This window comes from Hypanus sabinus, unplaced genomic scaffold (genome assembly GCF_030144855.1).
Source record: "Hypanus sabinus isolate sHypSab1 unplaced genomic scaffold, sHypSab1.hap1 scaffold_621, whole genome shotgun sequence".
NCBI classification, from domain to species: Eukaryota; Metazoa; Chordata; class Chondrichthyes; order Myliobatiformes; family Dasyatidae; genus Hypanus; species Hypanus sabinus.
Window position 1 is genome coordinate 200,372 of NW_026781478.1, and position 70,415 is coordinate 270,786.

General features: G+C 55.2%; 2 protein-coding genes across 4 annotated transcripts; one reads left to right on the forward strand and one right to left on the reverse strand.

The window, feature by feature from the left end:
- Window positions 1–1,987: 1,987 nt before the first annotated feature.
- On the forward strand, window positions 1,988–48,884 carry LOC132389675 (WD repeat-containing protein 26-like). 2 transcript variants are annotated; one of them, XM_059962220.1, is made up of 2 exons: window positions 1,988–2,455; window positions 47,387–48,884. In XM_059962220.1, the coding sequence occupies exons 1-2, from the start codon at window positions 1,998–2,000 to the stop codon at window positions 47,457–47,459; spliced, it is 531 nt and encodes a 176-aa protein (XP_059818203.1). In that variant the 5' UTR covers window positions 1,988–1,997; the 3' UTR covers window positions 47,460–48,884. The 2 variants fall into 2 exon arrangements, with proteins under 2 accessions (XP_059818203.1, XP_059818204.1); XM_059962221.1 differs by having other exon boundaries at window positions 47,414–48,883.
- LOC132389674 (uncharacterized) lies at window positions 35,433–42,413 on the reverse strand. 2 transcript variants are annotated; one of them, XM_059962218.1, is made up of 3 exons: window positions 41,516–42,413; window positions 40,628–40,791; window positions 35,433–36,021 (listed from the first exon to the last, which is right to left on the reverse strand). In XM_059962218.1, the coding sequence occupies exons 1-3, from the start codon at window positions 41,591–41,593 to the stop codon at window positions 35,604–35,606; spliced, it is 660 nt and encodes a 219-aa protein (XP_059818201.1). In that variant the 5' UTR covers window positions 41,594–42,413; the 3' UTR covers window positions 35,433–35,603. The 2 variants fall into 2 exon arrangements, with proteins under 2 accessions (XP_059818201.1, XP_059818202.1); XM_059962219.1 differs by lacking the exon at window positions 35,433–36,021 and adding an exon at window positions 39,173–39,459.
- Window positions 48,885–70,415: the final 21,531 nt, after the last annotated feature.

Consider the following 70,415-nt stretch of genomic DNA (forward strand, 5'->3'; position numbering starts at 1 on the left):
TGTCAGGACATAGTTAATGGGTGTCCGCATGCCCAGGACATTCGTCCCCCGGTGTCAGGACATAGTTAATGGGTGTCCGCATGCCCAGGACATTCGTCCCCCGGTGTCAGGACATAGTTAATGGGTGTCCGCATGCCCAGGACATTCGTCCCCCGGTGTCAGGACATAGTTAATGGGTGTGTCCGCATGCCCAGGACATTCGTCCCCCGGTGTCAGGACATTGTTAATGGGTGTCCGCATGCCCAGGACATTCGTCCCCCGGTGTCAGGACATTGTTAATGGGTGTCCGCATGCCCAGGACATTCGTCCCCCGGTGTCAGGACATAGTTAATGGGTGTCCGCATGCCCAGGACATTCGTCCCCCGGTGTCAGGACATAGTTAATGGGTGTCCGCATGCCCAGGACATTCGTCCCCCGGTGTCAGGACATAGTTAATGGGTGTCCGCATGCCCAGGACATTCGTCCCCCGGTGTCAGGACATCGTTAATGGGTGTCCGCATGCCCAGGACATTCGTCCCCCGGTGTCAGGACATTGTTAATGTGTGTCCACATGCCCAGGACATTCATTCCCCAGTGTCAGGACATAGTTAATGGGTGTCCGCATGCCCAGGACATTCGTCCCCCGGTGTCAGGACATTGTTAATGGGTGTCCGCATGCCCAGGACATTCGTTCCCCGGTGTCAGGACATCGTTAATGGGTGTCCGCATGCCCAGGACATTCGTTTCCCGGTGTCAGGACATAGTTAATGGGTGTCCGCATGCCCAGGACATTCGTCCCCCGGTGTCAGGACATAGTTAATGGGTGTCCGCATGCCCAGGACATTCGTCCCCCGGTGTCAGGACATCGTTAATGGGTGTCCACATGCCCAGGACATTCATTCCCCAGTGTCAGCACATAGTTAATGGGTGTCCGCATGCCCAGGACATTCGTCCCCCGGTGTCAGGACATAGTTAATGGGTGTCCGCATGCCCAGGACATTCGTTCCCCGGTGTCAGGACATAGTTAACGGGTGTCCGCATGCCCAGGACATTCGTCCCCCGGTGTCAGGACATCGTTAATGTGTGTCCGCATGCCCAGGACATTCGTCCCCCGGTGTCAGGACATCGTTAATGTGTGTCCACATGCCCAGGACATTCGTCCCCCGGTGTCAGGACATAGTTAATGGGTGTCCGCATGCCCAGGACATTCGTTCCCCAGTTTCAGGACATAGTTAATGGGTGTCCACATGCCCAGGACATTCGTTCCCCGGTGTCAGGACATAGTTAATGGGTGTCCACATGCCCAGGACATTCGTTCCCCGGTGTCAGGACATAGTTAATGGGTGTCCACATGCCCAGGACATTCGTCCCCCGGTGTCAGGACATCGTTAATGGGTGTCCGCATGCCCAGGACATTCATTCCCCAGTGTCAGGACATTGTTAATGGGTGTCCACATGCCCAGGTTTGACGGGTAGTGATTGGTCACCTGGAGACAGATTGCCGGGTAGTGATTGGTCACCTGGAGACAGATTGACGGGTAGTGATTGGTCACCTGGAGACAGATTGACGGGTAGTGATTGGTCGCCTGGAGACAGATTGCCGGGTAGTGATTGGTCACCTGGAGACAGATTGACGGGTAGTGATTGGTCACCTGGAGACAGATTGCCAGGTAGTGATTGGTCGCCTGGAGACAGATTGCCGGGTAGTGATTGGTCACCTGGAGACAGATTGACAGATAGTGATTGGTCGCCTGGAGACACATTGAGGGTAGTGATTGGTCGCCTGGAGACAGATTGACGGGTAGTGATTGGTCGCCTGGAGACAGATTGACGGGTAGTGATTGGTCACCTGGAGACACATTGAGGGTAGTGATTGGTCGCCTGGAGACAGATTGACGGGTAGTGATTGGTCGCCTGGAGACATTCTGTCTTTGGATGACGCTGTAGCCGGGTCTGTGGCGTCACGGGCTCCGGGAGCTGGGTGACGTCACGTCGCGGTGACGCGTCGCGTTGTTTTGATGACGCGCCGCGCCGCGCCGAGCCGAGTCGGGGCCCAGTCCGGGAGCTGCGGACCGCGGCCTTTCCTCAGCGCCGCCCCACGCAGCACTCTGGCCTCTTCGTCGGACTCGGAGCCCGGTGGAGCGTCTCCGCCGCCGCCCAGGAAGAAGCAGCGAGTGTCCGCCAGCGGGCCCGGGCCCCGCCGCCGCCGCACCGTCATCGCCATGCAGCAGGCGGCCTCCGGCTCGGCCTCGGCCCCGGCCCCGGCCCCGGCCCCGAGCACCAACGGGGCGCAGCCCGGCTCCCCGCCCGCTGCCAACGGCCTGGGCCTCGGCCTCGGCCTGGGCCTGCCGCCCGACTCGCACGCCGCCGCCGCCGCCACCGCCGCCGCCGCCGGCCGCAAGAAGAAGCGGCTGTCCCGGGCCGACGAGGACGTGATCCGGCTGATCGGGCAGCACCTGCGGGGCCTGGGATTCAAGTAGGTACCGGGGCAGCCGCAGGTCCAGGGGCCTGAGGGGCGGGCGAGCCTGGGAGGGCAGTTCGTGTCTGTCTGAGGGGTGACCCCCCTCCCCAGTGTCTGTCTGTCTGAGGGGTGACCCCCCTCCCCAGTGTCTGTCTGAGGGGTGACCCCCCTCCCCAGTGTCTGTCTGTCTGTCTGTCTGAGGGGTGACCCCCCTCCCCAGTGTCTGTCTGTCTGTCTGAGGGGTGACCCCCCTCCCCAGTGTCTGTCTGAGGGGTGACCCCCCTCCCCAGTGTCTGTCTGAGGGGTGACCCCCCTCCCCAGTGTCTGTCTGTCTGTCTGAGGGGTGACCCCCCTCCCCAGTGTCTGTCTGAGGGGTGACCCCCCTCCCCAGTGTCTATCTGTCTGAGGGGTGACCCCCCTCCCCAGTGTCTATCTGTCTGAGGGGTGACCCCCCTCCCCAGTGTCTGTCTGAGGGGTGACCCCCCTCCCCAGTGTCTGTCTGTCTGTGGGGTGACCCCCCTCCCCAGTGTCTGTCTGTCTGAGGGGTGACCCCCCTCCCCAGTGTCTGTCTGAGGGGTGACCCCCCTCCCCAGTGTCTGTCTGTCTGAGGGGTGACCCCCCTCCCCAGTGTCTGTCTGTCTGAGGGGTGACCCCCCTCCCCAGTGTCTGTCTGAGGGGTGACCCCCCTCCCCAGTGTCTGTCTGTCTGTCTGAGGGGTGACCCCCCTCCCCAGTGTCTGTCTGTCTGTCTGAGGGGTGACCCCCCTCCCCAGTGTCTGTCTGAGGGGTGACCCCCCTCCCCAGTGTCTGTCTGTCTGTCTGAGGGGTGACCCCCCTCCCCAGTGTCTGTCTGAGGGGTGACCCCCCTCCCCAGTGTCTGTCTGTCTGTCTGAGGGGTGAACCCCCTCCCCAGTGTCTGTCTGTCTGAGGGGTGAACCCCCTCCCCAGTGTCTGTCTGTCTGAGGGGTGAACCCCCTCCCCAGTGTCTGTCTGTCTGTCTGAGGGGTGAACCCCCCCTCCCCAGTGTCTGTCTGTCTGTCTGAGGGGTGAACCCCCCCTCCCCAGTGTCTGTCTATCTGTCTGAGGGGTGACCCCCCTCCCTCCCCAGTGTCTGTCTGAGGGGTGACCCCCCTCCCCAGTGTCTGTCTGTCTGAGGGGTGACCCCCCTCCCCAGTGTCTGTCAGTCTGTCTGAGGGGTGACCACCCACCCCAGTGTCTGTCTGAGGGGTGACCCCCCCTCCCCAGTGTCTGTCTGAGGGGTGACACCCCCTCCCCAGTGTCTGTCTGAGGGGTGACCCCCCCTCCCCAGTGTCTGTCTGTCTGTCTGAGGGGTGAACACCCCTCCCCAGTGTCTGTCTGTCTGTCTGAGGGGTGACCCTCTCCCCAGTGTCTATCTGAGGGGTGACCCCCCCTCCCCAGTGTCTATCTGAGGGGTGACCCCCCCTCCCCAGTGTCTGTCTGAGGGGTGACCCCCCCTCCCCAGTGTCTGTCTGAGGGGTGACCCCCCTCCCCAGTGTCTGTCGGTCTGTCTGAGGGGTGACCCCCTCCCCAGTGTCTGTCTGAGGGGTGACCCCCCCCCCCCCAGTGTCTGTCTGAGGGGTGACCCCCCCCTCCCCAGTGTCTGTCTGAGGGGTGACCCCCCCTCCCCAGTGTCTGTCTGAGGGGTGACCCCCCTCCCCAGTGTCTGTCTGTCTGTCTGAGGGGTGACCCCCCTCCCCAGTGTCTGTCTGAGGGGTGACCCCCCTCCCCAGTGTCTGAGGGGTGACCCCCCTCCCCAGTGTCTGTCTGAAGGGTGACCCCCTCCCTCCCCAGTGTCTGTCTGAGGGGTGACCCCCCTCCCCAGTGTCTGTCTGTCTGTCTGAGGGGTGACCCCCCTCCCCAGTGTCTGAGGGGTGACCCCCCTCCCCAGTGTCTGTCTGAGGGGTGACCCCCCTCCCCAGTGTCTGTCTGTCTGTCTGAGGGGTGACCCCCCTCCCCAGTGTCTGTCTGTCTGCCTGAGGGGTGACCCCCCCCTCCCCAGTGTCTGTCTGTCTGTCTGAGGGGTGACCCCCTCCCTCCCCAGTGTCTGTCTGTCTGTCTGAGGGGTGACCCCCTCCCTCCCCAGTGTCTGTCTGTCTGAGGGGTGACCCCCCCCTCCCCAGTGTCTGTCTGAGGGGTGACCCCCCTCCCCAGTGTCTGTCTGTCTGTCTGTCTGAGGGGTGACCCCCCTCCCCAGTGTCTGTCTGTCTGAGGGGTGACCCCCCCTCCCCAGTGTCTGTCTGTCTGTCTGAGGGGTGACCCGCCACCTCCCCAGTGTCTGTCTGTCTGTCTGAGGGGTGACCCCCCCTCCCCAGTGTCTGTCTGTCTGTCTGAGGGGTGACCCCCCCCAGTGTCTGTCTGAGGGGTGACCCCCCCTCCCCAGTGTCTGTCGGTCTGTCTGAGGGGTGACCCCCCTTCCCCAGTGTCTGTCTGAGGGGTGACACCCCCCTCCCCAGTGTCTGTCTGAGGGGTGACCCCCCTCCCTCCCCAGTGTCTGTCTGTCTGTCTGAGGGGTGACCCCCCCCTCCCCAGTGTCTGTCTGTCTGAGGGGTGACCCCCCCTCCCCAGTGTCTGTCTGAGGGGTGACACCCCCCTCCCCAGTGTCTGTCTGAGGGGTGACCACCCACCCCAGTGTCTGTCTGAGGGGTGACCCCCCCCCTCCCCAGTGTCTGTCTGAGGGGTGACACCCCCCTCCCCAGTGTCTGTCTGAGGGGTGACCCCCCTCCCCAGTGTCTGTCTGAGGGGTGACCCCCCCCTCCCCAGTGTCTGTCTGTCTGAGGGGTGACCCCCCCCTCCCCAGTGTCTGTCTGTCTGTCTGAGGGGTGACCCCCCTCCCTCCCCAGTGTCTGTCTGAGGGGTGACCCCCCTCCCTCCCCAGTGTCTGTCTGAGGGGTGACCCCCCTCCCTCCCCAGTGTCTGTCTGTCTGAGGGGTGACCCCCCTCCCTCCCCAGTGTCTGTCTGTCTGTCTGAGGGGTGACCCCCCTCCCCAGTGTCTGTCTGTCTGAGGGGTGACCCCCCCTCCCCAGTGTCTGTCTGTCTGAGGGGTGACCCCTTCCCTCCCCAGTGTCTCTGTCTGAGGGGTGACCCCCCTCCCCAGTGTCTGTCTGAGGGGTGACCCCCCCTCCCCAGTGTCTGTCTGTCTGAGGGGTGACCCCCCCCCAGTGTCTGTCTGTCTGAGGGGTGACCCCCTCCCTCCCCAGTGTCTGTCTGTCTGAGGGGTGACCCCCCTCCCCAATGTCTGTCTGTCTGTCTGGGTGACCCCCCTCCCTCCAGTGTCTGTCTGTCTCTCTGGGTGACCCCCCTCCCTCCAGTGTCTGTCTGTCTGAGGGGTGACCCCCCCCTCCCTCCCCAGTCTGTCTGTCTGAGGGGTGACCCCCCTCCCCAGTGTCTGCCTGTCTGTCTGAGGGGTGACCCCCCCCTCCCTCCCCAGTGTCTGTCTGTCTGAGGGGTGACACCCCTCCCCAGTCTGTATGTCTGTCTGAGGGGTGACCCCCCTCCCCACTGTCTGTCTGTCTGAGGGGTGACCCCCCTCCCCAGTGTCTGTCTGTCTGAGGGGTGACCCCCCCCCCTCCCCAGTGTCTGTCTGAGGGGTGATCCCCCTCCCCAGTGTCTGTCTGTCTGAGGGGTGACCCCCCTCCCCAGTGTCTGTCTGTCTGAGGGGTGACCCCCCCCCTCCCCAGTGTCTGTCTGAGGGGTGATCCCCCTCCCCAGTGTCTGTCTGAGGGGTGACCCCCCCCCAGTGTCTGTCTGTCTGAGGGGTGATCCCCTCCTCCCCAGTGTCTGTCTGTCTGAGGGGTGACACCCCCTCCCCAGTGTCTGTCTGTCTGAGGGGTGATCCCCTCCTCCCCAGTGTCTGTCTGTCTGAGGGGTGTCCTCCCTCCCCAGTGTTTCTCTGAGGGGTGTCCTCCCTCCCCAGTGTCTGTCTGTCTGTCTGAGGGGTGACCCCCCCAGTGTCAGTCTGTCTGAGATGTGTCCCCCTCCCTCCCCAGTGTCTGTCTGTGTGTTGGAGGGATGTCCCCCCCTCCCCAGTGTCTGTGTGTTGGAGAGGTGTCCCCCCTGTGTCTGTCTGTGTGTTGTAGAGGTGTCCCCCCTCCCCTGTGTCTGGGAGGGGTGTCCCCCCTGTGTCTGTCTGTGTGTTGGAGAGGTGTCCCCCCTCCCCAGTGTCTGTGTGTTGGAGAGGTGTCCCCCCTCCCCTGTGTCTGTGTGTTGGAGAGGTGTCCCCCCTCCCCTGTGTCTGTGTGTTGGAGAGGTGTCCCCCCTCCCCTGTGTCTGGGAGGGGTGTCCCCCCTGTGTCTGTCTGTGTGTTGGAGAGGTGTCCCCCCTCCCCAGTGTCTGTGTGTTGGAGAGGTGTCCCCCCTCCCCTGTGTCTGTGTGTTGGAGAGGTGTCCCCCCTCCCCAGTGTCTGTGTGTTGGAGAGGTGTCCCCCCTCCCCAGTGTCTGTGTGTTGGAGAGGTGTCCCCCCTCCCCTGTGTCTGTGTGTTGGAGAGGTGTCCCCCCTCCCCTGTGTCTGTGTGTTGGAGAGGTGTCCCCCCTCCCCTGTGTCTGTCTGTGTGTTGGAGAGGTGTCCCCCCTCCCCAGTGTCTGTGTGTTGGAGAGGTGTCCCCCCTCCCCTGTGTCTGTGTGTTGGAGAGGTGTCCCCCCTCCCCTGTGTCTGGGAGGGGTGTCCCCCCTGTGTCTGTCTGTGTGTTGGAGAGGTGTCCCCCCCTCCCCTGTGTCTGTGTGTTGGAGAGGTGTCCCCCCTCCCCTGTGTCTGGGAGGGGTGTCCCCCCTGTGTCTGTCTGTGTGTTGGAGAGGTGTCCCCCCTCCCCAGTGTCTGTGTGTTGGAGAGGTGTCCCCCCTCCCCTGTGTCTGTGTGTTGGAGAGGTGTCCCCCCTCCCCAGTGTCTGGGAGGGGTGTCCCCCCTGTGTCTGTCTGTGTGTTGGAGAGGTGTCCCCCCTCCCCAGTGTCTGTGTGTTGGAGAGGTGTCCCCCCTCCCCAGTGTCTGTGTGTTGGAGAGGTGTCCCCCCTCCCCTGTGTCTGTGTGTTGGAGAGGTGTCCCCCCTCCCCTGTGTCTGTGTGTTGGAGAGGTGTCCCCCCCTCCACAGTGTCTGTGTGTTGGAGAGGTGTCCCCCCTCCCCTGTGTCTGTGTGTTGGAGAGGTGTCCCCCCCTCCACAGTGTCTGTGTGTTGGAGAGGTGTCCCCCCTCCCCTGTGTCTGTGTGTTGGAGAGGTGTCCCCCCTCCCCTGTGTCTGGGAGAGGTATCCCCCCTGTGTCTGTCTGTGTGTTGGAGAGGTGTCCCCCCTCCCCTGTGTCTGTGTGTTGGAGAGGTGTCCCCCCTCCCCTGTGTCTGGGAGAGGTGTCCCCCCTGTGTCTGTCTGTGTGTTGGAGAGGTGTCCCCCCTCCCCTGTGTCTGTGTGTTGGAGAGGTGTCCCCCCTGTGTCTGTCTGTGTGTTGGAGAGGTGTCCCCCCTGTGTCTGTCTGTGTGTTGGAGAGATGTCCCCCCCTCCCCTGTGTCTGTGTGTTGGAGAGGTGTCCCCCCTGTGTCTGTGTGTTGGAGAGGTGTCCCCCCTGTGTCTGTGTGTTGGAGAGGTGTCCCCCCTCCCCTGTGTCTGTGAGTTGGAGAGGTGTCCCCCCTCCCCTGTGTCTGTGTGTTGGAGAGGTGTCCCCCCTCCCCTGTGTCTGTCTGTGTGTTGGAGAGGTGTCCCCCCTCCCCTGTGTCTGTGTGTTGGAGAGGTGTCCCCCCTCCTCTGTGTCTGGGAGGGGTGTCTCCCCTGTGTCTGTCTGTGTGTGTGTCTCTCTGTTGGAGGAGAGGAGGGGTTGATGTGAATCTCTCCCCCCCCCCCCCATGTCTGTCTCGGAGGGTGGGGGATGGTGTGTGTGTGGGGGGGCAGTGGGGTAGTGAGCAACACTCAGTGAGGATTGGGCCCTCGATCTCCTTTTCTTAAGGGGTCTGTAAGTAGGTCACCCCAAGTCTCAGTGTCTGACTCTGATCCCCAGTGCGGGGGAATGGTACTCTGTCACCCCTGCCTTTGTGGGTGAGGTGAGGGTCTCGGTGTCAGCGACAGGGGAATGGTACTCTGTCACCCCTGCCTTTGTGGGTGAGGCGAGGGTCTCGGTGTCTGTGAGGGGGGAATGGTACTCTGTCACCCCTGCCTTTGTGGGTGAGGCGAGGGTCTCGGTGTCTGTGAGGGGGGAATGGTACTCTGTCACCCCTGCCTTTGTGGGTGAGGCGAGGGTCTCGGTGTCTGTGACAGGGGAATGGTACTCTGTCACCCCCTGCCTTTGTGGGTGAAGGGAGGGTCTCGGTGTCTGTGAGGGGGGAATGGTACTCTGTCACCCCCTGCCTTTGTGGGTGAAGGGAGGGTCTCGGTGTCTGTGACAGGGGAATGGTACTCTGTCACCCCTGCCTTTGTGGGTGAAGGGAGGGTCTCGGTGTCTGTGAGGGGGGAATGGTACTCTGTCACCCCCTGCCTTTGTGGGTGAAGGGAGGGTCTCGGTGTCTGTGAGGGGGGAATGGTACTCTGTCACCTCTGCCTATCGTATCCGTAGCATTCCACTTTCCCTGCATTGAATCACTCTGTTAGTGTGACTGTACAGTAACTTGTAATGTGATTGTTCTCATATTGTGTGTGTTCTTGAGCTGTTTAGGATCCAGAGTAAGAATTATTTCATTCCCCTTTGCACTGAAGAATGCCAATAGCAATCTTGAATTCTGCAGAGGAGTAACAGCCTGGTTAATGCCCATCTTGAGGGCAGCTCAGCACTTTGACTGGGGCCACCAGTGCTGTACAGTCCGTCCTCCTCATCCGCATGCACGGATTCAACCAACCGCGGATTGGGAAAACCCAGAAGCTGAGCATTGTTCGCCTCGCGTCTCGTTCGTTCGCTACTTGTGTTGTGAGTGAGAGGAAGGAGTTTAATGCTAGTAAGGGATGGCTGGCTAGCTATTTAAAGCGCTACAGCCTCAAGATCACGGGAAAATCGGGATCAGCTGATGCCGAAGCGTTCCCAGAAGAGCTACGATGGTTGCGTCTGTACTGAACATGTACAGTCGGCCCTTCTTATCCGCAAGGGATTGGTTCCGGGACCCCTCGCGGATACCAAAATTCGCAGATGCTCAAGTCCTTTATTCAACCTGTCACAATGAGGTGGACCTTGGGACCCAGCGGAACCCCAGACCTTATTTAACCTGTCGCAGTGCGGTGGACATTAGCACCCTGCGGTAGAACTCTGAATCTGCTATGTTTCTGTTCAGGAAAATAATCACAATCACGAATGATAATAAAGCGATCGGAAAGAGATGAAACGCCATCGGTCATTGGAAAAGCGTTAGGCTACGTCGGTCAACGATCGGAACAATTTTAAAGGATGAAGTGAGAAAGGTTCTGCCCCGATGAAAGCTACAATTATTACTAAGCAACGCAGTGGTTTAATCATTGGGTTTTGGGTTTTTGATCCTCCACATCAACCCAGCACGGTGGAGAGCGCGCTCGGAAGTGGTCTGTCACTTGATCGAACTTGGGAACTTCTCGAGCCAGGCGCTTAAGTGTTTTATATGCATAGAAAGGTAAAATTATACTGTACACCAAGACAAACGTTTGACTAACTGATGCTAAATAATACCAGATGTACCTTTTCCGACTTAGTTAGTGAGAGAATTTCCAATCCCGATCCGCGATAACCCACGCACATCCTCCCGTATACTTTAAATCAACTCTAGGTTATTTATAATGCCTTATACAATGTAAATGCTATGTAAATAGTTGTTATACTGCATTGTTTAAGGAATAATGACAAGAAAAAGAAAGTCTGTACATGCTCGAACAGCAAGTGCTGGGAGAGCACTTCCAGGTTTTCGCGATTGGTTGAATTCGACTATAAGGAGGACCGACTGTACAGATTTCTTTTCTTGTTGTTATTCCCTAAACAATTCAGTATAACTACTATTTACGTAGCATTTACATTGTATTAGCTATTATAAGTAATCGAGAGATGATTTAAAGTATACAGGAGGATGTGCATAGGTTATATGCAAATACTACGCCATTTTATATAAAGGGATTGAGCATCCGCAGGGGGTCCCAGAACCAACTCCCCGCGGATAGGGAGGGCTGACTGTAATAACCTGTGGACTGTTAATTCCTCACTGCAGCGAGAAATCAGAGCTGTGGCCCCACTTTCTTGGGGGCATAGAAGTTGAAATAACAGAGTGGGGCAGTTGGTGTAATCATAAATGTCTGACAATATCAGGGGGGTGAGCCCTTTGCACGGGGCTGATCAGGGGTATTGTCTGTGTAAATTTTCCAGTCGTCGCCCTGTACGTGTGGGGGCCATGGGAGCTGTGTTTGGAAAGGTCCCTTGGTTGGGTGTTGGAGCCCTTTTGAGATCAGTTTGGGGTGTGTGCTCTCGGGTGCTTCGAAGAGGGTTCTCTCTGTACGAATGCCATTGGGACTGTAATCCTCTTTGTGAATCTCCTTTGTGTGCGAGTTTGACACTGCGAAAGGCTTTGTGCATGGGGAAAATTGGCACCTTTATCACCGTTGTGTAGAGGCGGATGCAATTTTGATCCCCTCTGATGGGGGGGTTTGGGGCATGAACCTGGGGTGTGGGATTGGGCTCTGTGAAAACTATTATTCCTTAATTTATTTTTGCATGGAGGGGCAATTAGAGTTGTAAACCTTAAAGGGGTATTTATGTATAATTGCAAAAACATTGAAGTGGATCTAAAGAAGATATTGGCTCTGGAATGCCCTCTTTTCGTGTGGGGATCAGTGCTGTGAGAGTGGAGAATGGAGGGTCCCAAACAAGGGTGGGAGCCAGCACTTTGTCTGGGCTCTGCTCTGTATGTGAGGCATTGGGCCTGTGAATCATCTTCAGAGTGGAGCTTGTATGAGATTTTGTCCCCTGCGTAATGGAGGGGGAGACGGACTGCTGTTTGGGATGGAGGTTCAGGGCTATGATCCTCCCTTCAGAACAGAGATGAGGAATTTCTTTAGAGGGTGGAGAATTCAGCTGTGGTGGCCAAGTCATTGGGTATATTTAAAGTGGAGGTTAATAGGTTTTTGATTGGGAAGGGACTTTCATGGAGAAGACAGGTGCAGTAAGTCACCATGATGGAATGGTGGAGCAGACTCAATGGGCTGAATGGCTCCTGTGTCTTACGGTTCTTTCTGTGTGGGCAATGCGCCTGGGGTAGCCATTTGTGTGGAGGGTGCAGTCAGCCCAATCAGGATGTGTTGGGGCCATTGTATCAGAGCTGCAGGGATGGTTCACAGAGAGCACCCTCACTCTACAGTGACCCGCTCTGTGGTAGGGAAGACATTACGACTGTCAGGCCCTGAGGATTGTGGCTACAATCGCCTTTTCTCAGTGAGGCTCGGCTGTGAGCAGTCAGGCTTTCTACCCGGTTCTCGTCAGCGTTGGTGGCGCCTCTGAGCTGTGTGGTAACTGACATACGCCTATGCGCGTGGCTTCTGTTGCCACGCGGCTGACAATTTCTTTTATATAATATAGTTTTGAAATAATGTTGGTATAATTTTAAAATACCCTGTAATTAGTTGTGTTAGTGGATATGATGCATATATTTTCTAAATAATAAATGTACTACAGCCTTTACTTCGAAACATTTTGAAGTTTCAGCATATTTACATTGTTGGTGTTTCAAGTTATAACGCTGTTACAAATTGTGACAATAAACACAGAATGGGACTCATTGGAAATGAACTGCTGAGCGCTGACGCCATCGAGTCAAAACATTTTACTTTCACTATTGTGCTTGTCAGTTGTTTTGACTGCCTGACATTTGATTGTTTGATGTGCATAATACATGAATGCATTTGAATTGCTCAGAGAAATGGTTGGTCTGAGCAGCTATAGAAAACAAATTAGACGGAACATTGTCTATGGGTCTTGTCCTCAATTTTTGCATTGAGGACAGTGGACCTGCACTGTGGTTTGAGGGAATCTCCCTCGTGGATGGAGTGTGATTTCATTTTCGGGCTCAATGGGGCCGTGATTCACCTTTGGAAAATGGGAGCTGAGAACCGCTCTATGTGCAAGGTGTGAATCTCCATTGGGACCCTGATTTCCTTCGGTATGTGGCATGTCACTGTGACACCTGTATGTGGGGGTGTGTTTGGGTGTGTGCTCTCATTGGTTCATAAGGCTTGGCGTTATGAACTCATTGCTGCCATCGGGGGGGAGGTACAGGAGGGAGCCTTGGGTTCAGGAACAGTTATTACCCCTCAACCAACAAAGACTCTAAACTGTCTTTAGCACATTGGTTGTTTGGTAGTATTTGTAGTTTTTCTCTCATTCCCTTGTATTTCTTTGTATTGGAATCTCAGGGTGGTATGGGGGAGATATGAACTGTGAAGTGAGCTGTGATTGTGTTTGTGTGACCTTATCACTTTTCTCAAAGGAAGAAGAGCTGTCATCTCTCACGTTTAACTCAGTTCATAATCCTCTTCAGACTACAGTACATTGTTTGGATTCAAGTTACCTGTCCGGGTGTCTCAGGGCTGGGTGTGTCTGCATATTCCATCCCTGACACTCCTCCTCTGCTCCCTGTCCCACGGCGTTCCCGCCAGATTTACAAGCTTGCTCTCTGCTCCACGCTGACAAATACGGTGTGTACTGTGCAAAAGTCTCGGGCCCCCCAATGTGGCCCAGCCTCTTGCACAGGACTGTAGATGTCACCACATACTTTCAGATTCATTTTCTTCAGGGCATTCGCAGCCATGTGAAAAACCATCATGGTAATAAAAAATAATGCTGAAATGTGAACTCAGACTGTGCGGGTGCTGGAGGGGCTCAGCGTGGGTGGAAACGAGCGAACCCTTCGTCAGGACTGGAACATGAATTGTCGAATCATTGAAAGTGTACGTCACACAATCAGTTCAGAGTTGAGGTGATCTGACGTTATCCGGCTTGCCGGTTTGGATAAAGTTCTCCCTTTTTTGGTAGCTGCGTTGAGGCTTTGATCGTACTTCCACATGTGATCTCCTTTCTGTGGGAGCACGAGGGGTTCGAGCAGTGATCCCCTTTGGCCTCAGCGTGCAGGAATTTCCCTTCGTTAGAGAAGTACCAGTGACATTGTTGCTATTGATTTAGTCATGACTCTATAGAGGGCATGATGGCAGAATCAAGCTTTTTAATTTTGTGGCGGTTGAGCCCTTCATGTCTGTGTCTCCGAAAGTTTGAGACAACACTCAAACTTCAGGGGAAATTTATTATCAGAGTATGTGTACATCACCACCGACAATCCTGTTTTCTTGTGGGATTCCGTTGTAGAGCAGATAAATTCAATGGAATCGATGACAAACAACCGATGTGCGAAAGAATACAGTCCGTGCACACTCAAAATAATGAATTACAACGATTGGAAAGTTATTGGCAGGTTTTCGAAGCGACTACATAGACGAGTATTTGGGCTAACAGGGACTGATCAGGGATAGTCAGCTTAGCTTGGTGTGTGGTGGGTCACATCTACCCAATCTTGTAGAGCTTTTAGAAGAAGTTACCAGGAGCTGAGGCAGTGGATGCTGTCTTCAGCTGCTTTGTGGCGACCCACTTTCTGCGCAGGCGAACCGGCTCACAAACAGCCAGCGCGCGGGGGGAGACTTTGGTAATGCACCTCTGACGTCATTTCTACCCGGAGAGGGCGGGCGCTAGGGATTAAATGCCAGCGCCGCGAAGTTTGAATAAACTAGTCTCGAAATGACTTACCGACTGCGTGGCGTTATTTCAGCGCTGTGTGTAGCACATCGCTACATTGGTGACCCCGACGATCCAAATGAGATTTGGACCAAAGATGACCGACTCTTCGTCTGTTCATGCAGTTTCGCTAAAACTGCCGACTTTCTGGATGCTGCGACCCCACGTGTGGTTTAGCCAAGCAGAAGCCCAGTTCCAGATTCGGCAGATATCCTCTGATTCCACACGTTACTACCACGTGGTGAGCGCCCTTGACCAGGAGACGGCCGCCCAGGTTGCGGATTTCATACAGTCGGCCCCAGAAGAAGGCAAATATGAAGCATTCAAAGCTCTGCTCATTGGGACCTTTGGCCTCTCACGGCGTGAGCGAAGTGCCCGCCTGCTTCACCTGGACCGTTTGGGAGACAGACTGCCGTCAGCATTGATGAACGAGATGCTGGCCCTGGCTGACGGACACACACCCTGCCTCATGTTCGAGCAAGCGTTCCCAGAGCAGCTGCCCGAGGACATACATCTGCTGCTGGCCGACACAGATTTCAGCGACCCCCGGAAGGTGGCGACCCGGGCAGATGTGCTGTGGAAAGCCAAGAGGGAGAGCATGGCATCCTTCGGTCAAATTACCAGGCCACGCGCCCAACAGTGGACCAGACCAGGCCCGGCAGGGGGGCGCACACAACACAGAGGCAGGAGTGAGGAGGCCAGTGAACAGTGGTGTTTCTACCACCCGCGGTGGGGCACAGAAGCCCGTCATTGTCACCCGCCCTGCAGGGGCCAGGGCCAGGGCCAGGGCCAGCTGCTGCTACTGATTATGGGGGCTGGCCACCAGGACAGCCTCTTGTACGTCTGGGACAAACAGTCAGGATGCCGCTTCTTGGTCGACACCGGAGTGAAAATAAGTGTCTTGCCCCCGACAGGGTACGACACCCGCAACAGGAAGCCAGGACCCACCCTGAGGGCTGCAAATGGCAGCACGATACGGACCTATGACACCCGCACAGTGCAGCTGCAGTTCAGCGCCAGCCGGTTCACGTGGGACTTCACACTGGCCGCGGTGGCCCAACCACTCCTGGGAGCGGACTTCTTGCGAGCTCACAGCCTGATGGTCGACTTGCAAGGGAAAAGACTGGTACATGCCGAGACTTTCCAGACGTTCTCCCTGGGTGAAGCCAAGTTGCCGGCCCCATACCTCGACTCCATCGCGCTGTCGGACAACAAATTCACCAGAATCCTGGTGGACTTTCCATCGATTCTGGCACCGCAGTTCATGGCAGCCATGCCCAGACACGGGGTACAGCACCACATCCCGGCCCAGGGACCACCCCTCCACGCCGGCGCACGAAGGCTCCCCCTGGAAAAGCTCCGCCTGGCGAAGGAGGAGTTCAACAGGATGGAGGAATTGGGGATCGTACGAATGTCCGACAGCCCATGGGCCTCCCCCTGCATATGGTGCCCAAAGCAGCCGGGGGTTGGAGACCATGCGGCGACTACCGCAGACTGAACGAGGCTACAACACCGGACCGCTACCCCATGCCGCACATACAGGACTTTGCAGCAAACCTGCACGGGGCAAGGATCTTTTCCAAAGTAGACCTCGTCCGGGGATACCATCAAATCCCGGTGCACCCTGAAGACATCCCCAAAACAGCACTCATCACCCCGTTTGGCCTGTTCGAGTTCCTCCGAATGCCGTTCGGCCTGAAGAATGCCGCACAGATGTTCCAGCGGTTAATGGATGCGGTGGGATGCGACCTGGACTTTGCATTCATCTATTTGGATGACATCCTTATAGCCAGCAGTAGTTGCCAGGAACATCTGTCCCACCTCCACCAGCTCTACTCCCGCCTGAGTGATTTCGGCCTCACAATCAACCCGGCCAAATGCCAGTTCGGTCTCGATACCATTGACTTCCTGGGCCACAGGATTACCAAAGACGGGGCAACACCTCTGCCCGCCAAGGTAGACGCGATCCGCCACTTTGCCCAGCCCAACACGGTCAAAGGCCTGCAGGAGTTCATTGGTATGGTGAACTTCTACCACCGTTTCCTCCCCTCAGTAGCCCATATCATACGCCCTTTGTACACCCTGATTTCGGGTAAAGGCAAGGACGTTACTTGGGATGAGGAGGACGCGGCCGCTTTCATTAAAGCCAAGGAAGCCTCGGCAGATGCCGTGATGCTGGTGCACCCCAGAACGGACGTTCTGACCGCACTCACGGTGGACGCATCCGACACAGCAGTCGGTGGGGTGCTGGAGCAGCTCATCAAGGGGCGCTGGCAACCCCTGGCGTTCTTCAGCAAGCACCTACAGCCACCCGAACTCAAGTACAGTGCTTTGGACCGGGAGCTGTTGGCACTGTATCTGGCAATCCGGCATTTCAGGTACTTCTTAGAAGGCAGGCCATTCACCGTGTTCACGGACCACAAACTGTTGACCTTCGCGTTCACGAAGGTGTCCGATCCCTGGTCGTCTCACCAGCAGCAACATCTGTCCTACATCTCTGAGTACACGACGGACATCCAGCATGTCTCGGGAAAGGACAACGTCATGGCGGACGCACTGTCCAGACCAGCTGTCCAGGCCCTGTCCCTGGGGGTGGACTATGCAGCACTGGCGGAGGCGCAGCAGGCAGACGACAAGATGCCCAGCTACAAGACCGCAGTCTCGGGTTTGCAGCTGCAAGACTTCCTCGTAGGCCCAGGTGAGAGGACCCTCCTGTGTGACGTGGTTACCGGCCAACCTCGCCCCATCGTCCCGGCAGCCTGGAGACGGTGAGTTTTCGACTCCATACACGGTTTGGTGCACCCATCTATCAGGACAACCGTCCAGCTGGTCTCCAGCAAGTTCGCGTGGCACAGACTTCGCAAGCAGGTCAGTGAATGGGCCAGAACGTGCACACAGTGCCAAACAGCCAAGGTGCAGCGGCACACTAAAGCCCCACCGCAGCAGTTTGAACCCACCCACCGGAGGTTCGACCACATTCACGTGGATATCGTGGGCCCCCTACCAGTGTCCCGAGGAGCGCGGTACCTCCTAACTATGGTAGACCGGTTCACGAGGTGGCCAGAGGCGGTCCCGCTCACCAACACATCTGCTGATTCCTGCGCCCGAGCACTGATTGCAACCTAGGTAGCACGCTTCGGGGTACTGGCCCACATTACCTCTGACAGAGGCGCCCAGTTCACCTCCAGCCTGTGGTCGGCTGTGGCCAGCCTGTTGGGAACGCAGCTACACCACACAACTGCCTACCACCCACAGTCGAACGGACTAGTGGAAAGCTTCCACCGTCACTTGAAGTCGGCTCCCATGTCCCGCCTGAGAGGACCTAACTGGGTGGACGCGCTTCCCTGGGTCCTGCTTGGACTTCGCACAGCGCCCAAAGAGGACCTGCACGCCACGTCGGCCGAGTTGGTGTACGGCGCACCCCTGGCCGTCCCAGGAGAGTTCATACCAGCCCCAAGGGGGCAAGAGGAAGAACCTGCAGCAGTCCTGGACAGACTACGCGAGAAGCTCGGTAACCTGGCCCCCGTATCGACTTCACAGCACGGACGGACCCCGACCCACGTACCCAAAGACCTGCAGAACTGTAAGTGTGTTTGTACGAAGGGGCGGACACTGGGCACCGCTACAGCGGTTGTACGAGGGGCCGTTCAAGGTGATCAACAACAACTGGTCCACGTACTTTCTGGACATTGGGGGGAAAGAGGAGGTTATCACGGTGGACCAACTCAAACCGGCCCATGTGGACTTGGCGCAGCCGGTCGAGGTTCAGGCACCGCGGCGCAGAGGCAGACCTCCCAAACAGAGGCTGATCCAGACTGTGGACACTCGGGGGTGTATCGCCGGTTCTGGGGGGGTGGGGGGGGTTATGTGGTGACCCACTTTCTGTGCAGGCGAACCGGCTCACAAATAGCCAGCGCACCGTGGGAGACTTTGGTAATGCACCTCTGACGTCATTTCCACCCGGAGAGGGCGACTGCGTGTCGTTATTTCAGCGCTGTGTGTAGCACATCGCTACAGCTTGGCATTAAATTGGAGGAAGTTAAATTTGGCTTTGCAAGAGAGTGGTGGTCGATAGTTGTCTCTCTGACTGGAGGTCTGTGACAAGTGGAGTGCCACAGGGATCAGTGCCAATGTGAATAACTGGATCAGCAATTTTGCAGGAGACATCAAGATGACAGTGTAGGGGTCTAACAGAACTTGCGGGGACTGGGTTCAATGGCAGCCGGAGTTCAATGCAGTCAACTTCAGGTGTCGCACTTCAGCTTGACCAAGCAGAGCAGGTCTTGCACAGTGAACGGTCGGGCACTGAGGAGTGTGGTAGAAAAAAGGGATCTGGAAATATAGATCAATAGTTCATTGACACTGCAGGCAGGAGTTCAGTGTACAGAGGATTGACACTGCAGACGTGATCGGGACTGCATACGGGGAATCGGTGTACAGGGAGGATGGGGACTGCAGACGGGGGATCGGTGTACAGGGAGGATGGGGACTGCAGACGGGGGATCGGTGTACAGGGAGGGTGGGGACTGCAGACGGGGGATCGGTGTACAGGGAGGATGGGGACTGCAGACGGGGGATCGGTGTGTAGGGAGGATGGGGACTGCAGACGGGGGATCGGTGTACAGGGAGGATGGGGACTGCAGACGGGGGATCGGTGTACAGGGAGGATGGGGACTGCAGACGGGGGATCGGTGTACAGGGAGGGTGGGGACTGCAGACGGGGGATCGGTGTGTAGGGAGGGTTGTCCCTGCAGGCCCCTCTCCTGAATGAGGAATATGAGATGTCTGTCAGAAGAGTCAACTGGTTCGTTCTCTGCATAAATGCTGCATGATCTGCTCGGTTCCCCTGGTATTCTGTCCGTGGTGCTCTGGGCTTCCAATTCCTGCAGAATCTGTTCTCTTCAGATGTTTTTGTGGCAGAGATGTTTGTTGTGATTTACTTTGATCTGGGCCCTGATCGGCGTTGTTTGAAAAGCAGAATGGGCTATTGTCTTTTTTGTAAATCAGATTACTGTTGAACAATGATGGAATGGGCCACAATCTCTCTGAACAAACCTCAGTGGACTGTGATCCCATTTAGAATTTTATTTTCTTATATTCAACCTCTTTTTGTGATGTTGGCATCGTTATCGAGGCCCGCGATAATTGCCCAAGAGAGCATTGTTGAAGGTACCCTAACTGTTGGTCCGGGTTTGTATACCTTCTGCATGATGGGATGCCAGTCATTTTCCTGCGTGGTTTCGAGCATTTGAGTGCTGGTTTTGTACACCTTTACCCTATCGGGTGCATCCTACTCGGTGATTACACTGTTGTCTTGTAAATTGTATTGTCTGTTCCGGTCATGTCCTCCGCTCGTCACCGATCCAGTCAATTCTGGGGAGTTTCACATACTGGTAATAACGTGATTCTGAAGGTCACCCTCCTGATGAATCTCAGACCCACCATGTAGCTTTTGGTGAACGTCGTGCTGATAAGATGTTTAAGAGTTAGCTGGATATTTTCAAAGCAACTCGCACAAAATGCTGGAGGAACCAGCATTGTGAGGGGGGGAGGAGGTGGGTGAGGGGGAAGGAAGGGGTGGTGGTGCTGCAGGGTAAGGGGTGGGAAATGAAAAGGGGTGAAGAAGGGGGAATATGATAGGAGAGGGGTGTGGACCATGCAGAAGGGGGAGGAGAAGATGAGAGTGAGCTGGAAGGGCAGTGCTGGAGGAGAGAAATTCCCAGACGTTGGAGAAATCGAGGTTTATGGAGGCTGCTCTGGTGGAATACGAGTTTCGGCTGAGCGGCTTCCTTGTGGCCGTGGACTAACGTCTGGGCTTGGGGATTGAAATGGTCAGGGTAATCTTGCCTGGTGCAGAGGGTGTGAAGGTGCCTGAACCAGCTGGTACAAGAGGGTGTGGAACGGGGTTCGCCCCCTCTACAACCCTAGTCTTTGGTGTTGAGATGCGCTGATGCAGTAACTGCAATACAGTTAGTGACTGAGCTCCAGGGTGTGCGGGGGCAGCTGAATGGGTTAGGACACCCCTCAAATGTCCTGCCACGTCCTAGATGGTTCAAGTATCACATGCCAGGGGATAACTTCACTTGGCCCATCATCAAAATGTTCCTACAACCTATGGACTCACTTTCAACGACCCTTCAGCTCACGTTCTCGGTGTTTATTAATTTCTATTATTTCTTGCATATGTACAGTTTGTCTTTTGAGCACCCGTGTTGCCATTGGTTCTTTTTTGGCTATTATGGTCTTATTGAGTCTGCCTGGAAGAAAATGAACCTCAGGATTGTATGTACTTTGATAATCAATTCACTTTGGACAAATGGATGGGTTGGGCTGATAGACAATGATTTGGGTCACGTATACCTTCCCAAGGAAGGGGTTCCCATCCAGGGGGCCACAGACCCCCTCAGGTAATGGACATTAAAAAGTTTGGGAGCCCCTGTCCCAGGGCGCTATTCCCTTCACGGAGAACGCCAGGGCGTGACTTTGTTTAATGGCGGAGGCTGATGCACGGGTAGCCATCACACCGTCCTTGGCCGATCAGGGTCGGGGTCCAGTGGCGTGGAACACAAGACGACTGGGGACCCTTCCCTGCTCCAGACTTCCTCCATCTTCACTGTCATCGTGATGGGTCATCTCCTTCCGCCAGCTCCAGGGCTCGGTTGGAGCCTCCCCCTCGACCCTACCGGGAGCTACGCTCCCGACAGCATCCCTCACACGATCTCAGGAACCCACAAGTTGACGATCCTCGGAGAAAGATTTTATAATAATGTTGGGAAGGCCTTAGCAGTTTGGCGATGAGAAACACAGGGCAGCCTCTGACCAGTTCTTGCAGCGTTTATGCAGTTGCTTCAGCTAAGTAGAGTTCTGAATATTGGTCAAACCATTGAATGTGGGTGATGGATGGTGAGATTGCTGCTGGCGGGACTATCCTGTAGTGGAGCCTGGTTTATGGTTCTCTCGGAAGGCAGATTGGACAGGCTGCGTTTCTATCTGAGAGGAGGTACTGAGGGTGCAGAGATTGAGGGGTGAGGGTCAGAATCACTGGCAAATGTGGCAAGATTGACTGTTTATAGGCAGCAGCACAGTGCGATGTAGAATCAAAACCGTAATTCATAAAAAGTACATACTGTGCTGTACAAAAGTCTTAGGCACATGATGATGCACAGTACTGTAGTAATTTTGTAGCGGTGTGCTACACGCAGCGCTGAAATAATGACACGTAGTCGGTGAGCTGCAGTTGCAAAAGAGGTTTATTCAAACTTTGCAGCTTCGCTTTAAAGCCTTCCTGATCCCGCCCTCCCCGGGCGGGAATGCTATGCGTATTCACAGTCCCATCCTGCGCGCGGGCTTTTCCCCTTGCTGGTGAAGCAGACTTGGCGCCCTCTTTGGGACCGGCCTCAGTGCCAGCGCGCGCCGCTTTGTGAACCGGTTTGAGTGCGTGGGAAGCGGGTCGCCACACTTTTATGTATTTCACTGGGGGGGGGGGCCTGTAAAAACAAGACACAGAATCAGGCTACTGACAGTTGAGAATGTAGCATAAAAGTTATTGCTAGTCATTTCACTAAGAGTTGCGAAGACAAAGGGAAAAGCAAGTCGTCGACAGCTCACAGTCGGACTACAGGTAACATCACTCAGGTGGTGATGAGGAGGCATACAGGAGCACGGCAGACCCCCTGGTCCAGTGGTGTTGCAACAACCTTGCACTCAGCGTCAGTAAGACCAAATAATCGATTGTGGACTTCAGAAAGGGTAAGACGAGGGAAAATACACCATTGAGGGATCAAAAGTGGAAAGGGTGAGCAGTTTCAAGGTCCTGAGTATCAGCATCTCTGGGGATCTATCCTGGTCCCAACAGGTCAATGCAGTTACAGATAAGGCACAACAACGACTATGTTTCATTCGGAGTTTGGGGAGATCTGGTTTGTCACCAAAGACACTCGCAAATTTCTACAGATGTACGGTGGAGAGCATTCTAACTGGCTGCATCACCCGTCAGGCATGGGTGGGGGAGCAGGGTGGCCACTGCACAGGATCGAAATGAGCTGCAGAAGCTTGTAAACTCAGTCAGCTCCATCATGGGCACCAGGCACCCCAGCATCCAGGACATCTTCAAGGAGCGATGCCTCAAAAAGGCAGCATCCATCATTAAGGACCCCCATCACCCTCTTCTCATTGCTGCCATCAGGGAGGAGGTACAGGAGCCTGAAGATACACTCAACGATTCAGGAACAGCTTCTCCCCCTCTGCCATCAGGGAGGAGGTACAGGAGCCTGAAGACACACACTCAACGATTCAGGAACAGCTTCTCCCCCTCTGCCATCAGGGAGGAGGTACAGGAGCCTGAAGACACACACTCAGCGATTCAGGAACAGCTTCTTCCCCTCTGCCATCAGGGAGGAGGTACAGGAGCCTGAAGACACACACTCAGTGATTCAGGAACAGCTTCTTCCCCTCTGCCATCAGGGAGGAAGTACAGGAGCCTGAAGACACACACTCAACGATTCAGGAACAGCTTCTTCCCCTCTGCCATCAGGGAGGGGGTACAGGAGCCTGAAGACACACACTCAGTGATTCAGGAACAGCTTCTCCCCCTCTGCCATCAGGGAGGAGGTACAAGAGCCTGAAGACACACACTCAACGATTCAGGAACAGCTTCTCCCCCTCTGCCATCAGATTTCTGAATGAACATTGAACCCACGAACACCACCTCACTACTTTCTTTGCACTACTTATTTACCTTAACTGTTTTAATACATGTAATTTACAGCTTTTGTTATGGTGTATTGTTAGGTATTGCTGCCAGGTAACGGCAGATTTTGTGGCATATGCCAGTGGCATTAAGCCTGATCCTGATTCTGAATGAGGCTGGGGTTAATAGGCGGCTTACGAGCCTGTTCCGAGCTGAATCTTTTATTTAGCGATAGTGTGGAATTGGCCCCTCCAGCCCTTCGAGCGGTGCTGTCCCCCATCCCCAATTTAACCCTGACCTAATCGAGGGACAGTTTACAGTGACCCAGTTAACCTGTTGAGCGGAATGTCTTTGTACTGTGGGAGGAAATGCGGAGACACCTTACTGAGAGCACCCCAAGCTGTAATAGTGGCACATAATACATAAATAAATTCCAGTCTGACTCTTGTTACTGCAGACCATGAAGCTGCTAGAAAATACAGAACCCAGTCTTCTGTAATAGCTGGAAAATTCACTGAACAATTACAAGTGCAGGTGAAAGAGCACAGGAAAGTTAACTGAGAAGAAAAATGATGATTCTGCACCCTAATGTAATGTCTGTGGACAGTGCAATGAAACCGGAGCAGCAGGAGGACACCCACACAAACTCCTTACAGACAGCGACAGCAATCGAACCTGGACTGGTCATCGCTGGAATGCGACTGTGCTAACTGCCATACTGGCAGAAGGGATTCGGTGTTGTTTGCTTAATAGGTTTGGCCCAACCTTGTGAGTTGTAGGTCTTGCTCCATCGTAATCCCCTTTCAGTGAAGGCCGTGTGGTCTGTGATTCCCCTATGTAGTTACATCGTGGGGTGCCTCACTTTCTAATTCATGTGTCGTCTTAAGTTAACTTTACGAGTAATTAAAGATGGTGTGTCCTAGTTACGAGTGGTGGGGTGGAGGTATGTCTTACCAAGGGAGGTGTAAGGTGCTCTTTCCCTCCGCTAGCCTGTAGGTCGTCGGGCAAGGTGTAGATTCTGTTGAGCCTCCCGCCCCCCCCCCCCCCCCAAAACCCCATTCAGGGTGGGGTGAACCCGTGGGAGCAGGTGGTGGACGGTCGTACGAGCAGCCGGTGCAGATCACAAGTCCTGGTTACGTGACCACTGACGCCAGGCAGACAATCTCTGAAGAGTGCTGGTAATGGCTGGGGTCACCCGTCTTGTAAAGACTCTGCCCAGAAGAAGGCAATGGTAAACCACTTCTGTGGAAAAATCTGAGGGTACCCTAGTACCTATAAAATGAGCTCTTCACCCTCAGTACGAGAGTGAGAGAGATCGAGGCTGCCAGGAGCTCATCACCCTTACTTCTGTTCGGGGAGTGAGTTTGTCAATCTGCCAGGAGCAAATGTTGTTGGGAATGGCGAGGGAGGGGTGTGGGACAGGGGGCAGAGAAGGAGTGTCAGGGGCGGGTACAGACACACCCAGCCCTGAGACACCAGGCAAGGTCATTTGATTCCAAACAGTTGGTTTATTGATCATTACAGAATGTCTCTCTGGTGCTTCCCGCTCCCTTCCCCTTTTCCCAACCATGATGCCCCTCTCCCAGCCCCCTTCCCACTCTCTTGAACACCCTAAGACTTTTGCATGCTGCTGTACGTATTGATGAGTTGGAAACGTGGAAAACTTGCAGCACAATACAGACCCTTTGGCCCATAATGCTGTGCCAAACATGTACTTTAGAAATTACCTAGGGTTACCCATAGTCCTCTGTTTTTCTAAGCTCCATGTACCTATCCAAAAGTCTCTTAAAAGACCCTATTGTATCCGCCTCCACCACCGTCGCTGGCAGCCCATTCCACTCACTCACCACTCTCTGAGTAAAAAACCTACCCTTGACATCTCCTCTGTACCTACTCCCCAGCACCTTAAACCTGTGGCAACCATTTCAGCCCTGGGGAAAAGCCTCTGATTACCCACACGATCAATGCCTCTTATCATCTTATCCACTTCTGTCAGGTCACCTCTCATCCTCCGTCACTCCGAGGAGAAAAGGCCGAGTTCACTCAACCTATTCTCATAAGGCATGCTCCCCAATCCAGGCAACATCCTTGTAAATCTCCTCTGCACCCTTTCTATGGCTTCCACATCCTTCCTGTAGTGAGGCGACCAGAACTGAGCACAGTACTCCAAGTGGGGTCTGACCAGGGTCCTATATAGTCGTAACATTACCTCTCGGCTCCTAAACTCAATCCCACAGTTGATGAAGGCCAATACACCGTACACCGCCTTAACCACAGAGTCAACCTGCGTAGCTGCTTTGAGTGTCCTATGGACTTGGACCTCAAGATCTCTCTGATCCTCCACACTGCCAAGAGTCTTGCCATTAATACTATATTCTGCCATCATATTTGACCTGCCAAAATGAACCACCTCACACTTGTCTGGGTTGAACTCCATCTGCCATTTCTCAGCCGTGTTTTGCATCCTATCAGTGTCCCGCTGTAACCTCTGACAGCCCTCCACACTATCCACAACACCTCCAACCTTTGTGTCATCAGCAAACTTACTAACCCATCCCTCCACTTCCTTATCCAGGTCATTTATAAAAATCACGGAGAGAAGGGGTCCCAGAACAGATCCCTGAGGCACACCACTGGTCACCGACCTCCATGCAGAATATGACCCGTCTACAACCACTCTTTGCCCTCTGTGGGCAAGCCAGTTCTGGATCCACAAAACAATGTCCCCTTGGATCCCATGCCTCCTTACTTTCTCAATAAGCCTTGCATGGGGTACTTTATCAAATGCCTTGCTGAAATCCATATACACTACATCTACTGCTCTTCCTTCATCAATGTGTTTAGTCACATCCTCAAAAAATTCAATCAGGCTCATAAGGCACGACCTGCCTTTGGCAAAGCCATGCTGACTGTTCCTAATCATATTATACCTCTCCGAATGTTCATAAATCCTGCCTCTCAGGATCTTCTCCATCAACTTCTGAACCACTGAGGTAAGACTCACTGGTCTATAATTTCCTGGGATATCTCTACTCCCTTTCTTGAATAAAGGAACAACATCTGCAACCCTCCAATCCTCCGGAACCTCTCCCATCCCCGTTGATGATACAAAGATCACCGCCAGAGGCTCAGCAATCTCCTCACTCGCCTCCCACAGTGGCCTGGGGTACATCTCGTCTGGGCCCGGTGACTTATCCGACTTGACGCTTTCCAAAAGCTCCAGCACATCCTCTTTCGATATTAGTTGTGACTATATTGCCTGTGGGATATTGGGTGGGTTGGGCAATGGAGCTGCTTTGTATGACGAGGGACGGGTTGGCGCAGTGGTCTCTGAAGTAGAGTAGTAGTCGTTGGATTTCACTCTGCACATATCGGGCAGTAAGTGGATTGAGATTTGTCTGTACCAGGTTTGGGTTTGGTGCTACTCCTATTACGCAACGTGAGGGGGTGGTCTGTGATTCCATTTATACAGCATCAGCCGTGAATGAGCCAGACTGTTCAGTCTCACATCTCAGATCCAAATATAAATTCCAGTGCTCAGTTTGACTGCCTTGCTCCTCTTTTTTGAACGCGTTAATGGTACTTCCTGCAAAGAATTGAAAAGCTCCAAATAAAAGCCGGTTCTCTCTGTCAGAGCTGAGTGAGTTTTGGAATGTGGCTGAGAAGAGTTGTACAAAACCGAGAGGAGAAGGTTGAACAGGAATAACCTGATTCTCTTCACTGGTATGGAGGGTAGGGGCATTAAAAGAGGGTTAATGAAAAGAGGTTTTTAATGCCAGAGCAGTTGCTTTGTAGGTGTTCTTAGTTGTGGACCTGGGAAATGAAATTAATATAAACCTATATATGCCCTGAACGGACAGAGATACAGGGCCTTCATTACTGGCAGCCTAACCGGCAATAAGTGGCATTGTAGGTGGGTGGTACAGTTACTGATTGGGCTTTGATTGCCACTGCTGTCTGTAAGGAGTTTGTACGTTCTCCCTGTGACTCTGTGAATTTCCTCCCATGTTCCAAGGACATACGGTTAGGGGTTAGTAACGTGTGGGCGTGCTCCACTGGTGTCGGAAACCTAGTGACACCTGTGGGCAGTCCAACATAATCCTCGTTAGTTTGATTTGACAAAACAATGCCTTTCGCTGTATGTTTCAATGTCCCTTTAAAAACTTTGATTTCTGTGGGGCGTATTATGAATGAGACGCCATGAACTCCTGTCTGTAGTTGTACAGTGCCTTGTCCTAAAAGTGTAAAACCTGTTTACTCTTGCTACATGTCCCGAGGTATGGTGAAAGATTTGGGAGGGTTTGAATGCCTCCTGTGCGGATCACTTCACCCTCCACCATCAGGCTCCTGAACCAGAGTGGATCACGTCACTCATCTCCACACCGAACAGATCGCACAACCTGTGGGCTGACTTTCAAAGACTGCACCTCCTCCTCCTCCTCAGTATTTGCTTGCCTTTTGTATTCGTACGGATCCTTCCTTTGCACCCTAACGTACCTCAGACTTTTGCCCACTACCGTGTGTGGGATGGAAGGGTTGAACTGATGGGAGAAGATAGTGGAACATGGAGGATTGGAGGATAGGGAAAGAGGTGCGGGTTGGAGACTGGTGGGAGGTGTGTGGGTGATGGGTTCCAGATAGGTACGTGATAGTCAAGACAGACACGATGACCTAAAAGACCTGTTCTTGTGCTCTATGGCTTTGTGACTCTGAGCATCTTGCATTTGCAGCCCAGGTGAAGACCATTCACCCTATTGGCTTCATGCTTCAGCTCATAACTTCCATTTCCCTTCCCTCTCCCCAGTTGGGTCCACACCGAGGGGCGATTTCCACCAGTTAACCTACCAACAGATTTTTGGGTTGTAAAGGGAAATGAGGAGTATCCCTTTTGCCAATCAACTTCCCAGCTCTTAGCTTCATCCCTCCCCCTCCCACTTTCAAATCTCTTACTATCCCTTCTTTCAGTTAGTCCTGATGAAGAGACTCTTCTCGAAACGTCGACAGCGCTTCTTCCCATAGATGTTGCCTGGCCTGCTGTGTTGCTTGAATTTCCAGCATCTGCAGATCTCCTCGTGTTTGCCCCAAGGAGATACCAGCTTGTTTTTGGGATCTGAGGGGAAATGGCAGATTCACACAGAACGTTTTGGATTCCCCTCAGGCGTTGATCCTGGATTGCTGTGGTTAGGGTTGGCTCTTGAAATCTGAAACCCCAGAGCGGAAACAGGCCGTTCGGCCCGCCACCTCCATCCACTCATACTAGTCCCATGACCCTGCTTTCGGCCCATAGCCTACTAACGGGAATGATTCAAGTGCTCTGCCCTCAGTGACTGTGTCTTCACTGCTCTCTCACGTCCCCCTCTTAGCCCCCACTCCGGGGAGAACAGAGCCAGCCTCTCCCGATGACTGAAATGCTCCATGCTGGTGACTCTCCCCCGCGCTCTTGCACCCTGTAGGACCATGAGATACAGGAACAGAATCAGGCCATTGGGCCCATCGAGTTTGCCCCACCATTTGATCAAGGCTGATTTATTATTCCCCTGCCTTCTCCCCATAGCCCTGGAGAGCCTGGCTGATCAAGTACCTGACCGAAGAGCTCTCTTGGTCCTCGATGTACCGAGTAGGGAAGGCACAACAGCAACTTGGCTACCTGTGGTACTTAAGGAGAGCTAATCTGCCTCAGAGTGCAGGCTAACTTTTATCGAAGAGCGATAGAGAGTACACTGACATACGGAATGACAGTGTGGAGCTCGATCTGAAGCAGAACAGATCACAAAACACTCCAGTAGGTGATTAGGGTGGCTGGGCACATCATTGGACCTGGAGACAGGCTACATCTCTCGATGCCTATGGTGCGGTCATAACATCATTAAAGACCCACCCCATCCCAGACAATCTGTCTGTTCAATCTCCTGCCATCCGGTAGGAGATGCAGAAATGAAGACTGACAACAGATCCTTCTCGAGGTCTGCTCTGCAGCTGAATAATGCTACACCCCGGATTGCCAATGGCCTTTGAGTGTCAAAGACACTTGTTGAGTGTAACTAAGCTGGGGCTGCACGGTAGTATAGTGGTTAGCTCAGAAGTTTGCGGTAAGGGCAACCTGGGTTCAATTCCCGCCTCTGCCTGTAAGGAGTTTGTGCGATCTTCCCGTGACCGTGTGGGTTTCCTCTGGGTGCTCCGGTTTCCTCCCACAGTGCAGACATTTCCAGTTCGTCAGTCAATTGTCCTGTGTTAAATCAGGGGTCGCTGATCAGTGTGGCTCACAGGGCTGGGTGGGCCAATTCAGACACCGTGCATTGTAAAAACGTGTTGCACGGGCTTGAGCAGAGATAATAAAGTTCTAATCTACTTGTCAGCTGGGCCTTTCAGTACACCCAGTAATGGGTCTCTGTGGTGTAGTTGGAACTGCTCACCAATCCATATTGCTGGGTGCTGCGTTTCTTCATGTACCGCGGAGGCAGATCGACTGTGCTTCACTGGCTCTCAACGGAGACCACACGTGTTCTGCCAGCTGCTTATTACAGTAGATGCCAAGCTGGTACAGGGGGTCTGAGGAAATGCAAACCTGTAGCAGACTGCCACCTGCCTTGGCCAAGAGGCAGCGACTGCCCCATCGCAGTGAGAGCGTTTTACCAGTTCAACAGACTGAGTGTGTGTGTGTGTGTGAGATCCCATTATAGCCCAGGACTGTGTAGCAGCTTAGTACCAAGTTCATGAACAGCTACTTTCCCTTTGCAAAACTCCGAAGGAATAGAAACTGGGGGTCCATGTGCCAGTCCTTGTCAGAGGTGGAGAGGGTCAGCATCTTTAAATTGCTGGCTGTTGCCATTTTGGAGGGGCTGTCCTGGACCCACCACGTAAGTGCAGTTACAAAGGAAGCACCTGTATTTCCTTTGCAAAGATTCGGCATGGCATTTAAAACTCTGACAAACTTCTGTAGACGTGTAGTGGAGAGAATATTGACTGGTTGCATCACAGTCTGGTATGGAAACACCAATGCCCTTGAATGGAAAATCCTACAAATAGTAGCGGATACGACCCAGTCCATCATGGGTAAAGCCCTCCCCACCATTGGTCACGTCTGCGTGAAATGCTGTCGCAGGAAAGCAGCATCAACCCAGGTCATGCCATCGGGAAGGAGGTACAGGAGCCTCAGGTCCCACACCACCAGGTTCAGGAACAGTTATAACCCCTCAACCATCAGGCTCCTGAACCAGTGAGAATAACCTCAACTCTGAACTGATTACATCGGGAAGGAGGTACAGGAGCCTCAGGTCCCACACCACCAGGTTCAGGAACAGTTATAACCCCTCAACCATCAGGCTCCTGAACCACTGAGGATAACCTCAACTCTGAACTGATTCCATCGGGAAGGAGGTACAGGAGCCTCAGGTCCCACACCACCAGGTTCAGGAACAGTTATTACCCCTCAACCATCAGGCTCCTGAACCAGTGAGGATAACCTCAACTCTGAACTGATTCCATCGGGAAGGAGGTACAGGAGCCTCAGGTCCCACAACACCAGATTCAGTAACAGTTATTACCCCTCAACCACCAGGCTCCTGAACCAGTGAGGATAACCTCAACTCTGAACTGATTCCATCGGGAAGGAGGTACAGGAGCCTCAGGTCCCACACCACCAGGTTCAGGAACAGTTATTACCCCTCAACCGTCAGGCTCCTGATCCAGAGGGGGTAACCTCAACTCTGAACTGATTCCATCGGGAAGGAGGTACAGGAGCCTCAGGTCCCACACCACCAGATTCAGTAACAGTTATTACCCCTCAACCATCAGGCTCCTGAACCAGTGAGGATAACTTCACTCAACCTCTCTTGCCCCATCACTGAAATGTTCCCACAACCAATGGACTCACTCTCAAGGATTTTTCATCTCCTGTTCTTGATATTTATTGTTTACCTATTTACTATTATTTCTTTCTGTTTGTATTTGCAGTTGCTGTTTTCTGCACTCTGGTTGAACGTCCGAGTTAGTGCAGTCTTTCATTGATTCTGTTATGGTTATAGACTTACTGTGTGTGCCCACAAGAAAATAAATCTCAGGGTTGTATCTGATGACAAAGAAATCAGGTCATCTTTTACTCGCTTAGCTATTCACAGTAACAGAAATTTTGGCCAGGGGTGCCCAAACTTTTGCATGTCACTGTACGTACATAGAGCTAGGGTACCCAAGACCTTTCAACTGTCCTGTAGTAATTTTATGTATCGCACTGTACTGCTGCCGCAAAAACAACAGATTTCCTGACATGTGTGAGTGATGATAAAACTGATTCTGATCCAGGTCTCTATTGGGGACTGAGAGTGGGAAGGGGGCAGGGAGAGGGGAATCATGGTTGGGAAAAGGGGAAGGGAGAGGGGAGGGAGCGGGAAGCACCAGAGAGACATTCTGTAATGATCAATAAACCAACTGTTTGGAATCAAATGACCTTGCCTGGTGTCTCAGGGCTGGGTGTGTCTGTACCCGCCCCTGACACTCCTTCTCTGCCCCCTGTCCCACACCCCTCCAGCAGCGCTCCACCCTCACCATTCCCAACATCCTCTGCTCCCACCAGATTTACAAACTCGCTCTCCGCTCCATGGTGACTAATACAGTACTGTGCAAAAGTCTTGGGCACCCTCACTATGTATACATGTGCCCATCTACAGGACTGTAGATGGCCTGTATGCTTGCCTCCATGCGTGGCCCTCCTGGGGTCGAGCCGTATCTGAATCAGCTCAGGCTCTGGTTTCTGCAGTAAGAATGGGACTGCTGTTAGTTGAAGAATTTCACAATCAAGTCTGTCATCATCTGACTGTACATGGATACAAGCAAATGAAACAGTAGTCCTGTGGACCCACACACAGCCCATAAAACCAAATATTACCTTAAATAAGTTAATAAACTATAGTCCAGACTGTATACAGTTCACACCACAGGTAGACAGTGAACAGCCCACTGGCCTAGTGACAGGAACTTGGTGGTGGCAGGGGTATTTGTTAGCCTCACAGCTTGTTGCCCAGTCTGGCTGTCCTAGTCCTGATGCTCCTGTACCTCCTTCCTGACGGTACTGGGTCAGAGAGACTGTGGGATGGACAGTACCGATCCTCAGCAATGCCTCAGGCCCTTCGTCTACACTGACCACAGTAATCCTGCCCTGCAGTCTGATCCCTGTGGCTTCCATGCCACACGATGATGCACGTCAGGACACTCACAAAGGTGCTCCTGCAGGAAGTTGTTAGAATGGGGGTGTGGAGCCTTGCACGCCTCAATCTCCTCGTGGTCTGGACTCAGTGAGAGAGGAGGTGTGTGTATACTGAGCAACTCTGTGCTCCACTGCAGACCCACTGATGAGAGTGACTGACCTGAGCTTTCCTGAAGTCTACAATCATCTCCTTTATTTTGGCCACGTTGAGACTTGAGCAGTTGTTCTGACACCATTTAATAATTCTCTGTGTATGCCGGCTCATTGTTGTTGCCAATGGCGCCAGTAACTGTAGCATTATCAGCAAACTGGCTGATGTAGTTGGGCTGGATCTGGGATGATGTTGACACCCCCAGGATTTGGGGATCTGCTCTGGGCAGTTTTTACTGTCCTCCGTAGGTCTGATGTCTTACAATTTCAGACACGGTATGGCGTTTCAACAGAGAACTGATGTTCATATATTCACAGGTTCTAGTTTGATCCAAAGAATGAAGGCAAAATCATTTTCTTTGGGGATGAGTTAAACTTCAATCCCCTCTGGGTACATGAACTGAGAGACGATCTTGCTTACATCCTTGTTAGCCACCTTCATGCTCCAGGTGGATCACTGACTCAGTTTTTGTTTGAGTGGAGGCTGGGAGCCATTTATGCACGCGAGCCCTTTGGTTGGGACGCAGCAGATTTTTAATATCCGGTAATCCTCAGAACTCCTCCAAGTCCCACCCCTCCATGCACCGAGTCAAATGCCTCTTAAATGAAATTATTGTAGGTGCCCCTGGCATCTCGCTCTGTGTACTCGCCGCTCTGCGTGGAAACATTTGCCATTCAAGTTGACCTTTTAATCCTGGTGTCTGTAAGACCGTAAGACTGAGGAGCAGAATTAGGCCATTCAGCCCATTGTGTGTTTTCAGCTGATTTACTATCCCTCTCAACCCCATTCTCCACAAAACCTGTGACACACTTTCAAATCAAAAACCAATCAACCTTGCTTTAAATACCCCACAACTATCTTTGCAATGAATTCCACAGATACACCACCTCTACTAAAGAAATTCTTCCTGATTTCTGTCCCATAAGGACATCCTTGCAGTCTGAGGGCGTGTCCTCTGGTCCCAGACTCCCCCGCTAAAGGAAACATCCTCTCCGCATCCACTCTATCTGTGTCCTCTGGTCTCAGACTCCCCCACTATAGGAAACATCCTCTCCACATCCTCTCGATGTGTCCTCTGGTCCTAGACTCCCCCACTATAGGAAACATCCTCTCCACATCCACTCTATCTGTGTCCTCTGGTCTTAGACTCCCCCATTATAGGAAACATCCTCTCCACATCCACTCTATCTGTGTCCTCTGGTCTTAGACTCCCCCACTATGGGAAACATCCTCTCCACATCCACTCTGTCTGTGTCGTCTGGTCCCAGACTCTCCCACTGTAGGAAACATCCTCTCCACATCCACTCTATCTGTGTCCTCTGGTCCTAGACTCCCCCACTATAGGAAACACCCTCTCCACATCCACTCTATCAGTGTCCTCTGGTCCTGGACTCCCCCACTGTAGGAAACATCCTCTCCACATCCACTCTACCTGTGTCCTCTGGTCCCAGACTCCCCCACTATAGGAAACACCCTCTCCACATCCACTCTATCAGTGTCCTCTGGTCCTGGACTCCCCCACTATAGGAAACATCCTCTCCACATCCACTCTACCTGTGTCCTCTGGTCCTAGACTCCCCCACTATAGGAAACACCCTCTCCACATCCACTCTATCAGTGTCCTCTGGTCCTGGACTCCCCCACTGTAGGAAACATCCTCTCCACATCCACTCTATCAGTGTCCTCTGGTCCTGGACTCCCCCACTATAGGAAACATCCTCTCCACATCCACTCTACCTGTGTCCTCTGGTCCCAGACTCCCCCACTATAGGAAACATCCTCTCCACATCCACTCTATCTGTGTCCTCTGGTCCTAGACTCCCCCACTATAGGAAACATCCTCTCCACATCCACTCTATCTGTGTCCTCTGGTCCTAGACTCCCCCACTATAGGAAACATCCTCTCCACATCCACTCTATCTGTGTCCTCTGGTCCTAGACTCCCCCACTATAGGAAACATCCTCTCCACATCCACTCTATCTGTGTCCTCTGGTCCTGGACTCCCCCACTATAGGAAACATCCTCTCCACATCCACTCTATCTGTGTCCTCTGGTCCTAGACTCCCCCACAATAGGAAACATCCTCTCCACATCCACTCTATCTGTGTCCTCTGGTCCTAGACTCCCCCACTATAGGAAACATCCTCTCCAAATCCACTCTACCTCGGCCTTTCAATATTCAATAGGTTTCAGTGACCTCCACCTGAACTCCAGCGAGTACTCGCCCATTATGTTAACCCCTTCATCCCTGGGATCATTCTTGTAAACCTCCTGTCCGTTCCGTGAATCCATGCTGAACAATCAGAGTCTTACTGCCACAGCCAGCTGGTTCTGTTTGCCTGTGACCCAGGCAGAAGCCATTTTGCATATCGAGTGGAAGCCTGCTCTCGGAGCTCTGCTGCTCTATCCCGCTGCCCGCCTTGCAGCTGAGCTCGGACATTCTTGCCAACTCCACCGGAGAAAGCCACGGTGCACAGGGAGCGGGTCGCCTTCACGCAGACAGCATTCGAGGTCATGCTCCCTCTTGCAACGTTTAACAGTTGGAGAGCTGAATTAGTCAGACAAGGATGTTGAGGTCACAAGTTGTCCCGAACAGGTGAATCTCAGTTCTGTGGCTTCCCATACTTGTTCATTTTCAAGGATGGGTTCAGTGTCAGTCACCATTTCAGGGTCTCCTGGTTTCTGGTTTCTGTGACAGAACTTGAGATCCCGATGTCCTGACTTGTCTCTTCCTGGGTGTCAACGTCTCAGGATCCATCCTGGGCCCAGCCTATCGATGCAGCAGCAGCTGTATTTCATTAGGAGTTTGAGGAGATTCCGTGTGTCAGCAGAGACCCTCGAAAGCTGTTCTAACTGGCTGAAACCCTGTCTAGTATGGGGGGGAGTGGGGTCACTGCACAGAAGCTACAGAAACCTATGAACTCAGTCAGTTCCATCGTGGGCTGGTACCAGCTCATTCTCACACACACACAGTACTCAGACACGTATATATAGCTCAGGCGTCTAACACTTCTGCACAGTACTGTATTAATTTCATGTATTGCATTGTACTGCCACGAAGAAAATCAAATTTCACAGCATATGTGAGTGAAGATAAACCTGATTCTGATCTGGGTCTCTATTGTGGACTGAGAGTGGGAAGGAGGCAGGGAGAGGGGAATCATGTTTGGGAAAAGGGGAAGGGAGAGGGGAGGGAGTGGGAAGCACCAGAGAGACATTCTGTAATGATCAATAAACCAACTGTTTGCAATTAAATGTCCTTGCCCGGTGTCTCCGGGCTGGGTGTGTCTGTACCTGCTCCACCCCCTACCTCTGGCACTCCTCCTCTGCCACCTGTCCCACACCCCTCCACGGTGGCACACTATATATAGTGCATGTCTACTTTTTTTTTCTTGTAGTAATAGTTTTTTATTATGTATTGCACTGTATGCGACCACATAACAACAAATGCCAGGAATACCATCTGTTACAGAGACACCTCAGAATGCTGCTGTGGCTGTGTGCAAATGCACCTTCTACAGCACTTGTTACAACCGGATTATTTGTGATCAGCAGCGTTGACCAGGCCCTTGGGGAAAGACGATGTGCTGGTTCCTTGGTGGTAGTCTGTAAAAGATGGTCTGGATCATGGTTCAAGTCCGGAGTGATTCCCGAGCGAGAACTAACTTGACTCATGGTTAATGTGGCGGCCTGTGCTGGAGCTCCAAACCAAAAACGAGCTGCTGGGCGGACTCGGCAGGCTCCTGTGCCGCCACAGACGCCGAGTTCTTCCGGCCGATTGTGAGTTGCTTCATGTTCCAGCGGCGGTGTGTCCTGAGTTGCTTTCAAACTGAGGAGGCAGAGGGGAAATTTAAGTGAGTCGTCTGCCAGAGATGTTTGTGAGGTGAACAAGTGATGAATTGGTGGAGGGGCTTGGGGGCGGAGTGGGAGATGAGATGAAGTTACTTCACTAAGTTACGCCATAGCTCTCTGCTGGCGTTTTAATTTCCCTCCCTATTCCCAAACTGTTACGTCTGTCCTCTGCCTCCTACCCTGCCAGGCTGTCATAGTGTCATGGAACAGGCCTTCTGGCCCACCTGGTCCGTGTTGACCCATCATTCTGCCTGATCTTCTCAACCTAGCCACGCAGGCTACCTATCCAAATTTCCGTTACATGTTGAAGTCAACTCCATGTGCAGCTCGTTCCACACTCTCACCACCCTCTGAGCAAAGAAGTTTCCCCTCAAGTTCCCCTTCAACATTTCACCTTTCACCCTTAACCCATGACCTCTGGTTGTAGTCCCACCCAACCTCAGTGGAAAAAGCCTGCTTGCATTTACCCTATCTATACCCCTCATAATGCTGTACACCTCTATCAAATCTCCTCTCAATCTTCCACATTCCAAGTTATAAGGCCCTAACCTATTCAATCAACCCTGATAATTCAGGTCCTCCAAACGCGGCAGCATCCTTGTAAATGTCCTCTCTACTCTTTCGACCTTGTTTACATCTTTCCTGTGGATAGGTGACCAAAACTGAGCACAACGCACCAAACCTTTCCCCACAACTCAAGATCCTCCAGTCCCGACAGCATCCTTGTAAATGTCCTCTGTCGTTTCTCAATCTAATTGGCATCTGTCCTGCAGTTCAGACGAGCAGAGAGCAGGGTTCTGGGCGTGAACGGCAGAGCAGACTCAATGAGCTGATTGGCCCGTGGTCTTAGTACACCAAATTAGGCCTCACCAATTTCAACACAAGATCCTGTCTCCTGTACCAGAAGCTCTCTCTCTACCTGTGACACCACTTACAGCGAATTATGGACCTGTATTCCCAGATCCCTTTGTTTTACTGCACTGCTCAGGGCCCATCCATTCGCTGTGTGTGTCCTACCCCGGTTGGCTCACGCTTGTCATCTTTAAGCTCCATCTGCTATTTTTCAGCCCATTTTTCCAGCCCTCACACGGGACAAAGCATCACCTCCCACCATATCATGTGATAGGGGGGGTACAATATTCCCTCTAGGATCTTGCTTTCTCTCATCTAAACTCCAGCAAACAAGAACCTAGTTGTTTTGCCCCAGCCTTTCCTCCTAAGGCAACCGGGTCCCTTTCCAAGGGTTGCTCTCTCATAAACCCACACTGTTGTTTTTTCACGTAAGGAGATTGTAGTTCTAAGTATTACTCTGACGTAATCACACCAATTTCCTCTTCAGTTGAAGCACTGCGTTTATTCAACCTAGCATTAAACAGTGATATTCTGTAAGCTTTATTAATTACTTACTGTATCTGCGTGTTAGCCTGCTGTGAATTATGCCCCAAAATAACAGATCCAAGCTGTGCAATCTCGAAGCGTTTGGATAACATACTCTTTCACACCATTGCCACTGCTGTCCAATCTCCTCGTGATGTTCCGGTTTGCTCCCACATTCCAAGGCCATACGTTTTGGGGTGACTGAGCTGTGGACTTGGGCTGCCCAGCAAAATTGTCACTGATTTAATTTCTCACGTCACTCTCCGTGTTACAAAGCTGATGACCAGCCCATCCCACTCTCCCCGTGGCCCAGCGGTGCTAGCATCCCTGTGGTTATCACCGCAGTGCCTTCACCACTACCCTGGCAATGCGTTTCAGGCCCGGACACAGAAAACAAAACCTTTCCCTCGAATCAATTTGACTTTGTTTTGCCGATTCCTGCTTTGCTTGATCTTCATGCCGGCGTCAGTATTGACTTTAAACACTGCTACCACATCCCATTGCACCCTCCTCTGCTCCAGAGAGAACTTCTCCAAAGTCTTTGTCTAGACAAAGCTGCCCAATGCCTCTCTGGCACCAGCCAACAAGCAATCAGGAACATGCAGTACAGTGCAAAAGCCTGAGGTACGTGCATATAGCTCAGGTAATTTTACGTATCGCACTGTACTGCTGCGAGAAAAACCAAATTTCCTGGCATGTGTGAGTGATGATAAACCTGATTCTGATCTGGGTCTCTATTGTGGACTGAGAGTGGGAAGGGGGCAGGGAGAGGGGAATCATGGTTGGGAAAAGGGGAAGGGAGAGGGGAGGGAGCGGGAAGCACCAGAGAGACATTCTGTAATGATCAATAAACCAATTGTTTGGAATCAAATGATCTTGCCTGGTGTCTCAGGGCTGGGTGTGTCTGTACCCGCCCCTGACACTCCTTCTCTGCCCCCTGTCCCACACCCCTCCCGCAGCACCCCACCCTCACCATTCCCAACATCCTTTGCAAGCTCACTCTCCGCTCCACATTGACAAAAGCAGTACTCTGTAAAAGTCTTAGGCACTCTATCTATCTATCTATCGTGCCCAAAACCTTTGCACAGTATTGTGTACATAAAAAAGGGCCAGTAACACCTCCACACCCCCCCAGCCACCACTACTTTATCATTTCATGTCAGAATCGGCCTGTGTACAGACATTCCTGTGCCTAGTGTCACTCAGTCTATGTATATAAGCAATCTTATGTATTTATATTTTTCCTGCTGGAGGGTCTCGGCCCGAAACATCAGCCGACTTCTTTCTGTAGACGCTGCCTGGCCTGCTGAGTTCCTCCAGCATTTTGTGTGTGTTATTTATATTTGTGTTCGTTATAATTATGTGTTGTCATCTTTGTGCTATATCCGTTCCAGAGTAACAATTATTTCATTCTGCTTTGCACTGGTGCACTAGAAATGACATTAAACAATCTTGAATCTGTCCTGTTAAAGCTCCTCATCCCTGCAGTCATACTGGTAACAGATTTGGAGTATTCTGTGCAATTCTGGCTGTCCCATTACAGTTGAAGTCAGAAGTTTACATACAGCTTAGCCAAATACATTTAAACTTGGTTTTTCACTATTCCTGACATTTAATCCGAGAAAACATTCCATCTTACGTCAGTTAGGATCACTACTTTATTTTAAGAATGTGAAATGTCAGAATAATAGTAGAGAGAATGATTTATTTCAGCTTTTATTTCTTTAATCACTTTCCCAGTGGGTTAGAAATTTACATACACTTTGTTAGTATTTGGTAGTATTGCCTTTAAATTGTTTAACTTGGGTCAAACGTTTTGGGTTGCCTTCCACAAGCTTCTCACAGTAGGTTGCTGTAATTTTATTTCATTTCTCCAGACAGAACTGGTGTAACTGAGTCAGGTTTGTAGGCCTCCTTGCTCGCACACGCTTTTTCAGTTCTGCCCACAAATTTTCCATCGGACTGAGGTCAGGAAGTGATGTCAGGTCTGGTTCATCCTTGGGAGCAATTTCCAAACGCCTGAAGGTACCACGTTCATCTGTACAAACAATAGCACGCAAGTATAAGCACTGTGGGACCACACAGCCGTCGTACCGCTCAGAAAGGAGACGCATTCTGTCTCCTACGGTTGAACGTACTTTGGCACAAAAAGTGCAAATCAATCCCAGAACAACAGCAAAGGACCTTGTGAAGATGCTGGAGGAAACAGGTAGACAAGTATCTATATCCACAGTAAAACGAGTCCTATATCGACATAACCCGAAAGGCTGCTCAGCAAGGAAGAAGCCACTGCTCCAAAACCGCCATAAAAAGCCCAGACTACAGTTTGCAAGTGCACATGGGGACGAAGATCTTACCTTTTGGAGAAATGTCCTCTGGTCTGATGAAACAAAAATTGAACTGTTTGGCCATAATGACCATCGTTATGTTTGGAGGAAAAAGGGTGAGGCCACTGTGAAGCATGGGGGTGGCAGCATCATGTTGTGGGGGTGCTTTGCTGCACGAGGGACTGGTGCACTTCACAAAATAGATGGCATCACGAGGAAGGAAAATTATGTGGATATATTGAAGCAGCATCTCAAGACATCAGCCAGGAAGTTAAAGCTCAGTCGCAGATGGGTGTTCCAAATGGACAATGACCCCAGGCATACCTCCAAAGTTGTGGCAAAATTGCTTAAGGACAACAAAGTCAAAGTATTGGAGTGGCCATCACGAAGCCCTGACCTCAGTCCAATGGAAAATTTGTGGGCAGAACTGAAAAAGTGTGTGCGAGCAAGGAGGCCTACACACCTGACTCAGTTACACCGGTTCTGTCTGGAGGAATGGAACGAAATTCCAGCAACTCACTGTGAGAAGCTTGTGGAAGGCTATCCAAAATGTTTGGCCCAAGTTAAACAATTTAAAGGCAATGCTACCAAAGTGTACGTAAACTGGGAATGTGATTAAAGAAATAAAAGCTGAAATAAATCATTCTCTCTGCTATTGTTCTGACATTTCAAATTCTTAAAGTAGTGATCCTAACTGACCTAAGACAGGGAACGTTTTCTAGGATTAAATGTCAGGAATTGTGAAAAACTGAGTTTAAATGTATTTGGCTAAGGTATATGTAAACTTCTGACTTCAACTGTATGTGGAGGCTTTAGAGAGGGTGCAGAAGACGTTCAGCAGGGCTCGAGAGTACCAGCTGTGAGAGTTTCCTTACTTACTGTGGGAGGAAACCAGAGCTCTTGGGGAAACCCACGCATTGCACAGGGTGGATGTGCAGAGACTCCTGGCACACTCGGACGCCACGAGCCACAGTGGCCTCTACGCTGCTGTGGCACCCCACACCCGGATTAGTTTTTCTGGAGCGCCGGAGGCTGAGGGACACCTGAGAGAAATTTACAGAATGATGAGAGGGACAGATTGAGCAGTGACGGTCAGCCTTTCTCCTTGGGCAGAAATGTCACGTACCAGAGGGAACATATTAAGCTGAGTGGGTGAAAGGAAATGCGTGAGGTTATTTTTTATTATTAAACGTGCCAGGTAGAAGGGGCTTTTGAAGTGACAATTCTTCAAAGTTCGTACATTTATTGTTAAAGTTTGTATACAGTATACAACCTTGAGGTTGGTCTTCTTGCAGACAGCCCCAAAATAAAGAGCCTGTTTAAAGAAAAAGCGTGGAGAGCAAGCACAACTCGAGCACAATAAATAACTGCTGAGTCCGCAGCCACAGAACTGCTGAGGAGAGGCAGTGGCAGTTCAGCTCCGAAGCAACTTGATCGAATCATGCAGTTAGTCACAAGCGCGTGCGTGAGAAAGCTGCAGAGTGCTCGAAAGTGAGTCCGCAGCTGCAGAGCGCTGAGGCGGCTGAAGCCTGCCTGCTGGCAGCCGCACCAAGAGACCGGTCAAAAGCAGGCGGCACTCAGCACCTGCTCTCGGCCTGGGCCGTTTCAATCTTGCTCGACACGGAGCAATACAGCAGACCATGGGTTCACTGGCCACAGCCCTCCTCCACGCAGGATCCCCCGGGAGATCACAAACGAATCATTAAGGAGGGGATTATTTAGAAGAAGAGTGTTCAATAGCTTTGTGAACTGTCTGCAGCATTTTACCATTGGTCCCTGGCACCATCTTGCTGGAAGATCAGTGAATTCTTGTCCAAGTGATTGACTGTTAATTATATCCTTCATTATTATTTCTGAAAACTTTCCATGCCGTGTGGTTAAACTGTCTGAACTTTGCACTCTTTGTTGAACAAATGTTTACAATTTCTCAACTTTACTCAACTCAGCAGAGCCCAATTGGTAAAGAGAGGCAGGAGTGTCTTTGCCACGACTGTGCCAAATGCTGGTGCATTCCCCCCCCCCCCATGGCCAGTTCCATCCCCCAGAAGCGGGTCTTCCCAGTGGCCAAACATTTTAATTCCCATCCCCGCTCCATGGCCTCCTCTTGTGCCATGATGAGGGCATACTCAGGTTGGAGGTGCAATGCCTTATATTCTGTCTGGACATGAATATCGATCTCTCCTTCTGGTTTAAAAAAATACCTCCCCCTCCCTTTGTCTCCTGTTCCCCACTCCAGTCTCTGGCCTCTTCTCACTGGCCTGTCCCCTCCTCCTTCCCTTTCTCCCATGGCCCACTCCCCTCTCCCAGCAGATTCCTTCCTCTCAGCCCTTTCCCTTTCCACCCACCTGTCTTGCCTTCCAGCTACCCTCCTTCCCCTCCCCACAACGTTTTATTCTGCCGTCTTCTCCCTCCCTTTTCAGTCCCGATGAAGGGTCTCAGTCCGAAACGTTGACTGTTTGTTCGTTTCCATCAATGCTGCCTGACTGGCTGAGTTCCCCCAGCAGTCTGTGTGTGTGTTGCTCTGGATTTCCAGCCTCTGCAGACTTTCTCGTGTTTGAGGCCAAATCCTGCCCTGACTCCAACTGGAGGTTTGCAGATGATACGGCTGTAGCGGGCCGTGTCTCAAATACAGGAAGGGGGTAGCTTAGTAACGTGTTGTCCTGGCAACTTCAATGTCAGCAAGACAAAAGACGTGACGGGGTGGTGGTGGGGGGGGGGGGGTGTACACATGTTGAGTTTGAGACCTTCCAGTTCCTGGGAACGAGCATTAGTTCCAAACAGTCATTGAAAACAGCGTCACTCTGGGGACAAAGTGCAAAGCACAGTCTGACAGTCACACACAAAACAAGGCCCATATTTACCCATTGTGGAGTAGGCCCTTCTGCCCCAGCAACCCCTAGCCTAATCACTGGGCGATTTACAGTGACCAGTTGTGCTACCCAGGATATCTTTGGGCTGTGGGAGAAAACTGGGGCACCTGGAAGGACGGACAAACTCCATATAATACATACAGGTTACGAACGAGATCCGTTCCCAAGTCTGTCTTTAAGTCGGATTTGTACCTAAGTCGGAACAGGTACATCCAGTCTTATTGAGCGTCAGTTAATCAAACGTTTGTCTTTGTATATAGTACACATTTTACCTTTCTATGCATATAAAACATTTAAGAGACGTAAGTATTTCACTAATTAAACCAATGTATTGCTTAGTAACAATTGTAGCTTTCATTGGGGCAGGGCCTTTCACTTTATCCTTTAAAATTGTTCCGATCGTTGACCGACTGTAGCCTAACGCTTTTCCAATGACCGATGGCGTTTCACCTCTTTCCGATCGCTTTATTATTTCCAATTGTGATCATTTTCCTTTGATGCATCACCAGCACTTGCATTGGATTTACACTTTGGTGGCATGATTACACACACGTAGTAAAGTCCCTGTAAATATAATTGTGCGGAGAGTGAAATAAACACGATGAGAACTATCGATCCATAATTTTAGCTCGTTTACCACGTCGGTCGATGAAACATTGCGGATTCAGCAGCAGCCGCGGGCGGCTAGTCCTCAGCTGCCCCGGTTCCTAAGGTCCACCTGCACTGAGACAGGTTAAATGGAACAAGTGGGGGTCAGGGTGAATTTAAGCCAAATACAAAGTTATACACTCGACACAGTGTTAATGGCAACGTGATCCGACTGAAAATGGTAGGCGGCGTTCTCCTTCGTCAAGTTGATGAATTTTTAATATAATAGGCTTTATGGCAGTCTGTTCTTTAGTACGAGTCGTCCATTAGTCGGGCGTTCGTAACCCGGGACTGCTTGTATAAGGTAGCAAGCACATAAAAAATATCAATGACACACAGTCACACAAAACACTGTACAGTCCCAAGACCCTGAACGTCACTGATAGCCTGTTCACGTGAACAGATAAACTACCTCAGGGAGCAAAAGAAATTTAGCGAGTCCCTGTCGACACTCGCCAGTTTTTATCAGGGCACCATGGAAACAGCTGCTCTCCAAGTGACCGCGGAGAGCCCGAGATATAACTCAGCACGTCACGGAAACCAGCCTCCCCTCCGCGACTCTGCCTGTGCCTGAGGAAAGCATCACAGACACCACCCACCGTGAACACTCGTTCTCCCCCCACTCCCAAAAGCTGGTGCCGCCAGGCTGAAGGACAGCTTCTACCCTGCTGTTATCAGACGATTGAATGTCCGTAGTGAAATGAGGTGGGCTCTGGGCCCCGCAATCTGATCTTGCACCTGCACGTTTACCTGCACTGCACTCTCCCATTCTGTTACTGATTTGCCTTGTTCTGCCCCAGGACACTGTGTAATGATCTGATCGGTTTGAACAGTGTACAAAATAAGTTTTTCACTGTAATTTCTATAAGCAGTTCTTATTTCCCATGTTGCATTCCTGATTCTTTAAAGATTTAGAGTTATGGTCATATACAGCACAGAAATGGCCGTTTGGCCCATCTAGTCTGTGCTGAACCATTTAAATCAACCTGCACCCGGACCATAGTCCTCCATTCCTCTTCTATCCACTTACCTGTCCAAACTTCCCTTAAGTCAAGCTCGCATGCGCCACTTGAGTTGGTGGCTCATTCCCCACTCTCACCATCCTCTGAAGAAGTTTCCCTTCACGTTCCCCTTAAACTTCTCACCTTTCACCCTTAACCCATGACCTCTGGTTCTAGCCCCACCCAACCTCAATGGAAAAAGCCTGATTGCATTTACCCTATCTATACCCCTCAGAATTCTGTATACCTCTCTCAAATCTCCTCTTGATCTTTGACCTTCTAACCTTTTCAATCTTATAATTCATCATCTAGTCCCACCAACATCCTTGTAAATGTGCTCTGTACTCTTTCGATATTACCTACATCTTTTGTGTCATCTTTTACCAATCCCTCCTTCCTCCCCCCATCAGCTGATCTCATCCGCCCCAGTGATTAAGTGTGGCTGGTCAGACAGACAGACATTCTTTATTGATCCTGAGGAAAACCGGGTTTCATTACAACCGCACCAAGAATAGTGAAGAAATATAGCAATATAAAGCCACAAATAATTAAATAATAATAATGTTAATCATGCCAAGTGGAAATAGATCCAGGACCAGCCTATTGGCTCAGGGTGTCTGACACTCCGAGGGAGGAGTTGTAAAGTTTGATGGCCACAGGCAGGAATGACTTCCTATGACGCTCAGTGTTGCATCTCAGTGGAATGAGTCTCTGGCTGAATGAACTCCTGTGCCAAACTTCCTTGGCGAGTACACCCTCACTAACAGAGACTGTAGGGTGGGGGCTTCTCAGAAGAAAACTGATTCCATAGTGGCGCTGTACAGCAGGGTGGCAATCTCAACTTTCATCTCTGGCACATAGGCAGATGGAATGCTGGTTTCCCAAACTTCTTCATGCCATGGACCAATACCATTAAGCAAGGGGTCCAATTGGGAACCCCACTGTTAAACTTGTGAGAGAAGTTTGGATAATTACATGGATGGGAGGAGAGAGGTATGGAGGCCTATGGTCCAGGTACAGGTTGATAGGACTAGGCAGAGTAACAGATTGGCACAGACTGGATGGGCCAAAGGGCCTGTTTCTGTGCTCTATGACTCTGCACTCAGAAGCTGCTTTACTAGCTACACCTGTACACCTTGTTAATGCGAATACCTCATCAGCCAATCACGTGGCAGCAACTCGATGCATAAAAGCACGCAGACGCGGTCAAGAGGTCCAGTTGTTGTTCAGGTCAAACATCAGAATGGGCAAGAAATGTGATCTGAGTGACTTTGCCGGTGGAATGATTGTCGGTGCCAGAGGGGGTGGTCTGAGTATCTCAGAAACTGCCGACCTCCAGGATTTTCACACACAACAGTCTCTAGAGTTTACAGAGAATGGTGTGAAAAACAGAAACCATCCAGTGAGGGGCAGTTCTGTGGGTGAAAACACCTCGTTAATGAGAGAGGTCAGGGGAGAATGGCCAGACTGGTTCACGCTGACAGTGACTCAGTTACCCACACGTTACAACAGTGGTCGGCAGAGGAGCATCTCTGAACACACAACACGTCGAACCCTCTAGTGGAGGGGCCACAGCAGGAGAGACCCCTCAGGGTTCCTCTCCTCTACCACTGAGCAAACAATACTGATCTCATTTAATCAGTCAGTAACCCTGCCCCTTAGCTCTGCCTTCAGCACATTTTAGTGCCTCATGCGGCGTTTCCTTTCACGTGCCTGTAGATTAACTTTACAATCCCTATACGTTCCACTGTCAGATTTGTCTCTGTAGTGCTCTTTTGCTTTTCAGTTTGAAGATCTGCCTGATTCTCCCACCAGTCATCTGTACACTCTGTTACCAGTCTCTTTCCTCTGGGAACCTCCGGCTTTAATTCCCAGTGCCATGGTAACACAGCAGTTAGCAGGACGCGGGACCTGTCGGAGTTCTGTTCCGCTGTCCTCTTTGAGGAGTCGGGCTGGTTAATCGGTCATTGTAACTTGTCCCACGGTCAGGTTAGGGTTTTCGGGGGTGGCTCCATGAGCTGACTTCAGTGCCTCTCACGTACAACATTATTTCAGTAATCCGCAGGTGTCCCTAATAAAGTGGCATTGAAGGGCCGACTTCGTACCCTACCTCAAAATAAATAAATTCTCATCTCTCTTCTGTCAGGGCAATGTGCTTAGTCTGTAGCCAGCGTACCTTAAGTCACCCACCCCATTTGTTCAAAAAAATTCCAGATTGATTAGCCACGTATTCCTTGAGAAATAACCCAGTGGCCACTTTATTTGCTACCTCCTGTACCTGGTAAAGTAGCCATGTAGTGTGTGTTTGTGCTCCAGCCCATCCACTTCAAGGTTTGACGTGCTGCGGGCTCAGAGATCCCCTTCTGCACACCACTGTGGTAACGCATGGCGATCTGTCAGCTTGAACCAGTCTGGCTATCTCTTCTGCCCCACCTCTCCTTAACAAGGCATTTTTGCTCACAGAACTGCCACTCGCTGGATGGTTTCTGTCTTTCAAACCCTTCTCTGTAAACTCTAGAGACTGTTGTGTGTGAAAATCACAGGAGATCAGCAGTTTCTGAGATACTCAGACCACCCCATCTGGCACCGACAATCATTCCACAGTTAGTCACTCAGATCCCATTTCTTCCCCGTTTTCAGAATGTTTGGTTTCGGCTAACAAAAATAGGAACTGTGATCAAACTGGGAATGTTGTGTCAGCCAGTCAGGATGGCGGAATCGGGAGAAAGTTCGAGTGAGCGGGTGGAGAGGGATTTGTGACGGACGGTGTGGTCCGCAGGTTTTGTTTTAACGGGAGCTGCGGAGAGGATGTCGTGGGAAGGAGACTCCCTGTTGCACGAGGTGCTTTGTGCAGATGAATGGCTCCAAGGAGGAAGGCCCAGTCCTCCTGAGAGAGCGCCCGTTTGTTCGAGATGGATTTTGAGCAAAGTTCAGTGTGTGGCGTGTGCTTTCACGCAGACCGTGGCTCTAGCGCGTGAGTTAAAGACACCTCCACTGTGAGCTCCAACTTTATTTGCACATTTAGACTGTAAAGAGCTGTTTAATTATTTATTTTCCTTTTCTTTTTCCTACTAGCTGTTTGATAAAGCTGGAATTTGCAAATATACTTTCTTTTTAAGGTGTACTGTCTTATTTCACATCACCAGTTTCAGGAACAATTATCGCCCCTCAACCATCAGTCTCCTGAACTAGAGGTGGAATAACTTCATTCAACTTCACTTGCCCCATCATTGAAATGTTCCCACAACCAATGGACTCATTTTCAAGGACTCTCCATCTCATGTTCTCGTTATCTATTGCTTAGTATTATTTCTTTGTGGCGACCCACTTTCTGCACAGGCGAACCGGCTCACAAATAGCCAGTGCGCAGGGGGGAGACTTTGGTAATGCACCTCTGACGTCATTTCTGCCCGGAGAGGGCGGGTGCTAGGGATTAAATGCCAGCACCGCGAAGTTTGAATAAACGAGTCTCGAAACTTATTTCAGCGCTGTATGTAGCTCATCACGACGTTGGTGACCCCGACGGTCCAAACGGGATTCAAGCATGCCTTGTAAAAATAGAAAAAGTTCTATTCAAAAGGTTCAAAGGAGCATCGAAACAAGCCTGGTGCATTTTTGAAACAAGTCCTGTGGACTGATGAAGTTAAAATAGAATGTTTTGGCTGCAATAAGCAAAGGTATGTCTGGAGAAAAAAGGGTGCTGAATTTCATGAAAAGAACACCTCTCCTACTGTTAAGCACGGGGGTGGATCGATTATGCTTGTGTTGCAGCCAGTGGCAAGGGGAACATTTCACTGGCAGAGGGAAGAATGAATTCAGTTAAATACCAGCAAATTCTGGAAGCAAACATCATACCGTCTGTACAAAAAGCTGAAGATGAAAAGAGGATGGTTTCTACAACAGGATAATGATCCTAAACGCACCTCAAAATCCACAATGGACTAACTCAAGAGGCGCAAGCTGAAGGTTTTGACATGGCCCTCACAGTCCCCCGACCTAAACATCATCGAGAGTCTGTGGATAGACCTCAAAAGAGCAGTGCATGCAAGATGGCACAAGAATTTCAGAGAACTAGAAGCCTTTTGTAAGGAAGAATGGATGAAAATTCCCCCAAACAAGAATTGAAAGACTCCTAGCTGGCTAGAGAAAGCGTTTACAAGCTGTGATACTTGCCAAAGGGGGTGTTACTAAGTACTAACCATGCAGGGAGCCCAAACTTTTGCTTTGGGCCCTTTTCCTTTTTTTGTTATTTTGAAACTGTAAATGATGGAAATAAAGTTTTCTTGCTTAAAGTATTAGAGAAATGTGTCATCTTTAACTTTGTCTTTTGGAAATCAGTTAATCTTTTACTCGCTTAGCTGTTCAGAGTAACAGAAATTTTGACTGTGGTGCCCGAACCTTTGCACGCCACTGTATGTGTACTTGATGAATACATTTACTTTGAGCTTCGAAATAGCTTGCTAGTGGTGCTGGACGGTGTGATCTGCTGGGCCAAAAGGGACTGTTCCACACAGTCTCTCTGAACAAACAGAATAATTCCGATTCATGTTGTTGAAGAGCTGAATAAATAGACTGCAGAATGTCTGTGGACGTTGTCTGCATGGGCTTTTGATAAAGTTGGTAAGAGATGTGAAATTGTGGGCTATATATATAATGGGCAGGTAGTCAAATTGACAGGATATGACTAGTGATTTCCTGCATAGATAAAATATTGGGTCTGCAGTTATTCACCACGTGGTGCAGCACCCCGTGTCAGATAAGCGGTATCGTCTGCCCAGTCTGTGGGAGCATTACACCCGAAAGCCAGTGGACTTCAGTGAAGGCATCCGCTGTCCACATTAAAGGTCAGGACGTCGTCACTGGAATGTGAATGGTTCATGGCCAGAGGGCTAGGGACGTGGAAAGTTTGTGGGCACAGGGGTGTGAGGTGCTGCCCAATGTCTGGGGAACCCCAACTCATCAGCGTGCAGTCTCGGCAAATTAAGTTGCTGTCGTTCAGCTCCAGGAGCGCCGTACACCCGTTCATTCGCCCGGACAGCATTAATCCAGACAGAGAGCACTGAAGGGTTGGCAGAATCAGCTTTATTATTGCTGACATAGGATATGAAATTCATTGTATTGCAACAGCAGTACGATGCAAATCATAAAACATACCATAATTCACAATAAAAATAAATCAGAACGAAAGGAGAGCAAAGTCCTGAGGTAGTGGCCATTCATTCAGAAAACTGACGATAAGACAAGAAGAAGCTGTTCCTGAACTGTTGCGAGTGTGTCGTCAGGCTTCTGTACTCCCTTCTTGATGGTAACCATGGAAGAGCACATGTCCCGGGTGACGGGTCGTTCCTGATGTGACAGTGTGACGGGGACGTGTCCCAGGTGACGGGTCGTTCCTGATGTGACAGTGTGACGGGGACGTGTCCCGGGTGACGGGTCGTTCCTGATGTGACAGTGTGACGGGGACGTGTCCCGGGTGACGGGTCGTTCCTGATGTGACAGTGTGACGGGGACGTGTCCCGGGTGACGGGTCGTTCCTGAGGTGACAGTGTGACGGGGACGTGTCCCGGGTGAGTGGTCGTTCCTGATGTGACAGTGTGACGGGGACGTGTCCCGGGTGACGGGTCGTTCCTGATGTGACAGTGTGATGGGGACGTGTCCCGGGTGACGGGTCGTTCCTGATGTGACAGTGTGACGGGGACGTGTCCCGGGTGAGGGGTCGTTCCTGATGTGACACTGTGACGGGGACGTGTCCCGGGTGACGGGTCGTTCCTGATGTGACAGTGTGTTGGGTCGTGTCCCGGGTGACGGGTCGTTCCTGATGTGACAGTGTGACGGGGACGTGTCCCGGGTGAGGGGTCGTTCCTGATGTGACAGTGTGACGGGGACGTGTCCCGGGTGAGTGGTCGTTCCTGATGTGACAGTGTGACGGGGACGTGTCCCGGGTGACGGGTCGTTCCTGATGTGACAGTGTGACGGGGACGTGTCCCGGGTGACGGGTCGTTCCTGATGTGACAGTGTGACGGGGACGTGTCCCGGGTGACGGGTCGTTCCTGATGTGACAGTGTGATGGGGACGTGTCCCGGGTGAGTGGTCGTTCCTGATGTGACAGTGTGACGGGGACGTGTCCCGGGTGAGGGGTCGTTCCTGATGTGACAGTGTGACGGGGACGTGTCCCGGGTGACGGGTCGTTCCTGATGTGTCAGTGTGACGGGGACGTGTCCCGGGTGACGGGTCGTTCCTGATGTGTCAGTGTGACGGGGACGTGTCCCGGGTGACGGGTCGTTCCTGATGTGACAGTGTGACGGGGACGTGTCCCGGGTGACGGGTCGTTCCTGATGTGACAGTGTGACGGGGACGTGTCCCGGGTGAGGGGTCGTTCCTGATGTGACAGTGTGACGGGGACGTGTCCCGGGTGAGGGGTCGTTCCTGATGTGACAGTGTGACGGGGACGTGTCCCGGGTGACGGGTCGTTCCTGATGTGACAGTGTGACGGGGACGTGTCCCGGGTGACGGGTCGTTCCTGATGTGACAGTGTGACGGGGACGTGTCCCGGGTGACGGGTCGTTCCTGATGTGACAGTGTGACGGGGACGTGTCCCGGGTGACGGGTCGTTCCTGAGGTGACAGTGCGACGAGGACGTGTCCCGGGTGACGGGTCGTTCCTGATGTGACAGTGTGACGGGGACGTGTCCCGGGTGACGGGTCGTTCCTGATGTGACAGTGTGACGGGGACGTGTCCCGGGTGAGGGGTCGTTCCTGATGTGACAGTGTGACGGGGACGTGTCCCGGGTGACGGGTCGTTCCTGATGTGACAGTGTGACGGGGACGTGTCCCGGGTGAGTGGTCGTTCCTGATGTGACAGTGTGACGGGGACGTGTCCCGGGTGAGGGGTCGTTCCTGATGTGACAGTGTGACGGGGACGTGTCCCGGGTGACGGGTCGTTCCTGATGTGACAGTGTGACGGGGACGTGTCCCGGGTGACGGGTCGTTCCTGATGTGACAGTGTGACGGGGACGTGTCCCGGGTGACGGGTCGTTCCTGAGGTGACAGTGTGTTGGGGACGTGTCCCGGGTGAGGGGTCGTTCCTGATGTGACAGTGTGACGGGGACGTGTCCCGGGTGACGGGTCGTTCCTGATGTGACAGTGTGACGGGGACGTGTCCCGGGTGAGGGGTCGTTCCTGATGTGACAGTGTGACGGGGACGTGTCCCGGGTGAGGGGTCGTTCCTGATGTGACAGTGTGACGGGGACGTGTCCCGGGTGACGGGTCGTTCCTGATGTGACAGTGTGACGGGGACGTGTCCCGGGTGACGGGTCGTTCCTGATGTGACAGTGTGACGGGGACGTGTCCCGGGTGACGGGTCGTTCCTGATGTGACAGTGTGACGGGGACGTGTCCCGGGTGACGGGTCGTTCCTGAGGTGACAGTGCGACGAGGACGTGTCCCGGGTGACGGGTCGTTCCTGATGTGACAGTGTGACGGGGACGTGTCCCGGGTGACGGGTCGTTCCTGATGTGACAGTGTGACGGGGACGTGTCCCGGGTGACGGGTCGTTCCTGATGTGACAGTGTGACGGGGACGTGTCCCGGGTGACGGGTCGTTCCTGATGTGTCAGTGTGACGGGGACGTGTCCCGGGTGACGGGTCGTTCCTGATGTGACAGTGTGACGGGGACGTGTCCCGGGTGAGGGGTCGTTCCTGATGTGACAGTGTGACGGGGACGTGTCCCGGGTGACGGGTCGTTCCTGATGTGACAGTGTGACGGGGACGTGTCCCGGGTGACGGGTCGTTCCTGATGTGACATTGTGACGGGGACGTGTCCCGGGTGACGGGTCGTTCCTGATGTGACAGTGTGACGGGGACGTGTCCCGGGTGACGGGTCGATCCTGATGTGACAGTGTGACGGGGACGTGTCCCGGGTGACGGGTCGTTCCTGATGTGTCAGTGTGACGGGGACGTGTCCCGGGTGACGGGTCGATCCTGATGTGTCAGTCTGACGGGGACGTGTCCCGGGTGACGGGTCGTTCCTGATGTGTCAGTGTGACGGGGACGTGTCCCGGGTGACGGGTCGATCCTGATGTGACAGTGTGACGGGGACGTGTCCCGGGTGACGGGTCGTTCCTGATGTGTCAGTCTGACGGGGACGTGTCCCGGGTGACGGGTCGTTCCTGATGTGTCAGTGTGACGGGGACGTGTCCCGGGTGACGGGTCGATCCTGATGTGACAGTGTGACGGGGACGTGTCCCGGGTGACGGGTCGTTCCTGATGTGACAGTGTGACGGGGACGTGTCCCGGGTGAGGGGTCGTTCCTGATGTGACAGTGTGACGGGGACGTGTCCCGGGTGAGGGGTCGTTCCTGATGTGACAGTGTGACGGGGACGTGTCCCGGGTGAGTGGTCGTTCCTGATGTGACAGTGTGATGTGGACGTGTCCCGGGTGACGGGTCGTTCCTGATGTGACAGTGTGACGGGGACGTGTCCCGGGTGACGGGTCGTTCCTGATGTGACAGTGTGACGGGGACGTGTCCCGGGTGACGGGTCGATCCTGATGTGACAGTGTGACGGGGACGTGTCCCGGGTGACGGGTCGTTCCTGATGTGACAGTGTGACGGGGACGTGTCCCGGGTGACGGGTCGTTCCTGATGTGACAGTGTGACGGGGACGTGTCCCGGGTGACGGGTCGTTCCTGATGTGACAGTGTGACGGGGACGTGTCCCGGGTGAGGGGTCGTTCCTGATGTGACAGTGTGACGGGGACGTGTCCCGGGTGAGGGGTCGTTCCTGATGTGACAGTGTGACGGGGACGTGTCCCGGGTGACGGGTCGTTCCTGATGTGACAGTGTGACGGGGACGTGTCCCGGGTGAGTGGTCGTTCCTGATGTGACAGTGTGACGTGGACGTGTCCCGGGTGACGGGTCGTTCCTGATGTGACAGTGTGACGGGGACGTGTCCCGGGTGACGGGTCGTTCCTGATGTGACAGTGTGACGGGGACGTGTCCCGGGTGAGGGGTCGTTCCTGATGTGACAGTGTGACGGGGACGTGTCCCGGGTGACGGGTCGTTCCTGATGTGTCAGTGTGACGGGGACGTGTCCCGGGTGACGGGTCGTTCCTGCTGTGACATGTGACGGGGACGTGTCCCGGGTGACTGGTCGTTCCTGATGTGACAGTGTGTCGGGGACGTGTCCCGGGTGACGGGTCGTTCCTGATGTGACAGTGTGACGGGGACGTGTCCCGGGTGACGGGTCGTTCCTGATGTGTCAGTGTGACGGGGACGTGTTCCGGGTGACGGGTCGTTCCTGATGTGACAGTGTGTTGGGGACGTGTCCCGGGTGACGGGTCGTTCCTGATGTGACAGTGTGACGGGGACGTGTCCCGGGTGACGGGTCGTTCCTGCTGTGTCAGTGTGACGGGGACGTGTCCCTGGTGACGGGTCGTTCCTGATGTGACAGTGTGACGGGGACGTGTCCCGGGTGACGGGTCGTTCCTGATGTGACAGTGTGACGGGGACGTGTCCCGGGTGACGGGTCGTTCCTGAGGTGACAGTGTGATGGGGACGTGTCCCGGGTGACGGGTCGTTCCTGATGTGTCAGTGTGACGGGGACGTGTCCCGGGTGACGGGTCGTTCCTGATGTGACAGTGTGTCGGGGACGTGTCCCGGGTGAGTGGTCGTTCCTGATGTGACAGTGTGACGGGGACGTGTCCCGGGTGACGGGTCGTTCCTGATGTGACAGTGTGACGGGGACGTGTCCCGGGTGAGGGGTCGTTCCTGATGTGACAGTGTGACGGGGACGTGTCCCGGGTGACGGGTCGTTCCTGATGTGACAGTGTGACGGGGACGTGTCCCGGGTGAGGGGTCGTTCCTGATGTGACAGTGTGACGGGGACGTGTCCCGGGTGACGGGTCGTTCCTGATGTGACAGTGTGACGGGGACGTGTCCCGGGTGACGGGTCGTTCCTGATGTGACAGTGTGAAGGGGACGTGTCCCGGGTGACGGGTCGTTCCTGAGGTGACAGTGTGTCGGGGACGTGTCCCGGGTGAGGGGTCGTTCCTGATGTGACAGTGTGACGGGGACGTGTCCCGGGTGACGGGTCGTTCCTGATGTGACAGTGTGACGGGGACGTGTCCCGGGTGACGGGTCGTTCCTGATGTGACAGTGTGACGGGGACGTGTCCCGGGTGACGGGTCGTTCCTGATGTGTCAGTGTGACGGGGACCTGTCCCGGGTGACGGGTCGTTCCTGATGTGACAGTGTGACGGGGACGTGTCCCGGGTGACGGGTCGTTCCTGATGTGACAGTGTGACGGGGACGTGTCCCGGGTGACGGGTCGTTCCTGATGTGTCAGTGTGACGGGGACGTGTCCCGGGTGACGGGTCGATCCTGATGTGACAGTGTGACGGGTCGTTCCTGATGTGACAGTGTGACGGGGACCTGTCCCGGGTGACGGGTCGTTCCTGATGTGACAGTGTGACGGGGACGTGTCCCGGGTGACGGGTCGTTCCTGAGGTGACAGTGTGACGGGGACGTGTCCCGGGTGACGGGTCGTTCCTGATGTGACAGTGTGACGGGGACGTGTCCCGGGTGACGGGTCGTTCCTGATATGACAGTGTGACGGGGACGTGTCCCGGGTGAGGGGTCGTTCCTGATGTGACAGTGTGACGGGGACGTGTCCCGGGTGACGGGTCGTTCCTGATGTGACAGTGTGACGGGGACGTGTCCCGGGTGAGTGGTCGTTCCTGATGTGACAGTGTGATGTGGACGTGTCCCGGGTGACGGGTCATTCCTGATGTGACAGTGTGACGGGGACGTGTCCCGGGTGACGGGTCGTTCCTGATGTGACAGTGTGACGGGGACGTGTCCCGGGTGACGGGTCGTTCCTGATGTGACAGTGTGACGGGGACGTGTCCCGGGTGACGGGTCGTTCCTGATGTGACAGTGTGATGTGGACGTGTCCCGGGTGACGGGTCGTTCCTGATGTGACAGTGTGACGGGGACGTGTCCCGGGTGACGGGTCGTTCCTGATGTGACAGTGTGACGGGGACGTGTCCCGGGTGACGGGTCGTTCCTGATGTGACAGTGTGACGGGGACGTGTCCCGGGTGACGGGTCGTTCCTGATGTGACAGTGTGACGGGGACGTGTCCCGGGTGACGGGTCGTTCCTGATGTGACAGTGTGACGTGGACGTGTCCCGGGTGACGGGTCGTTCCTGATGTGACAGTGTGACGGGGACGTGTCCCGGGTGAGGGGTCGTTCCTGATGTGACAGTGTGACGGGGACGTGTCCCGGGTGAGGGGTCGTTCCTGATGTGACAGTGTGACGGGGACGTGTCCCGGGTGACGGGTCGTTCCTGATGTGACAGTGTGACGGGGACGTGTCCCGGGTGACGGGTCGTTCCTGATGTGACAGTGTGACGGGGACGTGTCCCGGGTGACGGGTCGTTCCTGATGTGACAGTGTGACGGGGACGTGTCCCGGGTGAGGGGTCGTTCCTGATGTGACAGTGTGACGGGGACGTGTCCCGGGTGACGGGTCGTTCCTGATGTGACAGTGTGACGGGGACGTGTCCCTGGTGACGGGTCGTTCCTGATGTGACAGTGTGACGGGGACGTGTCCCGGGTGACGGGTCGTTCCTGATGTGACAGTGTGACGGGGACGTGTCCCGGGTGACGGGTCGTTCCTGAGGTGACAGTGTGATGGGGACGTGTCCCGGGTGACGGGTCGTTCCTGATGTGTCAGTGTGACGGGGACGTGTCCCGGGTGACGGGTCGTTCCTGATGTGACAGTGTGTCGGGGACGTGTCCCGGGTGAGTGGTCGTTCCTGATGTGACAGTGTGACGGGGACGTGTCCCGGGTGACGGGTCGTTCCTGATGTGACAGTGTGACGGGGACGTGTCCCGGGTGAGGGGTCGTTCCTGATGTGACAGTGTGACGGGGACGTGTCCCGGGTGACGGGTCGTTCCTGATGTGACAGTGTGACGGGGACGTGTCCCGGGTGAGGGGTCGTTCCTGATGTGACAGTGTGACGGGGACGTGTCCCGGGTGAGTGGTCGTTCCTGATGTGACAGTGTGATGGGGACGTGTCCCGGGTGACGGGTCGTTCCTGATGTGTCAGTGTGACGGGGACCTGTCCCGGGTGACGGGTCGTTCCTGATGTGACAGTGTGACGGGGACGTGTCCCGGGTGACGGGTCGTTCCTGATGTGACAGTGTGACGGGGACGTGTCCCGGGTGACGGGTCGTTCCTGATGTGTCAGTGTGACGGGGACGTGTCCCGGGTGACGGGTCGATCCTGATGTGACAGTGTGACGGGTCGTTCCTGATGTGACAGTGTGACGGGGACGTGTCCCGGGTGACGGGTCGTTCCTGAGGTGACAGTGTGACGGGGACGTGTCCCGGGTGACGGGTCGTTCCTGATGTGACAGTGTGACGGGGACGTGTCCCGGGTGACGGGTCGTTCCTGATGTGACAGTGTGACGGGGACGTGTCCCGGGTGAGGGGTCGTTCCTGATGTGACAGTGTGACGGGGACGTGTCCCGGGTGACGGGTCGTTCCTGATGTGACAGTGTGACGGGGACGTGTCCCGGGTGAGTGGTCGTTCCTGATGTGACAGTGTGATGTGGACGTGTCCCGGGTGACGGGTCATTCCTGATGTGACAGTGTGACGGGGACGTGTCCCGGGTGACGGGTCGTTCCTGATGTGACAGTGTGACGGGGACGTGTCCCGGGTGACGGGTCGTTCCTGATGTGACAGTGTGACGGGGACGTGTCCCGGGTGACGGGTCGTTCCTGATGTGACAGTGTGATGTGGACGTGTCCCGGGTGACGGGTCGTTCCTGATGTGACAGTGTGACGGGGACGTGTCCCGGGTGACGGGTCGTTCCTGATGTGACAGTGTGACGGGGACGTGTCCCGGGTGACGGGTCGTTCCTGATGTGACAGTGTGACGGGGACGTGTCCCGGGTGACGGGTCGTTCCTGATGTGACAGTGTGACGGGGACGTGTCCCGGGTGACGGGTCGTTCCTGATGTGACAGTGTGACGTGGACGTGTCCCGGGTGACGGGTCGTTCCTGATGTGACAGTGTGACGGGGACGTGTCCCGGGTGAGGGGTCGTTCCTGATGTGACAGTGTGACGGGGACGTGTCCCGGGTGAGGGGTCGTTCCTGATGTGACAGTGTGACGGGGACGTGTCCCGGGTGACGGGTCATTCCTGATGTGACAGTGTGACGGGGACGTGTCCCGGGTGACGGGTCGTTCCTGATGTGACAGTGTGACGGGGACGTGTCCCGGGTGACGGGTCGTTCCTGATGTGACAGTGTGACGTGGACGTGTCCCGGGTGACGGGTCGTTCCTGATGTGACAGTGTGACGGGGACGTGTCCCGGGTGACGGGTCGTTCCTGATGTGACAGTGTGACGGGGACGTGTCCCGGGTGACGGGTCGTTCCTGATGTGACAGTGTGACGGGGACGTGTCCCGGGTGACGGGTCGTTCCTGATGTGACAGTGTGACGGGGACGTGTCCCGGGTGACGGGTCGTTCCTGATGTGACAGTGTGACGGGGACGTGTCCCGGGTGAGGGGTCGTTCCTGATGTGACAGTGTGACGGGGACGTGTCCCGGGTGACGGGTCGTTCCTGATGTGACAGTGTGACGGGGACGTGTCCCGGGTGAGGGGTCGTTCCTGATGTGTCAGTGTGACGGGGACGTGTCCCGGGTGACGGGTCGATCCTGATGTGACAGTGTGACGGGGACGTGTCCCGGGTGACGGGTCGTTCCTGATGTGTCAGTGTGACGGGGACGTGTCCCGGGTGACGGGTCGTTCCTGATGTGACAGTGTGACGGGGACGTGTCCCGGGTGACGGGTCGTTCCTGATGTGACAGTGTGACGGGGACGTGTCCCGGGTGAGTGGTCGTTCCTGATGTGACAGTGTGACGGGGACGTGTCCCGGGTGAGGGGTCGTTCCTGATGTGACAGTGTGACGGGGACGTGTCCCGGGTGACGGGTCGTTCCTGATGTGACAGTGTGACGGGGACGTGTCCCGGGTGAGTGGTCGTTCCTGATGTGACAGTGTGACGGGGACGTGTCCCGGGTGACGGGTCGTTCCTGATGTGACAGTGTGACGGGGACGTGTCCCGGGTGACGGGTCGTTCCTGATGTGACAGTGTGACGGGGACGTGTCCCGGGTGACGGGTCGTTCCTGATGTGACAGTGTGACGGGGACGTGTCCCGGGTGACGGGTCGTTCCTGATGTGACAGTGTGACGGGGACGTGTCCCGGGTGAGGGGTCGTTCCTGATGTGACAGTGTGACGGGGACGTGTCCCGGGTGAGTGGTCGTTCCTGATGTGACAGTGTGACGGGGACGTGTCCCGGGTGACGGGTCGTTCCTGAGGTGACAGTGTGACGGGGACGTGTCCCGGGTGACGGGTCGTTCCTGATGTGACAGTGTGACGGGGACGTGTCCCGGGTGACGGGTCGTTCCTGATGTGACAGTGTGACGGGGACGTGTCCCGGGTGAGGGGTCGTTCCTGATGTGACAGTGTGACGGGGACGTGTCCCGGGTGAGGGGTCGTTCCTGATGTGACAGTGTGACGGGGCCGTGTCCCGGGTGACGGGTCGTTCCTGATGTGACAGTGTGACGGGGACGTGTCCCGGGTGACGGGTCGTTCCTGATGTGACAGTGTGTCGGGGACGTGTCCCGGGTGAGGGGTCGTTCCTGATGTGACAGTGTGTCGGGGACGTGTCCCGGGTGACGGGTCGTTCCTGATGTGACAGTGTGACGGGGACGTGTCCCGGGTGACGGGTCGTTCCTGATGTGACAGTGTGACGGGGACGTGTCCCGGGTGAGGGGTCGTTCCTGATGTGACAGTGTGACGGGGACGTGTCCCGGGTGACGGGTCGTTCCTGATGTGACAGTGCGACGGGGACGTGTCCCGGGTGAGGGGTCGTTCCTGATGTGACAGTGCGACGGGGACGTGTCCCGGGTGAGGGGTCGTTCCTGATGTGACAGTGTGACGGGGACGTGTCCCGGGTGACGGGTCGTTCCTGATGTGACAGTGTGACGGGGACGTGTCCCGGGTGACGGGTCGTTCCTGATGTGACAGTGTGACGGGGACGTGTCCCGGGTGAGGGGTCGTTCCTGATGTGTCAGTGTGACGGGGACGTGTCCCGGGTGAGGGGTCGTTCCTGATGTGACAGTGTGACGAGGACGTGTCCCGGGTGACGGGTCGTTCCTGATGTGACAGTGTGATGTGGACGTGTCCCGGGTGACGGGTCGTTCCTGATGTGACAGTGTGATGTGGACGTGTCCCGGGTGACGGGTCGTTCCTGATGTGACAGTGTGACGGGGACGTGTCCCGGGTGACGGGTCGTTCCTGATGTGACAGTGTGACGGGGACGTGTCCCGGGTGACGGGTCGTTCCTGATGTGACAGTGTGACGGGGACGTGTCCCGGGTGACGGGTCGTTCCTGATGTGACAGTGTGACGGGGACGTGTCCCGGGTGACGGGTCGTTCCTGATGTGACAGTGTGACGTGGACGTGTCCCGGGTGACGGGTCGTTCCTGATGTGACAGTGTGACGGGGACGTGTCCCGGGTGAGGGGTCGTTCCTGATGTGACAGTGTGACGGGGACGTGTCCCGGGTGAGGGGTCGTTCCTGATGTGACAGTGTGACGGGGACGTGTCCCGGGTGACGGGTCGTTCCTGATGTGACAGTGTGACGGGACGTGTCCCGGGTGACGGGTCGTTCCTGATGTGACAGTGTGACGGGGACGTGTCCCGGGTGACGGGTCGTTCCTGATGTGACAGTGTGACGGGGACGTGTCCCGGGTGAGGGGTCGTTCCTGATGTGACAGTGTGACGGGGACGTGTCCCGGGTGACGGGTCGTTCCTGATGTGACAGTGTGACGGGGACGTGTCCCTGGTGACGGGTCGTTCCTGATGTGACAGTGTGACGGGGACGTGTCCCGGGTGACGGGTCGTTCCTGATGTGACAGTGTGACGGGGACGTGTCCCGGGTGACGGGTCGTTCCTGAGGTGACAGTGTGATGGGGACGTGTCCCGGGTGACGGGTCGTTCCTGATGTGTCAGTGTGACGGGGACGTGTCCCGGGTGACGGGTCGTTCCTGATGTGACAGTGTGTCGGGGACGTGTCCCGGGTGAGTGGTCGTTCCTGATGTGACAGTGTGACGGGGACGTGTCCCGGGTGACGGGTCGTTCCTGATGTGACAGTGTGACGGGGACGTGTCCCGGGTGAGGGGTCGTTCCTGATGTGACAGTGTGACGGGGACGTGTCCCGGGTGACGGGTCGTTCCTGATGTGACAGTGTGACGGGGACGTGTCCCGGGTGAGGGGTCGTTCCTGATGTGACAGTGTGACGGGGACGTGTCCCGGGTGAGTGGTCGTTCCTGATGTGACAGTGTGATGGGGACGTGTCCCGGGTGACGGGTCGTTCCTGATGTGTCAGTGTGACGGGGACCTGTCCCGGGTGACGGGTCGTTCCTGATGTGACAGTGTGACGGGGACGTGTCCCGGGTGACGGGTCGTTCCTGATGTGACAGTGTGACGGGGACGTGTCCCGGGTGACGGGTCGTTCCTGATGTGTCAGTGTGACGGGGACGTGTCCCGGGTGACGGGTCGATCCTGATGTGACAGTGTGACGGGTCGTTCCTGATGTGACAGTGTGACGGGGACGTGTCCCGGGTGACGGGTCGTTCCTGAGGTGACAGTGTGACGGGGACGTGTCCCGGGTGACGGGTCGTTCCTGATGTGACAGTGTGACGGGGACGTGTCCCGGGTGACGGGTCGTTCCTGATGTGACAGTGTGACGGGGACGTGTCCCGGGTGAGGGGTCGTTCCTGATGTGACAGTGTGACGGGGACGTGTCCCGGGTGACGGGTCGTTCCTGATGTGACAGTGTGACGGGGACGTGTCCCGGGTGAGTGGTCGTTCCTGATGTGACAGTGTGATGTGGACGTGTCCCGGGTGACGGGTCATTCCTGATGTGACAGTGTGACGGGGACGTGTCCCGGGTGACGGGTCGTTCCTGATGTGACAGTGTGACGGGGACGTGTCCCGGGTGACGGGTCGTTCCTGATGTGACAGTGTGACGGGGACGTGTCCCGGGTGACGGGTCGTTCCTGATGTGACAGTGTGATGTGGACGTGTCCCGGGTGACGGGTCGTTCCTGATGTGACAGTGTGACGGGGACGTGTCCCGGGTGACGGGTCGTTCCTGATGTGACAGTGTGACGGGGACGTGTCCCGGGTGACGGGTCGTTCCTGATGTGACAGTGTGACGGGGACGTGTCCCGGGTGACGGGTCGTTCCTGATGTGACAGTGTGACGGGGACGTGTCCCGGGTGACGGGTCGTTCCTGATGTGACAGTGTGACGTGGACGTGTCCCGGGTGACGGGTCGTTCCTGATGTGACAGTGTGACGGGGACGTGTCCCGGGTGAGGGGTCGTTCCTGATGTGACAGTGTGACGGGGACGTGTCCCGGGTGAGGGGTCGTTCCTGATGTGACAGTGTGACGGGGACGTGTCCCGGGTGACGGGTCATTCCTGATGTGACAGTGTGACGGGGACGTGTCCCGGGTGACGGGTCGTTCCTGATGTGACAGTGTGACGGGGACGTGTCCCGGGTGACGGGTCGTTCCTGATGTGACAGTGTGACGTGGACGTGTCCCGGGTGACGGGTCGTTCCTGATGTGACAGTGTGACGGGGACGTGTCCCGGGTGACGGGTCGTTCCTGATGTGACAGTGTGACGGGGACGTGTCCCGGGTGACGGGTCGTTCCTGATGTGACAGTGTGACGGGGACGTGTCCCGGGTGACGGGTCGTTCCTGATGTGACAGTGTGACGGGGACGTGTCCCGGGTGACGGGTCGTTCCTGATGTGACAGTGTGACGGGGACGTGTCCCGGGTGAGGGGTCGTTCCTGATGTGACAGTGTGACGGGGACGTGTCCCGGGTGACGGGTCGTTCCTGATGTGACAGTGTGACGGGGACGTGTCCCGGGTGAGGGGTCGTTCCTGATGTGTCAGTGTGACGGGGACGTGTCCCGGGTGACGGGTCGATCCTGATGTGACAGTGTGACGGGGACGTGTCCCGGGTGACGGGTCGTTCCTGATGTGTCAGGTGTGACGGGGACGTGTCCGGGTGACGGGTCGTTCCTGATGTGACAGTGTGACGGGGACGTGTCCCGGGTGACGGGTCGTTCCTGATGTGACAGTGTGACGGGGACGTGTCCCGGGTGAGTGGTCGTTCCTGATGTGACAGTGTGACGGGGACGTGTCCGGGTGAGGGGTCGTTCCTGATGTGACAGTGTGACGGGGACGTGTCCCGGGTGACGGGTCGTTCCTGATGTGACAGTGTGACGGGGACGTGTCCCGGGTGAGTGGTCGTTCCTGATGTGACAGTGTGACGGGGACGTTGTCCCGGGTGACGGGTCGTTCCTGATGTGACAGTGTGACGGGGACGTGTCCCGGGTGACGGGTCGTTCCTGATGTGACAGTGTGACGGGGACGTGTCCCGGGTGACGGGTCGTTCCTGATGTGACAGTGTGACGGGGACGTGTCCCGGGTGACGGGTCGTTCCTGATGTGACAGTGTGACGGGGACGTGTCCCGGGTGAGGGGTCGTTCCTGATGTGACAGTGTGACGGGGACGTGTCCCGGGTGAGTGGTCGTTCCTGATGTGACAGTGTGACGGGGACGTGTCCCGGGTGACGGGTCGTTCCTGAGGTGACAGTGTGACGGGGACGTGTCCCGGGTGACGGGTCGTTCCTGATGTGACAGTGTGACGGGGACGTGTCCGGGTGACGGGTCGTTCCTGATGTGACAGTGTGACGGGGACGTTGTCCCGGGTGAGGGGTCGTTCCTGATGTGACAGTGTGACGGGGACGTGTCCCGGGTGAGGGGTCGTTCCTGATGTGACAGTGTGACGGGGCCGTGTCCCGGGTGACGGGTCGTTCCTGATGTGACAGTGTGACGGGGACGTGTCCCGGGTGACGGGTCGTTCCTGATGTGACAGTGTGTCGGGGACGTTGTCCCGGGTGAGGGGTCGTTCCTGATGTGACAGTGTGTCGGGGACGTGTCCCGGGTGACGGGTCGTTCCTGATGTGACAGTGTGACGGGGACGTGTCCCGGGTGACGGGTCGTTCCTGATGTGACAGTGTGACGGGGACGTGTCCCGGGTGAGGGGTCGTTCCTGATGTGACAGTGTGACGGGGACGTGTCCCGGGTGACGGGTCGTTCCTGATGTGACAGTGCGACGGGGACGTGTCCCGGGTGAGGGGTCGTTCCTGATGTGACAGTGCGACGGGGACGTGTCCCGGGTGAGGGGTCGTTCCTGATGTGACAGTGTGACGGGGACGTGTCCCGGGTGACGGTCGTTCCTGATGTGACAGTGTGACGGGGACGTGTCCCGGGTGACGGTCGTTCCTGATGTGACAGTGTGACGGGGACGTGTCCCGGGTGAGGGGTCGTTCCTGATGTGTCAGTGTGACGGGGACGTGTCCCGGGTGAGGGGTCGTTCCTGATGTGACAGTGTGACGGGGACGTGTCCCGGGTGACGGGTCGTTCCTGATGTGACAGTGTGACGGGGACGTGTCCCGGGTGACGGGTCGTTCCTGATGTGACAGTGTGACGGGGACGGTGTCCCGGGTGAGTGGTCGTTCCTGATGTGGACAGTGTGACGGGGACGTGTCCCGGGTGACGGGTCGTTCCTGATGTGACAGTGTGACGGGACGTGTCCCGGGTGAGGGGTCGTTCCTGATGTGACAGTGTGACGGGGACGTGTCCGGGTGACGGGTCGTTCCTGATGTGACAGTGTGACGGGGACGTGTCCCGGGTGACGGGTCGTTCCTGATGTGACAGTGTGACGGGGACGTGTCCGGGTGACGGGTCGTCTGATGTGACAGTGTGACGGGGACGTGTCCCGGGTGACGGGTCGTTCCTGATGTGACAGTGTGACGGGGACGTGTCCGGGTGAGGGTCGTTCCTGATGTGACAGTGTGAAGGGGACGTGTCCCGGGTGACGGGTCGTTCCTGATGTGACAGTGTGACGGGGACGTGTCCCGGGTGACGGGTCGTTCCTGATGTGACAGTGTGACGAGGACGTGTCCCGGGTGACGGGTCGTTCCTGATGTGACAGTGTGACGGGGACGTGTCCCGGGTGAGGGGTCGTTCCTGATGTGACAGTGTGACGGGGACGTGTCCCGGTGAGGGGTCGTTCCTGATGTGACAGTGTGACGGGGACGTGTCCCGGGTGACGGTCGTTCCTGATGTGACAGTGTGACGGGGACGTGTCCCGGGTGACGGGTCGTTCCTGATGTGTCAGTGTGACGGGGACGTGTCCCGGGTGAGGGGTCGTTCCTGATGTGACAGTGTGACGGGGACGTGTCCCGGGTGACGGGTCGTTCCTGATGTGACAGTGTGACGGGGACGTGTCCCGGGTGACGGGTCGTTCCTGATGTGACAGTGTGACGGGGACGTGTCCCGGGTGAGGGGTCGTTCCTGATGTGACAGTGTGACGTGGACGTGTCCCGGGTGACGGGTCGTTCCTGATGTGACAGTGTGACGGGGACGTTGTCCCGGGTGACGGGTCGTTCCTGATGTGACAGTGTGACGGGGGACGTGTCCCGGGTGACGGGTCGTTCCTGATGTGTCAGTGTGACGGGGACGTGTCCGGGTGACGGGTCGTTCCTGATGTGACAGTGTGACGGGGGACGTGTCCCGGGTGACGGGTCTTTCCTGAGGAGACAGTGTGACGGGGACGTGTCCCGGGTGACGGGTCGTTCCTGATGTGTCAGTGTGACGGGGACGTGTCCCGGGTGACGGGTCGTTCCTGATGTGACAGTGTGACGGGGACGTGTCCCGGGTGACGGGTCGTTCCTGATGTGACAGTGTGACGGGGACGTGTCCCGGGTGAGGGGTCGTTCCTGATGTGACAGTGTGACGGGGACGTGTCCCGGGTGACGGGTCGTTCCTGATGTGACAGTGTGACGGGGACGTGTCCCGGGTGACGGGTCGTTCCTGATGTGACAGTGTGACGGGGACGTGTCCCGGGTGACGGGTCGTTCCTGATGTGACAGTGTGACGGGGACGTGTCCCGGGTGACGGGTCGTTCCTGATGTGACAGTGTGACGGGGACGTGTCCCGGGTGAGGGGTCGTTCCTGATGTGACAGTGTGACGGGGACGTGTCCCGGACGGGTCGTTCCTGAGGTGACAGTGTGACGGGGATGTGTCCCGGCGTTGAGTGGTCGTTCCTGATGTGACAGTGTGACGGGGACGCTTGTCCCGGTGAGGGGTCGTTCCTGATGTGACAGTGTGACGGGGACGTGTCCCGGGTGACGGGTCGTTCCTGATGTGACAGTGTGACGGGGACGTGTCCCGGGTGACGGGTCGTTCCTGATGTGACAGTGTGACGGGGACGTGTCCCGGGTGACGGGTCGTTCCTGATGTGACAGTGTGACGGGGACGTGTCCCGGGTGAGGGGTCGTTCCTGATGTGACAGTGTGACGGGGACGTGTCCCGGGTGACGGGGTCGTTCCTGATGTGACAGTGTGACGGGGACGTGTCCCGGGTGACGGGTCGTTCCTGATGTGACATTGTGTCGAGGACGTGTCCCGGGTGACGTGGTCGTTCCTGATGTGACAGTGTGACGGGGACGTGTCCCGGGTGAGGGGTCGTTCCTGATGTGACAGTGTGACGGGGACGTGTCCCGGGTGACGGGTCGTTCCTGATGTGTCAGTGTGACGGGGACGTGTCCCGGGTGACGGGTCGTTCCTGATGTGACAGTGTGACGGGGACGTGTCCCGGGTGACGGGTCGTTCCTGATGTGACAGTGTGACGGGGACGTGTCCCGGGTGAGGGGTCGTTCCTGATGTGACAGTGTGACGGGGACGTGTCCCGGGTGACGGGTCGTTCCTGATGTGACAGTGTGACGGGGACGTGTCCCGGGTGAGTGGTCGTTCCTGATGTGACAGTGTGACGGGGACGTGTCCCGGGTGAGGGGTCGTTCCTGATGTGACAGTGTGACGGGGACGTGTCCCGGGTGACGGGTCGTTCCTGATGTGACAGTGTGACGGGGACGTGTCCCGGGTGACGGGTCGTTCCTGATGTGACAGTGTGTTGGGGACGTGTCCCGGGTGACGGGTCGTTCCTGATGTGACAGTGTGACGGGGACGTGTCCCGGGTGACGGGTCGTTCCTGATGTGACAGTGTGACGGGGACGTGTCCCGGGTGACGGGTCGTTCCTGATGTGACAGTGTGACGGGGACGTGTCCCGGGTGACGGGTCGTTCCTGATGTGACAGTGTGACGGGGACGTGTCCCGGGTGACGGGTCGTTCCTGATGTGTCAGTGTGACGGGGACGTGTCCCGGGTGACGGGTCGTTCCTGATGTGACAGTGTGACGGGGACGTGTCCCGGGTGACGGGTCGTTCCTGATGTGACAGTGTGACGGGGACGTGTCCCGGGTGACGGGTCGTTCCTGATGTGACAGTGTGACGTGGACGTGTCCCGGGTGACGGGTCGTTCCTGATGTGACAGTGTGACGGGGACGTGTCCCGGGTGACGGGTCGTTCCTGATGTGACAGTGTGACGGGGACGTGTCCCGGGTGACGGGTCGTTCCTGATGTGACAGTGTGACGGGGACGTGTCCCGGGTGACGGGTCGTTCCTGATGTGACAGTGTGACGGGGACGTGTCCCGGGTGACGGGTCGTTCCTGATGTGACAGTGTGACGGGGACGTGTCCCGGGTGACGGGTCGTTCCTGCTGTGTCAGTGTGACGGGGACGTGTCCCGGGTGACGGGTCGTTCCTGAGGTGACAGTGTGACGGGGACGTGTCCCGGGTGACGGGTCGTTCCTGATGTGACAGTGTGACGGGGACGTGTCCCGGGTGAGGGGTCGTTCCTGATGTGACAGTGTGACGGGGACGTGTCCCGGGTGACGGGTCGTTCCTGAGGTGACAGTGTGACGGGGACGTGTCCCGGGTGAGGGGTCGTTCCTGATGTGACAGTGTGACGGGGACGTGTCCCGGGTGACGGGTCGTTCCTGATGTGACAGTGTGACGGGGACGTGTCCCGGGTGAGGGGTCGTTCCTGATGTGACAGTGTGACGGGGACGTGTCCCGGGTGACGGGTCGTTCCTGATGTGACAGTGTGACGGGGACGTGTCCCGGGTGAGGGGTCGTTCCTGATGTGACAGTGTGACGGGGACGTGTCCCGGGTGAGGGGTCGTTCCTGATGTGACAGTGTGACGGGGACGTGTCCCGGGTGACGGGTCGTTCCTGATGTGACAGTGTGATGGGGACGTGTCCCGGGTGAGTGGTCGTTCCTGATGTGACAGTGTGACGGGGACGTGTCCCGGGTGACGGGTCGTTCCTGATGTGACAGTGTGACGGGGACGTGTCCCGGGTGAGGGGTCGTTCCTGATGTGACAGTGTGACGGGGACGTGTCCCGGGTGACGGGTCGTTCCTGATGTGACAGTGTGACGGGGACGTGTCCCGGGTGAGGGGTCGTTCCTGATGTGACAGTGTGACGGGGACGTGTCCCGGGTGAGGGGTCGTTCCTGATGTGACAGTGTGACGGGGACGTGTCCCGGGTGACGGGTCGTTCCTGATGTGTCAGTGTGACGGGGACGTGTCCCGGGTGACGGGTCGATCCTGATGTGACAGTGTGACGGGGACGTGTCCCGGGTGACGGGTCATTCCTGATGTGACAGTGTGACGAGGACGTGTCCCGGGTGACGGGTCGTTCCTGATGTGACAGTGTGACGGGGACGTGTCCCGGGTGAGGGGTCGTTCCTGATGTGACAGTGTGACGGGGACGTGTCCCGGGTGACGGGTCGTTCCTGATGTGACAGTGTGACGGGGACGTGTCCCGGGTGACGGGTCGTTCCTGATGTGACAGTGTGACGGGGACGTGTCCCGGGTGACGGGTCGTTCCTGATGTGACAGTGTGACGGGGACGTGTCCCGGGTGACGGGTCGTTCCTGATGTGACAGTGCGACGGGGACGTGTCCCGGGTGACGGGTCGTTCCTGATGTGACAGTGTGACGGGGACGTGTCCCGGGTGACGGGTCGTTCCTGATGTGACAGTGTGACGGGGACGTGTTCCGGGTGACGGGTCGTTCCTGATGTGACAGTGTGACGGGGACGTGTTCCGGGTGACGGGTCGTTCCTGAGGTGACAGTGTGACGGGGACGTGTCCCGGGTGACGGGTCGTTCCTGATGTGACAGTGTGACGGGGACGTGTCCCGGGTGAGTGGTCGTTCCTGATGTGACAGTGTGACGGGGACGTGTCCCGGGTGAGGGGTCGTTCCTGATGTGACAGTGTGACGGGGACGTGTCCCGGGTGACGGGTCGTTCCTGATGTGACAGTGTGACGGGGACGTGTCCCGGGTGACGGGTCGTTCCTGATGTGACAGTGTGACGGGGACGTGTCCCGGGTGAGTGGTCGTTCCTGATGTGACAGTGTGATGTGGACGTGTCCCGGGTGACGGGTCGTTCCTGATGTGACAGTGTGACGGGGACGTGTCCCGGGTGACGGGTCGTTCCTGATGTGACAGTGTGACGGGGACGTGTCCCGGGTGACGGGTCGTTCCTGATGTGACAGTGTGACGGGGACGTGTCCCGGGTGACGGGTCGTTCCTGATGTGACAGTGTGATGTGGACGTGTCCCGGGTGACGGGTCGTTCCTGATGTGACAGTGTGACGGGGACGTGTCCCGGGTGACGGGTCGTTCCTGATGTGACAGTGTGACGGGGACGTGTCCCGGGTGACGGGTCGTTCCTGATGTGACAGTGTGACGGGGACGTGTCCCGGGTGAGGGGTCGTTCCTGATGTGACAGTGTGACGGGGACGTGTCCCGGGTGACGGGTCGTTCCTGATGTGACAGTGTGACGGGGACGTGTCCCGGGTGACGGGTCGTTCCTGATGTGTCAGTGTGACGGGGACGTGTCCCGGGTGACGGGACGTTCCTGATGTGACAGTGTGACGGGGACGTGTCCCGGGTGACGGGTCGTTCCTGATGTGACAGTGTGACGGGGACGTGTCCCGGGTGACGGGTCGTTCCTGATGTGACAGTGTGACGGGGACGTGTCCCGGGTGACGGGTCGTTCCTGATGTGACAGTGTGACGGGGACGTGTCCCGGGTGAGGGGTCGTTCCTGATGTGACAGTGTGACGGGGACGTGTCCCGGGTGACGGGTCTTTCCTGATGTGACAGTGTGACGGGGACGTGTCCCGGGTGAGGGGTCGTTCCTGATGTGTCAGTGTGACGGGGACGTGTCCCGGGTGACGGGTCGATCCTGATGTGACAGTGTGACGGGGACGTGTCCCGGGTGACGGGTCGTTCCTGATGTGTCAGTGTGACGGGGACGTGTCCCGGGTGACGGGTCGTTCCTGATGTGACAGTGTGACGGGGACGTGTCCCGGGTGACGGGTCGTTCCTGATGTGACAGTGCGACGGGGACGTGTCCCGGGTGACGGGTCGTTCCTGATGTGACAGTGTGACGGGGACGTGTCCCGGGTGAGGGGTCGTTCCTGATGTGACAGTGTGACGGGGACGTGTCCCGGGTGACGGGTCGTTCCTGATGTGACAGTGTGACGGGGACGTGTCCCGGGTGAGGGGTCGTTCCTGATGTGACAGTGTGACGGGGACGTGTCCCGGGTGACGGGTCGTTCCTGATGTGACAGTGTGACGGGGACGTGTCCCGGGTGACGGGTCGTTCCTGATGTGACAGTGTGACGGGGACGTGTCCCGGGTGACGGGTCGTTCCTGATGTGACAGTGTGACGGGGACGTGTCCCGGGTGACGGGTCGTTCCTGATGTGACAGTGTGACGGGGACGTGTCCCGGGTGAGGGGTCGTTCCTGATGTGACAGTGTGACGGGGACGTGTCCCGGGTGACGGGTCGTTCCTGATGTGACAGTGTGACGTGGACGTGTCCCGGGTGACGGGTCGTTCCTGATGTGACAGTGTGACGGGGACGTGTCCCGGGTGACGGGTCGTTCCTGATGTGACAGTGTGACGGGGACGTGTCCCGGGTGACGGGTCGTTCCTGATGTGACAGTGTGACGGGGACGTGTCCCGGGTGACGGGTCGTTCCTGATGTGACAGTGTGACGGGGACGTGTCCCGGGTGACGGGTCGTTCC

What these genes read in the sequence shown, in the direction of transcription:
- LOC132389675 (XM_059962220.1), top strand. Translation starts at nt 1,998, where the DNA reads ATGACGCGCCGCGCCGCGCCGAGCCGAGTCGGGGCCCAGTCCGGGAGC. An exon ending in CTGCGGGGCCTGGGATTCAA is followed by an intron (nt 2,456 to 47,386) that starts GTAGGTACCGGG and finishes TTTCTTTTTAAG; the next exon opens with GTGTACTGTCTTATTTCACA.
- LOC132389674 (XM_059962218.1), bottom strand. Translation starts at nt 41,593, where the DNA reads ATGAAGGATATAATTAACAGTCAATCACTTGGACAAGAATTCACTGAT. An exon ending in GATGGTGCCAGGGACCAATG is followed by an intron (nt 40,792 to 41,515) that starts GTAAAATGCTGC and finishes AATTTCTCTCAG; the next exon opens with GTGTCCCTCAGCCTCCGGCG. An exon ending in AGCTCTGGTTTCCTCCCACA is followed by an intron (nt 36,022 to 40,627) that starts GTAAGTAAGGAA and finishes CTGCCTCCTCAG; the next exon opens with TTTGAAAGCAACTCAGGACA.